At 51.0% G+C, this 58,280-nt stretch overlaps 1 long non-coding RNA gene across 1 annotated transcript; it reads left to right on the top strand.

The window, feature by feature from the left end:
• The first annotated feature begins 13,057 nt into the window (after nt 1-13,057).
• Nucleotides 13,058-54,841, top strand: LOC120387984. Its single transcript, XR_005590469.1, has 3 exons — nt 13,058-13,173; nt 53,833-53,973; nt 54,642-54,841. It is a non-coding gene; the product is annotated as an uncharacterized LOC120387984 (long non-coding RNA).
• Nucleotides 54,842-58,280: the final 3,439 nt, after the last annotated feature.

The raw sequence follows: 58,280 nt of genomic DNA, 5'->3' as shown, positions 1-58,280 counted from the left end.
GTCTAAGGGGGGGTTGCACTCAGAGGCTTGCTGTGTGAAAGGGGTCACCAGTACAACAGTTTGAGAGCCCCTCCTCTAGGATCTGTAGTTGGTGCTGAAAGGGACCATTAAAAATGTTCACGCTAGGCGGGCGGTGCATGTTTCAGAACCTGTTTGCAGGTGCTCTAGGCCTGCCCTCAGCACAAGCCAACATGCCAGTTAGGCAGCCGAGTGCAATTCACGCCCCTCCAGGTGCTCTCAGAACACCCGGGGCAAGTTCAAATTTGCCTCCTTTCGCCATTTCTAAGGCCTCACCCTGCCGGTCCCCAGAAATCTTGCAACACTGCTTCTGACTGTGGCCCTTAGAGAATAAACAAACCCCGGCTATGTGGCGTAAGGCTGCATTTTCTATCCAGCGTTTCTGATGACGAACCACAAGAGTCTCCTGCCTCCCTGAGTGAAATGCCCAGCCGAATCATGGCGTGAAGCTTTTTCTCCAAAATTCTTGGGAACCAACGAACATGAAAAAACCCCGTAGATACACAGCACCAAATCCTGCCTCGACTTGCGCCCGGTGCAAGCCCCTTGACTTAGGACAGAGCTTGTTTCATAATGACCAGTGTGGCGTCACCAGTCAATTTTCCAGTCACCTCAGTATTCCAGAGAACAGCGTCACGGCGGGAAGGGGCAGCCCGCAAGGGTGGGCGTCTGTAATGTGCACAGCAGCGTAGTCTGTGTGTATCTTCTCCTCCAGGGAGAGGGTGTTAATATCAACAAGGCTAATGAGAAATTGGCAAGAAGCTGTGAGACTGATTAAAAAATAAATAAATCAATATATGGAGATATACCTATCTCATAGAGCTGGAACGGACCCCAAAAGGTCATCGAGTCCAGCCCCTGCCTTCACTAGCAGGACCAAGTATTGATTTTGCCCCAGATTCCTAAGTAGCCCCCTCAAGGATTGAGCTCACAACCCTGGGTTTAGCAGGTACAAAGTACAAGCTCAGTGGGTTTAGTCTGCCAGGGAAAAGGTTCAGGGGTGCCTTGATCACACTCTGTAAGCATCTACATGGGGAATGGATCTTTGATAATAGAAAGCTCTCCATACTAGCAGACAAAGGGGGAACAGATCCAATTGCTGGAAGCTTGAAGCTAGATAAACTCAGACTAGAAATAAGGCACAATTTTTTAACGGTGAGCATGAATTTACCAAGGGTCATGGCTTATCCATCACTGGAAATCTTTAATCAAGATTAGCTGCGTTTCTGAAAGAACTGCTCTGCTTCAAACAGGAGTTACTTCAGGCAAGTTCCATGACCTGGACTATACAGGAGGTCAGACTCATAATCACACTAGTTCCTGCTGGTCTTAGAATCTGTGACTCTCTCAGTCTGGCAGGGGATGCCCTTCTGTCTGAATCAAACTGGGATAGCACCTCAGCAGGGCAGTATGAGGCACTGCTGCAGGAAATGCCGTCTCCTGTATGCAATGTAAAATCTATATCCTGACCGCTTGTGGTCACTAACGTTTCCATGACACATTCCGCCCAAGTAAGGACTTTAATGCCAGCATCCTGTTTGGGTATTTAAATTCTGCCACCCTAAAGACCTCCCTCCGGCTCAGCTGGCTATGGTATTTGTCACTTCCTGGCCTAACTGTTGTTTAATGCTTCTGTGCAATGTTAAAGAGCAGTTATGTTCCACTCCAGAGATGGGTGCATTTCAGTGATAGGGTAAAGTGATTCTTTGACATGATCATGGACTTGGGTGTATAAGAGATGAAGGATCAGGCCTCTAGTTTGTAAAGAATTTTCCAAATGCTTTTCAGGGACATTGGGAAGGATCTGCCAGGGTGAAAGGAGCTGATTTAATATTTCTCATGATATTCAGCAGCACCAGAGTTTGCGCAGGACCATTAAGCCTGGGTGATGGACACCCTGACTCAAAAAGGAAAAAATCCAGAGTTGCTGAAGGGAGAATTGCCTGAGGCCTGTTTCCTTTGAACTAGAGACATCCTGTCCTTACATAATAGCATGTTTGTTCCAAAACTCCCAGGATTAGATGTTATTACTATATCCTTAGGCTCTCAGCAGCAACAGGGGGGAAGATTTCTGTTCTTTAACCCCTTGGATGCTGCAAGATTTATTAAGCATGGCTGCAAACCTCAGCAGAGCACAACAGTTGTAGAGGTGCTGCTTTTGCATAGAAGCAATGTTCATAGGGACTGGGAAGAACGGGATTAGCCCATTGTTGTGCCTATTTGCTGGTTACATAGCAAAAATAACATGGAAAATGACAAGGCCGCAGTTGGGTCCCAAATAACCATGTTTGCTAAATACACACGAACACGCCAGACCTAGCTACATATCTGCTGCCGTGCGGGCTGCTTTCTAGAGGCTTCTAAAAGCACAGAACATGGTAATGGCCACTAGGGGGCTCAAAGACTATCCAAAGGAATCCTACCCTACCCCACGGATGGGTCTGGAGTGACTTTATGAGAGGTGGGGAAGCCCACCTGGCCAGAGTCTCCTCTTTGCCTTTTCTTTTGTTGGATGATTTCCAGCATCACTAGCCTGGGAAGAGTTTAAGTAAAATCTATAGTGAAACAGCCTAACTCCTTCCATCCTCCTTGAAGTACGTGATGTGGTATTTGTATGGTAGGCTCACATACTGGTTCCTGACGGATGTCTCACTCTCTGGGGCTGGAATAGAAGGCCAGCAATTCAACTGAATGGCCAAATGTAACTGTCGCTTTACAAACTGGTTGTTCCTGATAAATCACTCAGGTGACTATCCAGCAAAGGGTTTGCTAACACCATCTGGGCAGACTGGTCCTGGAGGCAGTAGAGAAGGGACCCAAGCTGACCCCAAGCTGACCTACATGGTCCTGAAATCTGGGATGTCTGAAATCCAGCTCCGGAGCTGAGTGTTCCATTTCTGGCCTGTTTCTAATTTAAACACAGGATCCAGCCCGGAAGAAGCATAACTGACTGTTCTGTTTGCTACAGCACACCTGGCAGATGTGCCCCCATCTGTGGGGGTTCTCCTTCCTGTTATTACACATTCCCAGAGCAACAGGAAGGGTTTTTTGGCAGCAGCACTTTCCTGCATTCATACACTGATTGCGGCCTTGCTCTTGACTCTACTATATATGTCTGTAGCAACCTGCATGGAACTTGGAGGGAGGAGCACAGGTTGCAGGAGGGGTGAGTTTGGAGGAGGTACCACGAAGCCAGTCTGTGTGCACGTGGCTGGAATGCTGGCTGCAGTTGCATCATCTATGTAAATAGTTCATAAAGAGTCAGATTAGTTTTAGGAACATGGAGCCCTCTCTCGTTATTATCCAGCACGTGGTACATGAAACAACATCGAACACATGCAAGATGTCATGGCTTGTTTTCCCATGAATTCTCCGCTGGCAGCCATTCTACCGGGCATCTGAAGCCAGTCACCAGCTGTTTTCTTTGCCTCCCTGCCCACGGTGTCCCTCTAGTCTCCCAGTGCAGACTTCCCATCACACACAGACTGATCACTAACACAACAGGTGCTGTTAGATACAGGAAGGCAGTAAAGAGTTACTAACCGGGAGAACAAAAGGAAGTTGCTTTGCATGACAGGGAATATTACATCCCTGGACACTAACATTGTGCCTCATGGTGTACACTTACTAATTCACCCCCAGGGCCAAGCAGGGCTTTGGAGAGCCTCACGATATGGGGACGGCAAAGGTGGCTTCACTTACCTCTCTCCATTCCTAACCCAAGCACAGGTCCTGAGTAACTACGAATCAGACCCATCAAGGTCGGCAAGGGAGCAGGATCAGCTCCTGGAGCCTCAGAGCACATGTGTGTTTTCATACCTTGTAGTGAGTTCTCTGCTTTAACCCAGTGTGTTCCGTGGCCCTGTGACTGAGACATATATGTGATCAGTGACTGCAACTAACACATGCTTATTGAGCCAGTTGCTCGCCTGCCACTTAATCAAATTGGATTTATAAAACAATATTCTTTAAACTAGTTAGGCGGTAAGCAATCTGGCGCGCCCTTCCTACCATTCGCGATGCAGAAGAAATTAGCAGTCACTTGGCAAATAGCCTTGTTCATAAAAAAGACTCTGATTTAATTTACTGTTTTATTTTATAGAGCATTTTAATATCAACGCGGAAATGAACCCATCAGAAACCACAAGCCATCTCTCTGCAGCAGGGGAGGGATGTTGTTAAATGAAATAAATTGTATTCCTTCATAGACGGGGACCTGGATTCTCCTGGCACTACTATAAATCAGGAATGATTCCACTGAAGTCAGAAAGAGTTACTCTGGGGTAAAATTGGTGTAATGAGGGGAAAGCCACACCCAGCACTGGATACTCCTCACTGGGGACTTGTGAACGATTAGACATTACTTAGATTGTAAACTCCCTGGGGCAGGGACCGTTCCTGTGTTTTGTCTTTGTACAGCGCCTAGCACATTGTGTCCAGTTCTGGGTGCCACATTTCAGGAAAGATGTGGACAAATTGGAGAAAGTCCAGAGAAGAGCAACAAAAATGATTAAGGGCCTTTGTAGCAGGGTGCTGGTGCAAAGGCACCTAATTAGCCCTTGCTCAGCCAGCCCCAATCAGGGGGGATAGATTGGGGCTGAGGAGAAGCCTGGTGCCTGGCCGTTAGAACGGGCTGCACCTGTGGGCCTGAGGATTCAAGGGCTATAAAGGCTGGCTGGCTAGCAGTCAGTGGGGGGAGAATGGCTAGGGGGAAGGTCAGTCTCCAGGCAGTGGGCAGATGTTGTTTAGGAGAGGAGGTTATCAGGCCTGCAAGCTCTGCACATAGCATAACAGTGGTGGTGGGAGAACATTGTGTAAATAAAGCCATGGGTGCTGCAGAACTAGAAGCCTCTCTGAGCTTTATTGGGGCAACCCGTGGGCCCCAGGAAGAGGGGCGGGCAGGGAACTTGTTTTCTAGACTCTGACATGACTTCTGAAAAAATGGGGTTTGTTTAGTTGGGAGAAGAGAAGACTGAGAAGGGACATAACAGTTTTCAAGTGCAATAAAAGGTTGCTACAAGAAGGAGGGAGAAAAATTGTTCTTAACTTCTGAGGATAGGACAAGAAGCAATGGGCTTAAACTTCAGCAAGGGGGGTTTAGACTGGACATTAGGAAAAACTTCCTAACTGTCAGGGTGGTTAAGCACTGGAATAAATTGCCTTGGGAGGCTGTGGAATCTCCACCATTGGGGATTTTTACGAGCATGTTAGACAAAGACCCTTCAGGAATGATCTAGATAATCCTTAGCCCTGCCATGAGTGCAGGGGACAGGACTAGATGACCTCTCAAGGTCTCTTCCAGACCTCCGGTTCTATGATTCTGTGATTAGGGTCCTGGCCAAAAACTGGGCCTCCTAGGTGCTACTGCAATACAAATAAATAAAAATAATCTCTTCTGGTAGTGTCGTTGCCTGGTGGATAGTGCAGTGGACTGGGACTCAGGAGTCCTGGATTCTATTCCCAGCTCTTCCACTAGCCTGCTGGGTGATCTTGGGCAGATCACGTCACCACTCTGTGCCTCAGTTTCTCCATCTGTAAAATGGGGACAATGATACTGCCCTCCTTTTGAAAAGCACTTTGAGCTCTACTGATGAAACGTTCTATGCGAGAGCCAGGGATTATGATCAATTTGCTCATTTAAGGGCTATTGGCACAGCATCCAGTTTGATGACACGGTTTTTCATTAGTACCTTTATTCACAAGGCCCACAACTAGGGAAAATCTGGAAGCACCTTCATGCCATAAAAAGAAGGTTGCTTGGAGTTTTCAGGAAAAATGTCCCCAGTGCAAACGCTGTGGTAATTAATAATAATGATTTGCTCCACCCCCTGCCAAGGTTCTAAGCAGACAATTAAAGTACAGTCACTGTTCCTTTAAAATGCAGGAAAGAAGTCATTCCCTGGGTAGGCAATGCAGTGCAATGCTTAGCGCACCTGAATTGGGAGTCTGGACTCCTCCTGGCTTCTGTTTCCAGCTGGGTCACTGTCTAGCCATCTATTGAACGTTCCATTACTGTAGTATGTAAACACTTCTCCGCTCTTTAATGCATTTATTCTCACAGCAGCCCTGTGAGGTATTATACCCAATTACTAATGGGGAAACTGAGGCATGGGGACCCTCAGAGCTATTTAGGTGCCTAACTCCCTTTGTGGATCTGTGTCCCCTTTGGCAAATCGCTTGGTACCTGAGCTTGCCAGTCTGTAAAACGTGGACAGTGAGCCCTTAGGTGGCTCACAGGTGTTATCTGAAGGTTAACTGTGCTTTACAGACATTTTGGGGGCTCAGATGAAAGGTACTAGAGAGTGAGTGACAACCATATTTATCACTGTGTGTTTGTGCCAACCCAGCAATGGTTATAAGTCTCTTAGGCAGCAGATGCACATACAGCAAACAGGCCCTGCTGTCACTGCAGCCACCTCTTGTCCCGGAGATGAATGGACGAAGTTAAGATGAATTGTCGCTTTCTGAATGCAAGCGTGGAGGTTGATGGGAGCTGTCACAGCCATGCTTCATTTGACCCACTCAGCCCCCAGCTCGGCAGGCTGCAATCCGCTGCCTAGCAGGTACAGTGCAGACAGCGGCAGGGCAGGCTGCTCTCACTCCACCTCTGCCCAGATGCCAGCCCTCTGAGTGAGAGGAGAGGCCCTGGCCTGTTCGGCCCTTGGTCTCTCTGCGGAGGCTGTGAACCAGGGTGTCAGTCGGAAGAGGGGGGAGGCGCACCCAGCTCATTTCACACAGGGTGTCGAAGCCCATCAGACAGCCAAACGGGGGTTCACCGACTGATTCCAAAGACAACAGAGGTGGGTGAAATTCACTCCCGAGCACCCAGCTGTCTCGGCCAGCCAGGTGAGCCCCCTTCCCAGCAGGGAGGGTATCTATACAACCTGCCCAACCTCGAGCTGCCACCTACTGGCTGACACTGTGCACCCCTCCCCCTTAGTTCCCACCCCGGGGAAACCGAGTCACCGTCTGGTGAGCTCCCACCAGACTGCCCCCACCTCGCTGGCTGCGGGTGATGGAGCGAGACAGGCTGGCACTGGCTACAAGAGAACCACAAAAACATGCAGAAAACCTCTGAGTATCTATGGGCCTGACTCAGCCAAAACCCCCTGGAGTCTCGCCATTGACAGAAGGGGGCCTGGGCTCCGGCCGTGTATAAAGAAACCGCAGCCGAGGGACCATTCGGTGGCCTTTGAGGAAAGCCTTGAGGGAGGGTCGCAGCCCAGGTCTGAGTGGGAAAAACGTCACCACAAAGCCACCGCCACAGTCCGCACCAGCTGGCCTCTTCGCAGCAGTCTCAACAGAAAGGCCAATGACTGGCTAGGCCCTGGAGACTGCGGGGGCCCATCCCCACAGGGCAGAGCCCTCCCGGCGACTGGTGCATGAACCGGCTGCTCGTACAAGCGAAGCGCTATTCCTGCTCACTTAACAGCCAGTGAGCAGCTCCTGTGGAAGTGCGCCGGCCGACACGCCCAGGATTGGGCCAGGAACCTCCACAGCTAAAAGCAGGTGCTGCCACAGACAGAGCTAAGGGGTCAGGGCTTCTCACTTGGAGGCTGTGATAGACTTTTACCATTGACTTCAATGGGAGCAGAGTTGGGCCAGCCAGGAGTGCTGCTGGAAATCTCTCCCTACGGACTAAACCCAAAATCCACGGAAGTCAGTGACTCCAGTGGGCTAAAAGCACCTGTGTCAGTGTGACGAATCCAGGCCCCGTGCTCTGGGGGCCCCCGTGCTTCAGTGTGTTGTGCGGCGGGTGCTAGGCTGGCCCAGAGGGGTGGGGTTAGGGGTGCGTTTCACCCCTAGCACAGATGCCACCCTGTGACTCTCCATCGTCCCTCGCCCCCCCCAGCACTGCTGTCCCCTCCCCACACCAGATTTCACCTGTATAAAAAATGTTAAGGGGCGCCCATACAGGCTGATTTGTCCTGGGCCCCGCGCCTCCCTAGGGATGGCCCTGTGTGTCAGCCAGCACCCCGGGCTGGCATGTCTGACGGTGACAGAGCGGGAGGTTGGCTGCCTGCACTAGCTAGGGACTGGCTGCCTTCTCTGTGAGCACAGGGGCAGGGCTTTCCCATTCCTTACGCTGTCCTTCCCAATGCATTGCCACGACTTCAGAGCACCAGGCTGCCGGGCGAGGTGCAAAGGAGAAGAGAGAAATCTCTCTGGGGGGCTCTTTAGCCTCGTTTTTAAAAATCCCATGTAGGCAGCTTGGGCGTGGATTTAATTTCCCTGCAACATTAAAGCGTGCGCATCATTCAGAGTCACAGTTAGAGTGACACTGACGCACCATGGAAGACTTTGAAATGCATTCCCCCGCCCCCTCCCTCGAAACGATTCTGCTCACAAATCTCAGATATTTTCTGTATTTTTCCTCTCCTCTTTTGTTCCTATATGGGCCTGAGCCAAAGCCCATTGATGTGATTGGAGAGGCTCCCACTTACTTTAATGGGTTCTGGATCAGGCCCTTGTTTCATAAAAACAGGATTCTAGTTCCTTCGACAGACGCTGTTGATGTAATTTTAGCCCCTAAAAGTTAGATTTTCACCAGGGAAAAAGGGAGTGGCTGAAAGCTAATATGAAGAGATTACGGATTGTCCTGGGTTTTGTTTTAAATCAGCTGTCCCCTTTTGACATGTGAACGTTCCCCTGAAGTACGGGAAGCCCAACAATTGCAGGATTGGGATAATGCATGAAAAGCAGAAAGTGACTAGAAACAAAAGTGAAATTGCCAAGTCTCAGGTCACTGTCCAGGCCAAGCAAATGAAATGTACCTGTATATATACACACAAAGTAAATGAGACTTAAACTGATGTTCACTTTCATTTGTCTCAGGTGTTGCTAATAATAACAAAGATGAGGAGGCTTTGTTTCTCGGTAGGATTTTTATCCAGCAGTGTCCCTTGGTTTTTTTTATTCTTGCAAATTGAAGGGTTAAAATCCATGTGCATTTTATATAACAACCTGGTATATGGATTGTGCCAGCTCTTTTCCAGACCCAGAGTCCAGAGTATGGTCAAGGGACCAGAGGCCTAGCAAACAGTGATCAGCGAAGAGAAAGCTGGGTAAACAGATAATCTTGTTTTGCTAAAATAGGCCTGGTCAGCAAATTGCCAGGTGTTGGAGCTAAGAACTACATAATTGTGTCTTATTCAGAGTTGCAAATTGAACAAAGAATCCCTGTTCCTATTGTGTTAGTCTCTTCTGTAGGGAGATGTTCTTCCCACAGATCCAACCTTGAATTTATGAAAAGTTGGCACATGTCACCACCTCCCTTCCACATCCCTTCCCAGGGACCAATGCCTTAAGACATAAAGGAAACAATCTTTTTTGCCATATACTTTCACTGTTTCTTTGCTTTAACCCCTAGAAATGTACCTGTTGGACAATCAAAGGAGTTGCTCCATTCCTATGGACCCCAAATCAGAGTTCAACATATGTATTTTATACTAATAACATTTTATCAAAGTATTAATGAAATGTTAACTTGCTAACTTGAGACCATGGGCGGAGACATTGTGTAACCTGTTAACCATTGGCTAATGTGCTATCTTGTCTTGCTGCAAAACCTATCCCGGGGTGTGGAACTGCCTACCCCATCACTTTCCCCCCGCCCATGGAAAATCTATATATTCTATTGTAATCAATTAATTGACAGTGTCTCTGAGCCTAATAAGCAAGGTGATACTCCGCCAGCACTGTGCGTAATGCTTGACCTCTACACGGTGTGGGTTTATGTCCTTCATAAACTCCATGTTCCCTCTTTGGATTCGTTTTTGCTCACAGACAAATGGAAGTTTATAAAAAGGCTGTTTCCAGGTGCTGATGGCTACTGTGTGGAAAAAAACAAAGTAGCTTCTTTTCAAGTCTGCTTTGTTCACTGTATTATTTATTTATTCTTGTAATTTAAGCAATAAAGTTGTGCGCTGCAGATCTTTCTAATGAGGCTTAACCCTTTGCATCTTCAAAGATCCGCACCATCAGTAGCATAAGGCCCTTGTGAGACAGATCCATCTGATCCCCATTTTACAGGTGGGAAAACTGAGATGCAGAGGTTAAATGACATGCCCAAGGCTACACACTGAGACAGCGTTGGGGCCAAGATTAAAATTCAGTCACTCCTGATTCACAACCGCTTGCAAACGCCATTAAACCATGCTGAGTTCCCAGCCAAGGATGACGAGGATAGACAAGTTTGCAAGGCACTACCCATCCCTGCTGGGCTGATTGGACCTTGTAAGGTAGGGTGGGATCTTGTCACCTGTTGGAACTCTGATGCCCTGAGCCTAGGGTCTGGGTGGTTTGAATAGCACAGCAGCTGTTGTCTCACATAGAACTAGGGGCCTGATTCAAAGCCGCTGAAGTCAAAGGGAATCTTCGCATTGGTGCTACAAAGGTGACGCCAATGAATACTTGTTGGTAGGTGGTCGGCCAATTATTCGCTCATGCTCGCCGGGCTCCACTAGCAAACAAGCCAGAACACGGATACCCAGCTCTCCAACGGGCCTCTCATATTTGCAGGTAGGCGATGGTGATGGATATATTAGACATGCCTTCAGTGGAAACAGAGCAGACCCAGTTCATGACAGGTGTCGGTCCAAAGTTAGCCCCATTGATTAGTTTTAGACATAAGAAAATGCTTCCATCAACCTATTGGGTCCTAGGGTGACCAGATGTCCCGATTTTATAGGGACAGTCCCGATTTTTGGGTCTTTTTCTTATATAGGCTCCTATTAGCCGCCACCCCCTGTCCCGATTTTTCACACTTGCTGTCTGGTCACCCTTTCGGGTCCCCTCGACTGTCTCGGAATGGTTAGCCTGCCTAGCGGAAGGTAGCTATGGTTACCAGCCATTAGTATTTAACTCACTGCTCCTCCCTTCCTTTTTTACTCTCAAGTGCCTGCACTACCCCTAAGTGGCTCTGCTGTATTTTGTCAGTGCAGAATCAGGCACCGTGCTCGTGAGCCGGGTTTAATGTAATCAGAGCGGGAGCTTGCCTTCCAATTGGAAGGAGCCTTGCACCCGGGGCTGGGTGACACAGGGCTCAGTTGCTATAGCGATGCAGCTTTCCTTATCAACTTGATTGCAAGACTCTATTGGCCTTTACCACTTTGATTCAGGTCTGTCTTGAGGCTGGGCTCCTGGGAGACACCCACAAAGCCAGGCGGGGCTCTTAGGAGCAGGTGGGGCTGGGGGCTTGTGCCAGGGGACCAGCCAGAGGGGAAAACACTGCAGGATGCGGTAGGAATCGTTGAAAAGACGGTTCGAGCACGATTGTGAGCTGCAGTGTTTGGGGCCGTTGTGGAACGGTGTCGCAGCCGTTGCAATAGAATATGATAGGGAGAGCTCACTGCTGTCCTGTCCTGTCCCTTAGTATTTTTACAAGAGAGCCGTCATTGCTATAGGATACTGTAGTATTTCCCTTAGGCGAGGGTATTGCTGCCGTATTTTGCTGAGGTATTAGTAGAGAACACTGCAGTACTTTTCACAGGGGCAGGCCATTCCTGCCCTCTTGTTATAAGAGGAACTTGACCTTCGTGGTCCTCTGCCCAGTTTGCCATCAACTTGAGACTCAGCTCTTGGGCGCAGGGCCATTGGTATATCCTGCCTTGAGGTTTCCCTCCCCTCCTTCCCCTTTGCTCTAACCCCTTATCCCGGCAGCTGCAGCACAAGAGCCCCGTCGCCAAGAGGAAGGCAAAATCCACCGCTGGCTGTGGAAGCCAGCAGGGGCAGCAGAATGGCATGAAGCAGAAGAGAGGTCACTTTCACCCTCACTCTGACAGCCTGGTGCTCAGGGAGGGATAGAAATTAGAGACGGGAACGGAGCCGGCGCGAGGCATAAGCAGACTAAGCCATTACTTAGGGTCCCAAGCAGCCCAAGGGGGCCCCCGATTCACTTTTGATGATGTGTTGGGGAGGGGGAGATTCCTGTTTAGGGTCCCCAAGGGGCTGGCACTGCCACTGGGTGGGAAAGGTCCTTTCAACCTCTTCCTGCAAAAACAGATTCCAGGAACCCTGAATCCCAGTCTCCTGCTCTAACCCCTGGACAACACCCCACTGATGGAGTAGAAGGGAAGAAGCTAGGTAGATGGCATTAGGGCATTCTCCTGGCGGCTGCCAGACCACTGTGACTGGATTTCATTCCTCCTCTTGGAATGGGGACTGCTTGTGGGGCAGCTGGTGCTATATGGTGGTGTATCAATGTACAGCTCCGAGCTCCCTTCGCACTCCAAAGAGCCACCTGTGTTTTGTTTTTCCTTTAAACTTAAGAGAGAGGGAGATGCCTGCAACAAGAGCAAAAGGATGGCCAAGTGGGTTCAATTCCCTGCTCTCTGACAGACCACTTGTATGACCCTGGCCAAGTCACTTAGCCTCTCTGTGCCTCAAAGAGTCCTGTGACACCTTATAGACTAACAGACGAATTGGAGCATGAGCTTTCATGGGTGAATACCCACTTCGTCGGATGCATGTAGTGAAAATTTCCAGGGGCAGGTATATTTCCACTACATGCATCCGACGAAGCAGGTATTCACCCACGAAAGCTCATGCTCCAATACGTCTGTTAGTCTATAAGGTGCCACAGGACTCTTTGCTGCTTTTAGAGATCCAGACTAACACGGCTCCCCCTCTGATATCTGTGCCTCAGTTTCCCATCTGTAAAATGGGGGTGACAGCCCTGCCTCGCAGGCAGGTTGTGAATATAAATGCATTCAAGATCATGAGATGCTCAGTAAAAGCACCAATAAGCACCATAGATTATAGGGGACCATCAGGTCTACTACAGTTAAGGTTTACACCAGCTTTCTGTTTAAAGCTCAATTTTTCAAAGTGCCCTAAAACCTGCACAGTTACTCAGCTTGCCTTGAAATTTGGTGTGCATCATGGGCACATGGGGTATGGTTAAGGACCCAAATTTGGGGTCATTTGACCCAGAGATTCCCAAATTACAGACCTCGGAAGAAAAAAACACTTTTCTTAAAGTTGACATATTCTACCAATGTATTTTTGCCCAGACCTGGGGATCAGACCATGGCTCTGATCGTGGCACAAGGGAATGCATGACACCCACTGTCCCTCCAGAGGAGCAAAATTCAGACAGCGAGAACAAGTTTGCAAGTTAAATTCAGCCGGTTTGTGGCTGTTGCCCCTCTAAATGTAAGTAGAGGGAAGGTTCAAAGCCAACAAGAACCTCATTCTCCCAGAACCTTCCCCGAAAGGTCTGGATAACACTCTCCCTTCCCTGTTATTTTCCTTCTGTGCTCTCACCTCTGTCCTTCTGCATCAAATATATGGCCGAATGGGATGGGAAGAAAAGAGCAATTGCTCAAGATTAATCGAAAGAGGGGCAAATTTCATGCTGAAAACATTGGCTTGTGTTTTGAGAAATTCTCTGGCTTTTCACAGAGTTTAGTTTTTCCTGCATGAATTTCAAAGGTTTAAAAAAAAACCCACCCAAAACACAGCAGAAGTTCTGCCTCTCTGATCCAGGCAGTCTTGCAGCCAATCCGCTGGAGATAGGAGATACTGGCCTCTCTTTTAATCATGTCAGCCATCTCCTCTATGCAAGATTTATAGCCAATGGTTTTGTGCAATGCAGCATAGCTCCAGATTCTCCCCCATGCCAAGGCAAGGGATAGCAGAAGCAATCAGGGAATAGAAAATGCGGAAAACATAACTAACCCAGTGGGATTTACACATCGTGGTAGGGAATAAATCGCCCCCAGACGCTCCTTCTGTGCATGACCTTGAACTTGACGCATACTGCGGCGTTCTCCTTGTGCCTTTCAGAAATGAGCTTTTCCTCTCATGGAGATAAATCTAGACATAAACCCTAGATCTAGATATAAATCAGATTTTCCCAGTGGGCAGGGGCACTGAACCGATGTTTGGCCATGTTTGCAAAAGAGAGGGACTGGTATCTGGTTATGTACGGAGAAATAGCACCAAAATGTTTACAAAGCAAAGCAGAAGCAATAACTTGAGGAGAAAAACAACAGCTGGGATGGATACTTAATGGGTTACTCAGCAAATAACGATATACTGCGCAACTGCCAGTTTCTCCAGGAGCCATGTTTTCTTGTTTCCCCTGGAGCTTTTTCAAGAAAAGCTTTGGGGAGATTCTCTGCCATCTTGGGCTGAGATTTATCCCAGCTCCCCCAAGCTAAGCAGCATTTACCTGGATCAATATGCAGAGGGAAGGGCTGAGTGATTTAAAAGTACAAACCCAAAGTTAGGCTCCAAAATCCACATGTAGGCTCCTAAACAAGGGTTTTATTTTCAGACGTGCTCAGCAATCCAAAATTCCCTTTGAACTCCTTGGGGGCCATTGGATGGGCAGCACTTTTGAAAATCACGCCATTTATCCGGGAGCCTAACTCCAGGCTCCTATTTTTGAAAATCTCGGCCAAGACCTCTCAAGGAAACTGTGTGTGCTGCAAGAAGTGGTGCTGTTAATGCAGAACCCGGTGGGACAGTCTTTCCTTGGTCTGAGACTACTGCACTATTCCTCCAGCTGTGCTGCTGCAGGTGGTATCGTCAGGGTTAGAGGTACCACTTGGAGCCTGGTCACCTGCGATCATTAGAGTCCCCACCAAAGTTTTCATGAAAGTAAGGGGGTTAGTGTGAGAGGGCAGCCTGTCCCTTTAAGGGCCAGGTGGGCCTTGGGCTAGCCAGCCCTGTTCAATCAGGCCCACCTGTGCCATAATGAACTGCACATTACAAGGGTCTCCCAGCGCCCCTGTGAAGCTGGGCAAATAGAGATGGCTCTCAAAACTCTGTCCATTTCTCCCGCAGCCATCTCTCTGCCTCTTCCTACCCTCCCAGCGTGGAGTACCTGCACCACCCTGTCTGCTCTGCTCCGCAAGCCACTTCCCTCTCCTCATTCAAATGCCCAGAAAGACTCATTCCTCCTTCCAGGCCAAGGAGTGAGCAAATATGTAACAAGCCTCTTCATGGTTCAGCATGTCAACACAGGCCTCTGCCTTATTCCATCCTGTCAGCGCTCCGACACCAGTGTTAGGATCTCTTAATGAGCCCTGCAGTGCAGAACCTAGGTAGACCCACCTGTCTGCTCCGTGTCTGTTAGATGAGAAGCTCTGAAGGGTGGTCTGGGTTTTAGTTCTTGGACCTCGCAAGTCCACTGACAGTGCTTCATGGATCATAATAAACAATGCAATAAACAAGTCGCTAAAAATAACCATGATGAAAACCTTTGTGTAATTAGGAGAAAACAATCAGATGTGATTTCTGCTCATGCATTGTAATTTTAATGTATTATAAATGGGCTTATACATTATTGAGGCATACTGGAAACCCGTAACGTTTCTGCTATTTCTAGTTGTCGAGGTGTCTTGCCTGCTCTCCTTTTAGTCAATGTAATGATTGATTTGTTTTCCCCTCCATCCTGTAGTTGTTGGGATTCACGCTGGTTTCTAGTCAAATGAGAAATTTAATAAAGTAGAATTAAAGGAGATAAAGCATCTTTTAATAAAACTGAGGAATTGATGGCACGTTCCTCTGTAAGAATGGTCCTGTTTTCTTGCTTCTGTCCCAGTGAAAGCTGGGTCACTCCAGGTTTGATTCTGATTTCACTTATGCTGGTGTAAATCAGGAGCAGCTCTGCTGAGACGGATGGAATTATACTGGTGTAAACCCCAAGGATCTGAGATGAGAAAGAGGCCTGGAGTATTTACACAACAATTTACATCTGCAGTTATTAGCTAACAGCCCCGCTGCTGGAAAAAAGCAGGTAGGTATAATTGTCACTTTCCAAGGAAGAGAAAATTTGGGCAGGTTAACTGATTTGTTCCAGGCCACAGCAGTCAGTGGCAGAGCCAGGATTGGAGCAACTTGTGATCGTTCCTGCAGACCGGGTTTCTCTTCGCAACTGCTTATGCGTAAAGTACAACCCTCGGACTGTCACTGCACAGGGCTTGTCTACCCGAACAATCAGACCCCTGCAAGCTGGGGTGTGACTCTACCCCCATCGAACTGTCCGGGTGCGTCCAGCTGACGCCCGTTAGCAGCTTGTTCGAGTGCTTGGATCGAGCCCTCTTTGAAACGGGACTAGCTCAAAGAGCCCCACAAACCGGCTAGTGTGGCGTAGATTGACATCCCCACTTGCCATTGACTCACTGTCCACCTAGACAAGCCCTTTGTCTCCAGCGCAGTCGCTTGTCTCTCCAGGTGTAGGGACTGATTTGAAGGGCACAGACGCTGAATAGTTTGTTGCTGTGACCCTTTGTGTGCACCCTTCTCGATTCCAGCCCTCCCCACCCCCTTCTCCGCACGATGCCCTCTCGTATCACCATCTGCAAGCAGCGGGCCTGACAAGGAACCCAGGGAAGTCAGTTCTAGGCAGTGGGACAGCAGCGGGGCTGGAAAAACGCTCGTAAACAAAGGCAGAGGAAGCTTTGCTATAATACCGCAAGTGGTTCCCCCAGCCCAGCCAGCACTTCAGAAATCAATGGCGCAGCAACCAGGGCAGAGCGGAATTCAGAGACGGTTGCTCCAATTTTCCATCAGCTCCTTGACCCGTGCTGGGGAGGTACGGCTAGTGCGCCGCTCCCTGTGGCTTTGCTTTCCGAACTGTGCAATGGGAATTAGGATATTCACCAGGCCCCTTGGGAGATCCGGATGGCAAGAACTGGGTAAGAGCCAAGTCTGACTGTTTTCTCCTGTGCTGTAAGGAATCATGCAGTGGAGGTTGTTCTTTATTTATCATCCTTTACAGACCATCTAATGTCTGTTTAGTAGCATAGCGGGTGTGAGCTGTGCTGGCAATAGGTGTTTAAGGCATCACATCCGCCCCCAGCCTTTCCACCCCCACCAGCATCATCAGCCCTCTTGGTAAGTGCTGAGCAGCTCTGCCCGTACACCACCCCCCTGCCAATTCAGTCGTGGGCGGTAGGCCAGGGGCTTCCGTCTTCACCTGCACGAGGCTCCTCCTGAGCCGAGCCTGGGAGGGGAGCCTGGTTGGGTCACTCCCTGACGGTGGAAACTGGGCTGAGAACATGCAAGCTGGGTTTAAACCCAGGCCTTCTGTGACCCAGACCGCGGGCCTTAACGTGCTGCCTTACAGAAAAGCCTGTCTCAGGGAGGCTTTGGGGCGGGCACCACGTGTGATCTGTGCAGAACAATGCTGCTTATTGAGCGTCGCTGTCAGAGGCCACCTGTCCTTACAAAGCAGAACAAAAACCTCCAGGGGCAGGGGGAGGGGAGAGGGTGACACTATGATGGCTCCTGGGCACAGCAGGGGAAGTTATTAGTCATTCCTTAATATACAGTGAAACCTGGTATAAAAGAAAACAGGGCGGAACTAGCTAATGACATGGATGCTACAGCAGCCAGTTATGAGACCCGGCTTCAGCACCCCGCCCAGCGATTGTAAAGCTCCTTTGTCTGTCTTAGGTGTTCAAGCCACTGGTCTAAGCTCTATCACCGGGGAGGAACGTGGCCCAGCAGCGTCTGCCGGACGCTGCCCGTGTCTCCGAGGAAACGCAGCAGCAGGAAGGAGCGGGCTACAAAGCTATGGAGACGTGTCCGGTGGATATCCCAAAGAGCTCGGCGGGAGCCTAACAGTGCTGCCACTGGGCGCCCGGGGCACCCGAGCCATTTGGAACATCCCGCCCGCAGCGCTAGGGGCTCTGACGACGACACTGAATCCATCTTCCGCCGCCATGTTGTTGATGTGACGACGTTTCGCTGAAACCTGCGACTCCTTGTTTCTTTACCAATACGTAGGGCCCTGCCAAAGTCACGGCCATGAAAAATGCGCCAGGGACGGTGAACTCTGGTCTCCCGCCGTGAAATCCGGTCTTTTGTGCGCTTTTAGCCTATACTGTACAGATTTCACAGCGGAGACCCGCGTTTCTCAAATGGGGGGGCCTGACCCAAAAGTTGCAGGGGGGTCACAAGGTTATTTTAGGGGGGTCACAGTATTGCCGCCCTTACTTCTCCGCCTCCTTCAGAGCTGGGTGGCCGGAGAGCAGCAGCTGTTGGCTGAGCACCCAGTTCTGAAAGCAGCTCCCGGCCAGCAGCAACACAGAAATAAGGGTGGCAATATCATACCAGGCCACCCTTTCTTCTGCGCTGCTGCCTTCAGAGCTGGGGGGCTGGACAGTGGCAGCTGCTGAGGAGGGCCCAGCTCTGCAGGCAGCAGCACAGAAGTAAGGGTGGCAATACCAGACCATGCACTCCCTACTTCGGCGCTGCTGCTGGGATCCCGGCCGGCAGCCGCCGCTTTCCAGCAGCCCAGCTCTGAAGGCAGCGCTGCCGCCAGCAGCAGCGCAGAAGTGAGGGTAGCAGTACCGCAACTCCCCTACAATAACCTTGCAAACCCCCGCCCCCCCCCCCACACAACTCCTTTTTGGGTCAGGACCCCTGCAAACAGAACACTGTGAAATTTCAGATTTAAATAGCTGAAATCATGAAATTGATGATTTTTTAAATCCTATCACTGTGAAATTGACCAAAATGGACTGTGAATTTGGTAGGGCCCGACCCATACACTAGGGGAGAAGGTTTGGAAGGGAGCCCAGGGCTTGGAGATCTCTTCTGCTCCTGCCATGCCCAGTGCCTAGGAGTTTATCCACATGGCCTGTCAATAGCCCTGATAAAGTCTGGGGTGAGATGGAATCTGGGGCAGTTCTCAGCTCCGGGAGTGAGTGATTGGTCAGTTACAAAGACTATCAAGATGCTTTAACAAATCTGTTCTTGGCAGGCCACCAAGTCACTTCCTTTGATTTTCCTCATCACTTGGATTTCCAGCAAGTGAGCAAAGTAGAGACACAAGCAACCTGGCATAGGCCACAGCTGGGGTGGGGCTCCATTCCGAGATGCCCAGGACAGCAAACCCTACGCTCAGATGCCGAGCTGCTGTTGCAACCAACCAACCAACCCTCGTTAAGCATGATTAAACTCAGCGACACTGATTAATCAGATTCATTTGTACAACCACCTCGGTAAATAAGACCAGAAGAACAGCAGGATATATTGAAATGAAGATGAATGTCAGCAGCAGCAAAAACATCCACTGGGGAAAATAAATTTCAGACGTGACTTTTATAGGCTTGGCTACTTTTCGTTTTCCATTATGCTGAGCTCAGCATCCCGCTTCCAATACAAGGCCAAAGAAACCAGCTCTGTTGTTGATTTAAATGACTTGTCCCTGGATAATTCAGTCTAAATACATATTCATTAGGCTCCCTCAGCTCTAAGGGAGGGTTGTGTCTCCTGATCTGTCAGGTGTTCAGTCTCAAATGGGGAACAGAGGTTTCCTTGGAATAATGATGAGCTCTCGCTTTTTTTTCTTTTTATTTGTACACAACTTTCAGAGAGGCCCGTTTTCTAGATTTTTTTAAATTGGGTGGAGGAAACCACGAAGCAGCTGGGATCATGCTGGAGAGAGTGAATTGTTGTTTGACTTAGGTGCATTGTCCCCATGTGGTGGTGTAAATTGTGTGTAAGATGCTTGGGTCATCCCTGTTAGAAACAGCTCCAGCCTGCCACTCTCTCCCAGGCTAACACATTTGCACCTTTCACCCGCCAAACGGCCTGTGCATTAGGCCATTAACCTGCCAGATGTTACACCAGCTGCTGCAGGGCTGAGCTCTGAGTTATTCTCTTCTTTGCTCCCATGCCAAGCCAAGCCCAGTTTGCTGGGATGATGCTGGCTGGCCAGAGCGAGTGACCTCTCTAGATGGCAGAGATGAAGATGCCAGTGTGGGGCTCACAGGGTGGGTGAGGGGATGCAGCCAGACGTGGCCTCCCCAGGGCGGACCCAGGAGGGGAAATAAACCCAGAGAGATGCAGTGGCTTTAGCAAAGAGGGACGTTCTCTGCCTGCTCCGACTCCTCATGGAAATGAAACCCAGGGAAGCGGAGCAGCCTTGGGGGAGCTGGATGGCTCAGGAGCAATGGAAACGGGATACAGAGGCTTCCATCCCGAGGCTGGCAGGGACTGAAGGTTGCTCCCACCTGACGGCTCTTCAGGCCCTAAGAGAAATGAATCTGGTCACTTCCCTAGGGGCCACTCTCCTCATCACAAAAGGCATCGTCAAATTGTCTCCTTTGCTGGGAGTCTCCAGAGAGAGGCCAGGGACTGAATGGGGCTTGGGCTGAAGTCCTGACGCTCTTAGGATCTGCTCACGAGCCAAGCCCCATCTTCCCATAACTGCTGACTAGCTTGGATGAATAACGTTTGGACTCTGGCTTGTTTGGGAGCTAATCACCCTATAGGAACCCAGGAACTGCCAGCCTGGATTAGACCCAGGTGAGTCTAGTCCAGGCCCCTGTCTCAGAGGGAGGCAGCAGGGGTAGGATGGTGGAGAGGTGTGTGTGCACTGGGGAGGGGGGGTAGCAGACGGTGCTGCAGGCCAGGACTGAGGGGCACTGGCAGAGCTGTGTCGGGAACCTACCCGCTTTGCTCCAGCCCCTGCCTTCTAGGCATTGAACAACACACAGTGAGCCAGCCCCAGCTGCGTTGGCCTGAGCTCGGCTCCGTCCCAGCGGCATGCACGGAGCCATCCAAGCACGCTTAGTTCCACAGCCGGCAGCTCCCTGCCTGTGTAATGGTTTGGGGCGAGGCGTGAGCAATGAGCTCACCAGGCAAGCGTCCCATCAGTGATTTATCACCAGTGCAGCGTGGTCAGGTGCAGGCTCTGAAGCAGGAACATCCCAGCCCTGGCCCAGGACGGTGTCTCAATGCAAATCCCCATTGCTGTGTGAAATAACAAAGGGACACTGGCACTGGCACCCCTGAGGGGGTTGTTTCCGGGGGTATCTTGGTAACACTCCTTGTTCGGATTTGCAGCCCCCGAATTTGCGGGCGCTCCCCTCCCCTGTGCAGCACGGAGCTCTCCGAAGCAGAATGGCTGCTGGTTCTCCCCCCACCCCCACCCCCAGGGGCAATATGTCTGCACCAGCCACAGCATAGAGCTGTGGCTAACCACCAGAATCCAGCCTCCCCTCCGGAAAGAGGAAATTGCATGCAGATTTCCAGCCTCCACTGGCACTGCAAACACACACGCCGCCTTTCCAAGGCCAATGCTTTACGATGCATCTTGTTCCACCGTGGTGCGGGTTTTGCTTTTGTCTAAACACCTGGTAATTGGTAGCTGCGAATACAGGCTCAGTCCAAATGATCCGTTCTTTGAGCTCACTGCAAATATAGATTAAACTCACGACGAGACTTCTGGCAGCTTCGTGTTTATTGGAGAGGAAATGAGAAAGCAAGGCCTACCGCCTAGTCTCCGTTTCATTACCCCACACAAGCCTTTCAGTTTTGGGGCAGAGAGGACGGGGCTTCGAAAAGAGGAAGCACTGTCGCTGCTGCCAAAGGGCACTGCTTTAAAGACGAGAGTCGACAGCAGAGAGCTGCAAACCTGCAGGCTAATGGGAAAGCACAAATCAATAAACAAACAGACAGGTGGAAATTCCAGAATGGGATAAAGGCCGGTGGCAAAGAGCAGGCACGGGAGAGAAAGGGAGGAGAGGAAGCAATGCTGGAAAAGGAGACACGCTCCTAGAAAAGAACCGGCAGGAGAGAGGGCAGCAGAAGGCAAAGCGAAGGGGATGGAGCAGCTCTACCGAGCGGCTGGTGCAGGGCGTTACTCCAGCAGAGTGCGGACGGTGCGGGGCAGCCCGCTTGCCGCAGCGTGTGATCCTTGGAGAGGCTCCAGACAGCTCCCAGTCTGAACTCTCCTGATCCAAAGCCCCCGGGAGTCGATGGGAGTCTTTGCACTGGGCTTTGGAGCAGACCCTGTGTTTGCAAAGCTCATGGCTGTCTCAACAGCTGTTCTCTTCTCCAGCAAACACTTTCAACTTACAAACCAAAACGCACCCCCAAGGCGTCCGAGCAACCCACGAAGCACTGGGGAGGCAAAGCCAGCAGCCACATCCAGAGTAGGGGTAGGGTCAGGATCTCAGACTGAGCCAGAGTTTGGATTTGAATCGAATGGCACCAGAATCTCTCCAGATTACCTGCTCTTTCAAGACTCCTGCCATCTTGGGCTGAAATAAAGCCCTTAGAAATGGCACCCGAAACAAGCCAGTTGAGGATACAGGGAGGAAACACAAAATGGAGCAGTGAATTTGGATCTTGGGATTCAGACTGCCTGCCTGCTCGTGTGCCCTTCCGATGCTGCTTCTCCGCTCTGCATGAGGCACATCTTGTCCTTGGGGGGCTACCTTGAGTGCAAGCTTCGAAAACCAGCCTTTTTTTCCCGACAACTGTATTTTTCACAAAGAAATTAGCCCGACATTTCATTTGTTGGGTAATGTTCAACTCCATTCAATGCTTTATTGAAAACACTGTTGACACCTTTTTGGGGCCCAGGCGTCCCTCTCATGCTAATAAGGTGCTGGAGCAGGAGATGAAGTAGCCTGCTTTGAATAATGGGATGAGAATGAAGTGGCTGGTCTGGTTTTCACATCAGGCCCAGACGTGCTCAGCATTGCTAAGCAGTGGGAGCTTTGTGGGAGCTCCTGATGGGGCGTGGGATTTTCAGGCAAGAACAACGGAGGCTGGATTTTAACCTGTACCTGTTTTCAAAACACCTGAAACGACGACTTCTGGTCTAGCAGAGGGAAAGAAAACCGGCCCGAAAACCGCTCTTCCACAGCTGCTGCGGCGGTTTCCTCTCCATTGTTTTATCAGGCTTTCTCCCCCCGGCCTCAGTGCGAGGCTCACAGAGCCCGCCCGTGCCGCCCAGCACGAATAAATCCAGTGCTGTGAATAGGCAGAAGAGGGGAGCAGCGGAACTGGCGGAAACATGGGCTCATTCTTCACACCAGCAACATTTTACCCCATGAGCCGTGCACTGGATCAGCGCACGGGAGGCAGAGCTGGGCCCAGAGATAAGAGTCCCTGGGCTAATCAGCCGCTGCCGCAGCTACATGCTGTGATTATTTGGTACAGCGGTGCCTAGACCGGTGCTTTTTCAACCTTTTTTTCATTTGCGCCCCCCTAAATCATTTCGAAAGGAGGCGTGGACCCCTCTGGGCAATCTTAGACCTAGCCTGTGGCCCTGCAGGAGTCCGTGGGCCACAGGTTGAAAACCACTGGCCTAGAGGATCCAGCTGAGACCAGGGGGCCATCCTGGCAGGTGCTGTACAGAGGCATGGAGGGAAGCAGGGCCTGCACCTAAGCGCTTACAGTTAACCAGATAAAAGGTGGGAGAGGCAGCAAAAGTCACAGGATGGCACCCAAAGTCGCCGGGCAAAGCCAGCCTTCTGCCTCCCAGTTCAGAGCCACAGCCATTCGACCCTGCTGTTCGCACCGGCTTGTTTCACATGCTAATTCTTTTTTATGCAGTGATGGGTTAGCGGGCCAGAGGGTCAGGGCACAAACCCGGCTGCCACAGATCCTGGGTTCTATTCTCATCTCCACCAACAACCATGGGCAAGCTAGCCCGTAACCCCGCGCCTCAGTTTCCCTATCTGGCAAATGAGAAGACTGATCCTGAGCCTCCTTTTATGAAGGGCTTTGAGAGCCTCCATTCAAATGTATCATCATCAACATTTTGAAATGATCAAAACGAAATGTTCGATTGGCCCGATCCAGAGTTTTGGTTTGCGAAAAATTTTCATGATTTCAACTTTGTGGTCTGTTTCAGGGTGGGAAGAAATTCAAACTCTCCGCATCTCATGTGATGGGAAAATCATTTCACTTATAACCCTATGTGGGAAAAGTATGTTGTTTATCATCTAGTATTCCTATGTATTTATATACATGCCTGGAATCTGCACATGGTAATAGAGAGACACATGGGAGGCAGTTAATCCATTTGTTGCAGGCTGATCCTGAGAGAACCGTAGTCCAGGCATGTGACTTCCAGACTGGACTGTAAACAAACCCAGTAGCTGTGATGGGTTCGATTTTGCAAACCTCACTCGCAGGGGAGGCGAGGTTGTTTTGCAAAGGAGGGCAGCGGTGGGTCCCATTTCAGGATGGGAAATCTCCAGTTCTTGCATGACAGGAAATCCATTTCCTGCCCAGCTCTCGTTACGTATGCTGGTCTCAGCTTGGGAAAGTCTCCTCCATCACATCCCCAAAGCAGAGCGAGATGGGACGAGGCACAAATGGTATCTTGCCATCTCCTCTCAGTTTAAATGACCTGGTTGCATGGAGAGTTCGTTTGGGCTGCTTGCAGTTGATTCTGCTTTTGCCAACAAAGGAAGGGGAGTGATCCAATGTGAGGGCCGGCTCCAGGTTTTTTGCCACCCCAAGCAAAAAAAAAAAAAGCCGGAGTGCCGGAGTGCTGCCTCTTGAAAAGTGCCGCCTCAAGCACATGCTTGGGACACTGGTGCCTAGAGCTGGCCCTGTGCCTAGAGCTGTGCGCCTGGGTCGGGTTACCAGCGCAGACTGATCTGGGGACCCTTCCATTTAAAACCATGAAGCATCTGCTACCTACAAGCCAGGTCTCTAAGGCTATGTCTACACTGCAGTTAGACACCCCCCGTTGGCTGGCCCGTGCCAGCTGACTCGGGCTAAGGGGCCACTTAATTGCAGTGTAGACTCTTCTGGGCCTGGGCTGGGGCCTGGGCTCTAAGACCCTGAAAGGTGGGAGGGTCCCAGAGCTCAGGACCCTGAGCCAGAACATCTACACAGCAATTAAACAGCCCCTGAGCCCAACCCCGAGTCAGCGGGCACGGCCCAGATGCAGCTTTTCCTTTGCCGGACAGCACCTCATCTAGAGATTTGCCTCGTTTTACAACAGGCTGCATAAAAACCACTAACGCAGTCAGTGCACACTGCAATTTCATATAATGGCATGTTTATATGGCTCCGTATACTAGGCACTGAAATGCAAGTACAATATTTATGTTCCGATTGGTTTATTCTATAATTCTATGATAAAAACGAGAAAGGGGGCGATTTGTCAGGAACAATGTGGCTGTGACACTTCTGTATTTTGACGTCTGATTTTTGCCAGCAAGTGGTTTTTAAGTGAGGTGAGACTTGGGGGTACGCAAGACAAATCAGACTCCTGCAAGGGGTACGGCCGTCTGGAAAGGTTGAGAGGAGCAGACTGATCCATGTATTTCTCCTAGACACCACTAGAGGGGGACAGAGCGCCACACAGAGTGGGTGACCGAGCACCTGGATTGAGGCCATCGTAGATTGTGGAGATAAAAGGGTCTGAATTCCGGGAGAGAGCCTGGACGTGTAAGGGGGGCAGTAGGGTGACCAGACAGCAAGTGTGAAAACCTAGGACGGGGGTGGGGGGGGGAATAGGGGCCTATATAAGAAAAAGACCCAAAAATCAGGACTGTCCCTAAAATCGGGACATCTGGTCACCCTAGGCGGGAGTCTGATCTCAAGGCCCTCCCCCCGCCGCGATGTGTGAATTTGGAGTGAAGTGGGAGCCAAGAGATTTAGGTGCGATTTCTGGCTCTGCCCTAGACTTGGTGCATGACACTGGGTAAGTCGCCTAACCTCGGGCCCCTTCTCCCCAATCCCCCAATGAGGGGGGATGAAAGAATTCCTTTCTCCCACGCTCTGTCTGGCTTAGCCGGGTAGGGCTTGTTCAGTAGCGCTTTCAGCGTGTGTTGTACCCTAACTCCGTGAAGTTAATGGGTCACAGGTTCAAAGCATGTGCTCCAGTGTTTTCATGACTCAGGCCCCAGGACCGTAAGCTGGTCAAGGCAGGCGCTGTCTCTTGTATCCGTACAGCAGCTGGCACAAAGGGGCCTTGATCTTGCACATAAAAAGCAATAATATTAAACGGCCAAGTGCTTTCCATCCAATTGAATGAGACGGGCGCTTTTGCTAGCGGCTGCTGTGTGTCCCTTCATTTTAAACACCACGCACCCTTCCAGCGATACGCTCCCTGACAAGCCCCCGCTTCTCCTTGTCACAATTCAGATTGTAGCACAGCTTTGGTTCTCCTGTTCAGTCCTCCTGCACCACGTGAAACAAGCTTTCAATTAGCCTCTTAAATGATGGCTTTGAAGAACAATTACAGGGAGCTGCATTAAACTGTTTAAATACGTCTCGCTTGGAATCCAGAGTGAATTCTTTGCAAACGTTCCCGAGAACCAGCTTTTACTGAAGGCTGCTTTGTAACAATTGCAGAACTGCCGCACGAAATCACATTTTCTCTCATCCTCTGCTATGCTCTGAACTGGGGTTGGCTGGGATACGGTCCCCTTCAAAGTGAGTATTTAAATGGATGCTGCTAAAAGGTGGTGAGGCAGTTTAATTCCATCGCCAAGGTTTGCAAACCCTAAATCTAGGCTCCGAGATCCACACTTAGGCACCTCCAGAGGCAGTATGGTCTAGTGGATAGGGCGGGGGCGGGGGGGCTAGGACTCAAGATTTGAGTTCTTTTCCTGGCGGTGCCACTGATTTACCATATAAACTTGGGCAAGTTACTTCATCTTTGTGTGCCTTTGTCCCCCACCACACACACCTTGTCTGCTTAGGTTTCAGAGTAGCAGCCGCGTTAGTCTGTATTCGCAAAAAGAACAGGAGGACTTGTGGCACCTTAGAGACTAACACATTTATTTGAGCATAAGCTTTCGTGGGCTACAGCCCACTTCATTGGATGCACAGAATGGAACATATAGTGAGGAGATATAGATACATACAGACCATGAAAAGGAGCTAAACTAGAGATGCAGCTGCACCGCTGGACTCTCTGCCAGTTCACACCCCTCAATGACATATTCACACCCCGAGTGACATAACTTATGTCAATTTACGCTGTATTGTAGCATAGCCTCCCCTCTGGTGTGTGCATACACAGAACCCACCGCGACGGGGCCTCCCGGGGTTACTGGAATAACAACTAAGTGGCCTGATTTTCAGAAGTCCCCAGCTCACTGAGAACTTGTCGGGTGATCAGCACTTTTGAAAATCAGATAACTCGTTAAGGTGCTTAGAGGTGGATTTAGAAGCCTCGCTTTAGGCTCCTAACTTCCGAAAACCTGGGACATATTTTAAAACACAATGTTTTCGGAAAGGAAAAGCTGCTCCTGTTGTTCTGATCCGGTCCTGCTTCCTAAGAAACCGCAAAAGAACGTCTTTAATCTCTGTGTATCTAGCACCTATTTAAAAAAAAAAAAAAGACGTTCAACTGAGCTCAACTCTGAGAGCATCTGGGACTAGCTCAGCACTTTTAAAAGTACAGATGCTTCTTATGAAGCACTGGAATGGGTTCTCTAGGGAGGTGGCGGAGTCTCCATCCTTAGAGGGTTTTAAGGCCCGGCTTGACAAAGCCCTGGCTGGGATGATTTAGTTGAGCAGGGGGTTGGACTAGATACCTCCTGAGGTCCCTTCCAACCCTGGTATTCTATGATTCTATGATTCTGTGGGTCAAGCTCTATTGAAAATCTTCCCCAATCAATTGTGGCTGCTGAAAACCAAACTGGTACCCAATGTTTTGTTCTCTTGTGCGCCCTCTGCTGTCTGACTCCTACACTCTCCTTAGCCCTGCATTGGCATCGCTGACAAAAGAAACCCTTTGAATACATATATACCAGCTAGCACGGGGTGATGTATACAGTAGAAAGCTCTGTGTTCATTTTAATCTCTGTTAGCCACAGAGGAGGAGGGAGGGGAGAAATGAATCCAGGGGATGAGGTGTGGAAAAGGGCAAAAACTGGGAAGAAGTGAACGGTTATTTCCAAGGACGTGCCCGGAAAGGAGACGGCCTAGCCCATTGTTCATCGATGGAATAATGAAATGCTCATCTATGCGCATTGACTGCCTACATACATTTCCCATTACACACTAATGGAGAAACAGACACTCAGCCAGACGGGAAGCTTTTAATTCTCATTCGTGTAGGATGCCTGTGTTCCCATACAGTGCCCCTGCAGCTATCTACGATCTGTCAGCAGGACAAGGCTCCCTCCACCTTATGTATGGAAACCTTATGTAGGGATTTATAATTACGCAAGTGAGCCTTCGCACAGGGAGCAGAGAAGGAGCACTGCTCCGTTTAATGGCCCTTTCGGGAGCCTGGCTGACTCGTATGAAACCCGGGAGCTGGCTAGTGATGGATAAGCCCTGGGCAATCCTGAGCGAAGGATCAAATTCTGCTCAGGCGCTGGTGTAAATCTGGGGTAAGCCTATTGGAGCCTGTGCTGTTGTGATTTACAGCCGCGTAAATGAGAACCGGTTTTGGCCCCAAGGAAGGCAGAGCCTGTACGAAGCACAAGGAAATCCAAGCCAGTGGAGCCCAGGGAGTTGGATAAACAATACTTCTGTCTCCAGCCTTTGGCTCCTGCAGCCTTTCAGCTTTGAGGAAATTCCAGCTGAAATATTTAAATTGGTTCCCACTGGATCCAATCAGCCAATTTGGGTTTGGGAACAGAGCAGTGTGTGTATTGGTCAGTTGATTCCTTTGACTACTGGTTCCTGGGACTACTGCTCCTCCAGTCGAAACCTGTGCAAACAAGAATAAACCAACACAGAGTCAAAGAGAAAGCAAGTCTGAAATCCTGGTTCCACTGAAGTCAATGGCAAAACTCCCCTCAATTCCAGAACGCCAGAATCCCCTGGATTCATTTCTCAAGAGAGGCCGGCTGAAGGCTTTTAAGGGAGTTCACTGTAATTGTCACCAGGATGAAATAAAAGGCAAACCATCTGTCAGCCCAGATTGTGCTCTGGAAGGATCTCCCAATGCAGCAGCACTCCTTCCTTCGCAAGCAGAGATGGGCTGGGAGGGGACTAGGTTCAGGTTTGCAAAGCCTGACGCAAGAGGAGACATGGCTCAGATCAAGATCCCACATATCTGAACACTGATTCTCTTCCCCAGAAGTACTGAAGGAGCATCTGGTTCCAGCCAAGGCCAAGGGAGCTGCTTATATATACATAGTCATTTCTCTTTGTGGCACTTTCACCCAAACTGCAGCATGTGGTTACTGAGGTGACCTCCTGGAATCTGCCTCACTTGATTTGGGAGCTGGCTGTGTATGAACAAGCAGTGAAACAGATACAATGGCCAAATCCTGAGAGGGCCAACCCATCATTAGCCATTGTTCACGTAGGACCTACACAAAGCCATTCCGCGGGGGCTGCCTCTCAGGATTTGGCCATTTCATTCTAATAAAACAGTGCAAATTACTGGCCTCATGCAAAGAGCCCTGTGAGATTGGCTGTTACATTCAACACCACCGTGGGCAGATTAACACAGCCCTTGCTTAGCCTTCCCTGGGCCATTGCTTTGTGTTAATGTGGCAGTGATCTACACGGTAATCAAGTATCAGAGGGGCAGCCGTGTTAGTCTGGTTCTGTAAAAGCAGCAAAGAATCCTGTGGCACCTTATAGACTAACAGACGTTTTGCAGCATGAGCTTTCGTGGGTGAATACCCACCACTACACGGTAATATCATTCCGAAGACATGTCGGGGGCAATTTCTTTTGCTCTTTATTTACGCTGCTAAGTGCTTAACTGTAACTTGAATGGCTTTGGGGAAATCTTCCCTGCCCATGTTTTCAATTCCTTCCTCTTTGCTGGGCTAACTAGTCACTAGTGAGCATTGCTTGCAGCACTGCTGATATGTTTGCAAACTTGATTAAAACTAATGAAACAAACAAACAAAAATCCTATCAAGAAGTCCTGGACACAGTTCCCTAATGTGGTTTAGCAGCTCGTCAATATGGTAATTTGATTCCATAGCCATCAGTGGCCTTCTTATAGCATCCCCTTGTCTGTTTAAAGGGACAAGAAGGCTTTCAATGGTATATTTACATAGCTCGCTTCATCCCAGGGTTTTTACATGCATAAAAAACTGAGCCATAAACTGTCCACATGAATCATTCCGCCAACCACTGCAATGCAGATACCTCTGGACTGAAACACAGCAGCTGTTCAGTAACATGGTACAACAGTATAGGCTGGGTTTAAATTCTCACCAAGTATTTCCTGGGGCTTAGGACTTCAGCCCCCCGGGGCATGCTGGAGCTCCCGCAGACTTGAAAATACTTCCCAGAGCTTCGCTGAATTTAAGCCCTGAGTATAGGATAGAAAGTGACAAAGAAAATAGTTGGGACCAATTCTGTGTTGGCAAAGAGAGAGAGACCGGGTGGGCTGCAGAGGTCTTAGACTGTAAAGTCGTCAAGGCAGGCGCCATCTCTTGCTGTGTGTCCTAGCTTCCTAGTTTCACAGAGTTTAAAGCCAGGAGGGACCATTCGATCACCAGTCTAAGCTCCTGGTATCACAAAAACTGGAGTTAGATTAAAGCGTGGCAGTCCTCAGGCGACTGAACTGTGAGCCACGAGCACAGAACAGGAGAGATCGAGGCCCTTCCAATGTCTGTACAGTGCTTGGGCCTAGCACCAGGGGGCCCAAATCTCAGATGGGGCCCCTGGGCCCTACTGAAATGTTATTACTACGTATAATACTGGATCCTAGGAACACACTAGATCCATTTAAGACTGCAGGGGGAGGGAATTTCCAGTGTCCCAGGGTAATCTAGCCATTAGTGCCCATACCCAGGAGAAGTCCCATGATTATTACTTGCTTACGTTGGGGTTTGGTTTGGTTTTTTGCTTAATGGCAGAGGCCTGATTATGAGTCACTTTTAATCACCAAATCCTATTACAGTCTTAACGAGAAATTGTGAATAGGAATCATAATAGAATCCCATTAAATGGCTTATCTGCATTTCACAGAGACCCAATGATTTACCCTAGCACAACAACTCAGAGGTAGCAAACCTTCGTAGGCCTGGTCTGCACCGAAAACTTAGCTCAACCTCGCTACATTGCTCAAGGCCGTGGGAAAATGTTGCACCCTGTGTGATGGAGTTAGGTCAGCCTAACCCCCAGGGCAGATACAGCTGGATGGATGGAAGAACTCTAGCTTCAACCTCGCTGCCACCTCTCCTACATCCCCTTGCCATCTGTGTAGGAAGCATCTACACCACGGTGCTGCAGCAACCCCACTGTAGTGTAGACATACCCACAGCATCACCCCCTTGTGCTAATAGGCAGGCTAGCTGAAATGACCTAAGCACATTTCCAGAAAGGTAGGTTTGTTAACCCTGGCATAGCCACATTCCTCCCTGGCTTATTCAATCTACACCCCTCACCACAGTTTCAGCTGGATTCAGTGTTTTTCTGCATGTATTGTTCTGAACCACCGTGTAATATTGCTGTGACGCAGCTGCCATGTGTCACCCCAGAGGTGGCTGCATTTCAGTGGTGAGTGGGGTGATCTTTCTGCGACCTCTAATGGCCGTGCACTTCTGCAAAAGCCAGGGAGTGGAAAGGTTGCTGATCTTCCTCCAGGAGTTTTCTGGGTGGTCCTTTGTTCTTCCTGATGAGAGGACAAACTGAGGTAGGGCTGGCTGAGGGTGGTTCATTTCAAGCCCAGCAGCCTTGACAGGGTCCCTTTAAGGGCAATATGATAGTGAAGGTGCCTTGTGTAAGATTCAATGCTCTCCTTAGCCTAGGTCCTGATCCAGAGCTCAGTGACGGTAATGGGAAGAGTCCCATTGGCTTCAGTGGGTTGCAGAGCAGGCTCAGAGTGCTCAGCCCTGCTCCTATTATAGTCAATGATGAGATTCAAAAAGGGCAGGATCAGGCCCATAGTTCATAAGTCTGGTCCATACTGACAGGGCAATGTGGACCTTGAGGACGGTCTGGCAAGGTCGCCACCTCTCATGAGTGTGTGGTGCATCCTGTGATAGCTGGTGGTTTTCTTAAAGCCCCAGCTCCTGGAGTCATGTGAACACCTGATAATCACAGCTTCCAGTTATACAAAAGGGGACATGTCTAGCACTCATGGTTATGGAGCAATGCCTGAAGATGTGACCTGAGTGAACATGAAAGGCTCAGAACCCAGAGGCAAAGAAAGAGAATTCAACATTCATTTTAAAATGTTTTTTAGGGCCCGACTCACGATTTTTGAAGGCTTGGGGTTTGCAGCACTGCATTTCTAACATGGGTCACCTTTTCCACAGGTTTCCTTTTGTTTGTTTTCTTACTAACCAGGCCCACCAGGTGGTGGTGATTTTGAGTGGCAGCCTCAGGCTTATAGCCTGAACAAGAAAACTATATGTAAGATCTGTGGCTGTGGGACACAGACACACAGGAAAGAAAGCAGAGTCTTGGAGAAGCAGCAGTCAATAGCCTGGGTTTTAGAAACCTGGATCTGTGCATTCATGGATACAGGGAAGTGTCCATTATATGGAATAAGAGATTTCATATTGAAGCAGAGATGTAAGCTGGGTTGCTGTGCTCACCAATAGCTTTCGCCCAAGAGATCGGCTCCTTCCTTCCCATATCATTAAAACACAACCTCCAAAACAGGCCTGGAAATCCCAGCTGCAAACCTGGGAGATCCACAAGCTCCATACAAGTGTATCATTCTTGCCCAAGCCCCAGCAATTGAGTTTGTGTTTGCCCAGCTGTCCTTCACAAACCTGTCCACAGCTTCATCTGGATCTGGGATTCTTCCTCACCTGATGTCCAGGACTGTCGCACAGTGTTGCTGTGTGCTGTTAAACAGTAGCTTTGTTCTGCCCAAGAGGTAGCTGCATTTACTAGTGGGTGGCCTGGACAGTATATAAAGCACATCAGATCTTTCAGGCACTGTATACACCTAAGGTATTGTTTGAAAAATAGATATAATTTATTTGAAAACATATTCCATTTCAAGAGCAAAATGATCTGAACCTTAATTCCCAGTCTTCTGTCCAAGAGTTAACCTCAAATAATATATCAAGATTCTTTGTTGGATTTTTAAAACAACAAACCTTTGCTGTTTCTGTACGTGCTTAAACACTGAAAGCCCGAATGTTCAAGTTTTTCTGGGGCACCTTTATTCTGACTCCTACAAATTGACTGTTCTGAAAGCTTCGTTTAGAGGAAATGCCATTAGAAAGCATCGTTCTTGAGAGACAGGGTCCCCTGAATGCCATTAGTCTGCAGCCATTGCATTTCAATTGGTTTTGCCCATTTGCCATTTAGCCGGGGAAAGGACGGATGGAGTGTTGCTGGAGGTTTTGTCTGTGAAGTGAAAACTGCCCTTATAAATAAAAGAACGCGTCTAGCCTCTCTGTTTCTCCCGCCTTGCCATTACTTTGCTCCAGGGCCTAGAAGCAATGTGCAGTCAGCGGGAATGCACGTAATGAAATTCTTGCAGGCCTCCGATTTAACCTCTGCTTATTGGAAGGGAAAAAATCTACGAATGAAACAACAGCACTTCAGAAAAGCTCATTTTGAAAAACCCCTTCAGTAGTTTCCCCCTTGGTGCCATCGATTCCCTTTGTAACGTGACCAAGAAATGATCAGGCTGCCTGGCACAAAATGCCTCCTAGTCCTCCTTGTCAGCTGGTGGCAGAACAGAAAGCAACGTCTGTATGAAATATAGAGCTGTCCAGGGACAGTGCCTGCAATCAAGGGGGTCTGGAACAATTTGTATAATGAGGGGTGCTGAGAGCCATTGAACCAAACTGTAAACCCTGTGTATAATGGAAACCACTTCAAGCCAGGGGTCGTGGTAGCACATCAGCACACCCCTAGTTCCAGCACCTATGCATGCAATGCCGCTGGGTTGCCAGGTAGGGTGACCAGATGTCACGATTTTATAGGGACAGTCCCGATATTTGGGCCTTTGTCTTGTATAGGCCCCTATTACCCCCCCCCCCCCCCCCCACCTCCTGTCCTGATTTTTCACACTTGCTGTCCGGTTACCCTATTGCCAGGTGTCCAGTTTTCAACCAAATACCCGGTCGAAAAGGGACCTGCCCCAGCCCTCCCAGCCCTGTGAAAATGAGCGAATAGGTGGGGGGGGGGTGAGAGCAAGAGCTAGAGGGAGGAGGGAAGATGGAGTGAGTGGGGCGGGGGCCTCGGAGAAGCAACGGGACAAGGCTGCTCGGTTTTGTTCGGTCAGAAAGTCGGCAACCCTGTTTTGGGGCACAGCCGAGGACGTGGGAGACCTTGCCCTGCTAAGCTCCCCGTGTGACTTCCTTGGGCAAGTCACTTGCCCTCTCTGTCTCCGTTCCCCGTCTGTAAAATGGGGATCCGAGCACCCCTCTGCTTCCCCGGGGCGTTCGGAAGTATAACCACCCTGCGGGTGGCGAGAGGGCAAGACACTACGGGAATGGGGCCATGTAAACTGGGATGCTGTTACCCAGCAAATGTCAGAGCAGAGATAGGCCTGGCTCTAAACTCCACTGAGCTTTGCTGTGTTGAAAATCTACCCCCAGGGCCTCAGTGTTTGCGCTGTGGGGCTGTCTGGCAGGCAGAGTGTAATAACGAGGCTGTGGAGTTCTACAGAGCCTTCCGGCCATGGGGGAAAACCCCTTTATTATTGATATTATGGTAGCACCTAGACGAGGGCCCCGTTGTGCTGTACAGATACCGAGGTTCAAGACAGCCCCTCACAGTCTAAATACACCAGACAGCCGTGTCTCCGTTTTACAGACGGGGCACAGAGAGATGAAGTGATTTGCCCAAGGACTGAGCGCACAGTTCCTGAGCCCCAGTGCACAACCCCAACTACACAACCATCCCTCTCCAAGACCAGGCCCAATGCAGACGGCATCCCCATGCTACAGCTGGAAAACCGATGCACGGAGCAGCAGCCTGGGGATCACCTCGGAGCGGGCAGAATTTTGTCGGTCCTGCTTGCTAGGCAATCTATCGAATGTAGTGGAAGAATGGCAGGAGCCTGTCAAAATCACTAGAATCTTAATACTAAAAGATCAATCGCCAAGCGAGAGGCATTTTGGAAGGCTCAGTCTCACCCCTGTGTTTGAAGACAACAGTTCCTGGCTCTTTCTCACATGCAGAAGCAGCGAAGTCTGTCGCTTAGCGGGTCACTGCCAGATCTACACAACTGACCCGTATCCAGCCGTGCGGCGAGGCAGGATCAATCGAAAAGCTGGGGCAAAAAGAAGCTGAAGGAAGAGGGAGGCCTCACCAGCGGAGAAGGTTTTCTCTATTGCGAATAGCAACAAACAGGTGGAGAGCGGTGGTCCAGGCTCGCCGTGAGCAGCTGGCGGCGGCATTCTGTAGGCATCATGGGGTTGGTGTGTGTCACTCAAAGTGAGGAATTATCAAGGGAAAAAATTGCTCTGTCTTCCATGGGTGGGGAATAAGTTTCCAAAAAGCTTGCTCCATCTGTCTCTCCCCACACCCACGCCGCTCTCATTGGAACGTTTAACCGCTGGGAGATTTTCTGGAGGGGGCCCAGAGGTTTTGTTGGGGATTGATCAGTAATGTGTTGTGAGCTCCCTGCCGGAGTGATGAACGACTCCAGATTAGCTACATTAATTCAGCTGCACGTACCTGCTGCTGAACATGTGTTGCAGCACTCCAGAGGCATGAACGCAGCCCAAACTGCCAGCTAGCGAGACGTGGCGCCAGATGCTCTTCACACTTGGCCAGAGGAGGGTCTGATGAGCTCGTGTTCCCTGATGAGGTGGTTTTTTTCTGCGGGATGATCACTCTCCAGAGCAGGCTAACGGGATCTTTGGACATCTATCAGGCCCAGAGAGTTTAGCTTTTTCTTTCCAAAGGGGCTTTTCAAAACTGGTGACTGACATTGTCCTGGAAGGCCCAGGGGGTCCCTCATTTGCCTCTGGTTTAGATCTCCCCTCCCCCTACCTCATCTTAAAAATAAAGGCCCAGCGTCATTACAGCACGCCTGTACTTCTGCTGCGTTCTGGGGCCGCGTGGGCCATAGGCGCAGACGACTGAGCCAGACAAAAGCAGCTGTTCAAAATAATAGCGTGCTCCATCAACCCAAACACTCCAGCTGGGAGTCACTGGGTCCCGGAGGGAACATGGCCCTGTTATTGCTTCAGCCGCCTGCTGCATGGCAGGAGAAAGCCATCAGGGTGCAGCACATTACGCTCGGAAATTCGGCTGGGGGCAGGTCTTTGTTCAAGAGGCCTCAGCTGTTCTATGGAAGACACAGAGCCTTGCAAACCCAGCACCCATCCTTCACGCAGCAGCGCCAGCCGCCCAGAGGCAGCCGGCACCCCAGGATTCCTAACCCGCCACCTGCTTCCTCATCCTATGCAGTCCAAGGAAGGGATGCTGCAGGGTTGGAAGCAGCCTCCTTCCAGGAGTGTGCATGCCAGAACCCCTTCGCCCATCTCTGTTGCTGCTCTGCTAAATGTGAACGATCGCAGGACGCTTTCCAGTTCATACAGTCCTGGGCTCCAGCCATTTCCCGTTCTTATTAAAATAATAATACCTTGCGTTTAGTGAGGGCCTCATAGCAATGCACAAGCATCAGTGGCAGTAAAAAACTAAAGAAACCTCGTCACATCCCTCTTCCTTGTCCTCATCTCACAGCTGGGGAAATTGAGGCAAGGAAGGGGGCCACGACTAGCAAGCCAGTGGCTTAGCCAGCAAGAGAGCCCAGCACCAAGTCCACCGTTCTAACCACTAGGCAGCACTGCAAGCCACAAGCTCTGGGGGAGCGATTGCAGAGGGCCTCTTTGCCAGCACAGTTGCTACCTTGCTACAGCGCATCGCTTGGGCCAAACCCGCAGCTTGGCCAAATCTTTGCTCTGTAACCGAGATCACCACTAAGGAACATGTAGGCAGGGCTCCCTGCCCTTGTTCCCTGGGTCTTCGTGCGCCTTTTCTGGACAGCTTCGGCCCCCAGTCTGAGGGTTCCTGTGCAATGGGTAACGCCTCCCCCCATAGTCCCATCAGCTCGCCAGGTTTATCATTTCAATTTGCTGCAGTCAGAGCCAGGCAGCTGGCAAGGGAGTGCTCGTGAATTACAGCAAAGAGCCACTGAACCAAAGCAAGTCCCTCGGGCTGCGGGAGGAAGCTGAGCAGTGACAAGCGGAAAGGAGCCAATACTGACAATACTTCGTGTTTCTGCAAAGCACCAGGCCAACTCGAATTCATCATCTATGGGTCTTTAGTGGGTGACAGAAGCTGAGCTTGCTTGAAGCACAGTGAGTGGGGTGGGGGGGGTTCTCTCAATCTTTGCACCCCACCGCCTCTTTGCGGCACATGACAAAGCCACTAGACAATGCAGGTCATCTGGGAACCTCTGGCACACGGCCAGGGGAAGGAAGTGGGCTGCAGACAAGTTGAAGATGCTTTGGTAGACCAGGATGAGGTCAGACGGATGCTTGCACAGTTTGTCCTTGCGCTGCGTGTGATCTGGTCAGCAGCCGTTGGGTCTTCCTCTTGTGAGTGCCAAATTCATGCGCAAAAATAAATAAAGGACGCAGCCAACAGTATCTGGTTAGCTTTGATGGCTAGCGTAAGACATTAAAAATGCACCCTTTTGACTGGACACATGGTATTGTTTCTGCTGCCTGGCTGGAGAAGCGTGGCTCTGAGAAGCAGGCTTCTGGTTATAGTTACGAGTTCTGCATGCTGGGTGACATTTCCCCCCATTGTGTTCTGTTTCTGCCTTGCACAATGGGCTTCTGATCCATGACTGGGGCTCCTAGGCGCTATCACAATGTAAATACATATTAATATATTTAATAATATTCATATATACCACGTCAGCCCTGTATTGAGGTTCTAAGAGGCACAAGGGTGAATTTCACCTTGAAAACAAGCACACTAAGGGACCAGTGGAAAGCAGAGGTTTCATTTACAACAAGCAGTTATTCTTGGAATATGTTTTTAGTGCTCTCAGTGAAGGGTTGCTGGTGAAGCAGCGTGAGATCTTGGGATAGAGGGTGCTAGAGAAATGCAAAGTATAATTATTCTTTCTGTCTCTCTTTTGATCCCGTCTGAACATGCCTGCCACAGTTTCGTAGTCAATTTTTAACAAGGGATGGGCGACCGTCTTCAGATAAAATAAGAACCAACCTGCAACTTCACCCGAAACTTGATTCCAAACCTGGTTTTGAAGTTCAAAAAAAGTTGAGTTCATTTTTAATTGGGGGTCAGGTGAGGTGATTTTCCTTTTTTTTAAACTTTTCTTCCAAACTTCCGAGTTCCAGCCAGGGGCAGAAGTGCTAAACTACATTCAACTGGCACCTTCTGGTTGCATCTGGGTCTCTGGTGCTCAGGTACCATGAGGAGAAAGCTTTTATAGAGAATAACTCAGTCAGGTCAGATGGAAACATGGGAAGGATAGTGTTGCTCAACCCCCGGCAGAAGCTGACATGTTGCCAGCAATGTGAACCTCCTGAACTACTGCTGAAAATCCCTAGCACCTGGATCAGAGTTTCTGTAACTCTAGACAATGCCTTTTATCCTGCCTAACCCATCTTCCGTACCAGTTCAAAGACACCCATCGTCAGTAAGGGGTCAGTTTCCTAGTGTACAGGGACTAGACTCTGGTTTGGCCGATCCACAAGAAGCAGGAAGTGCAGACACTACTCTGAAAATGTCACCTGGGCTTTTTTTGTATCCCCCGGAAAGAGGGTTCATACGTCACGTTGCCATGGACCCAAGCTCAGGTGTAGATGGCAGTAGCCTGGGCAGCTGGAAGTGGATCCTGTCATATAACCGTTAAAAGCCAGAGATTGGCAAAACCAGGCTGGTAACTGGCACTGACCATGGAAATGAAACCTCATTCCCAGCTGACAGATGGGATTTTACTGCACTCACCTGAGTCACTGTCGCTCCCCGTGCTCCTCCTGCCATTTAATCCTCGGCTCCTGCTGAAATTCAGCTAAGTCCTTACAACACTTCACCGCAATTTCGCCTCATCTCCGGGAGCTTGCTACCCACCCGGCCTTGACCTGTGTAAGTGTGGACACACGCCAGCCTCCTGCTTAAACCCCTGGAGCCATGCTACGGCTCCCAGCAGAAACTGCCTCTGTTTTAAAATACTCCTGGTCATATACTGTCTGCCCTGAAGATCTGGTGTTCTCCTGCGTGCCCCATCCTCGAGGGGGTTTGCTGAGGCTGATGCTGGGACACCAAGCAGAACTGTGAGGTATTTAGACCCGCACTGAGGAGTGTCTCTTGATTGCAGAGGCTCATCCTGGCTGCTGGTGCTGATCCGTACACAGGATGGCACTGCCGGCACCGGCGGTGTACTGAGGGCTGCTCAGAATTAGGTTTAAGGTGAGATCCAGCTCATCAGCCCAGATTTAGATCCAGTCTGAGAGACCACAAAGCCAAATGACCCCATGGAAGCTGCACTGAGTGAATGACCGGGCCCAGCTTTACGTTTGGAGTCTAGGACCAGCCGTTGGTAGGGGCTCAGATTCTCTCTCACTGGCACTTGCTGCTGCACAGTAGAGAGAAGCGAGGGGTCTTGGTGCAGGATATTGTTTGCTGCTGTTTTATAGGCATAAAGCCTGAAAGCTAGACAGTGCTGTGAAAGGCCTGAGCCCGCTGTGCCTCAGTTTACCCATCTGCAAGACGTGTATTATACCACTCACCAGCTGCGCCTCTCCGGGGGGGAGTGTGGGCTCAGATGATTAAAGGCACTAATGAAGTGCACAAAGCAGTCCGCACAGTACCCCTTGGGGAAAGCTCCCCCTCCCCAGCCTGGTCAGTAGCCTAGTGGTTAGAGCCCTCAGCTGGTATATGGGAAACTCAGGATCCGGTCCCCAGCTCCGTGGTCTGACTCCTATTGGCTACTCTGGGGTGGGGCTTTGAGACACTTCTGTGAAAAGTTTTGGTTTTTATGAACCATCATTTTTCATGGAAAACAGCGTCCCCCACCCCCGCCCCAGCTCTGGTTACAAAGAAACACACAATTCCTTTGCTGCCTCTCCCTCCAGATCCCCAGTCCAGGCTGTGCTGAGAGCCCTTCCATGACAGACCGTAACATTTTTCACAAGCACCTCAGTGACTTAAGAGCTTAGCTCCCACTGACTGTCAATGACACACAGGCTCCGAAGTCACTTACCCACTTCCATGCTACCCAGAATCCCTGAAAGGGAGTCTCTGAAGCCATCGGCAGAGTTTCTGCTGGCAAACAAGTTAAGCCACCCGGAATCCCAGGGCTCAGTAAGCAGAGTAACATTCCGTCCCCTCTTACGAGCGACCCACCAGGCCCTTGTTCTCGCTACACGGCTCCGGGAACGTGTGTTCAATGACTCGTTCCCAGACCGCACCATTAGCTTGGAGCAGAGCAAGCTGCAAGGGGCAGCAATACGGAGACCCTCGTGCCTAGCAGAGAGGGCTGCCCTATGACAGGGCTCTTGGTAGTCACCAGGAAATGGCTGGAGACCACAAACTCATTCTACCTGGTCCACCAAATGGCCATGCCTATTGGCCACAACTAGGGTGACCAGATAGCAAGTGTGAAAAATCGGGATGGGGGTAGGGGGTAATACGCACCTATATAAGAAAAGGCCCCGAATATCGGGACTGTCCCTATAAAATCAGGACATCTGGTCACCCTAGCGGCAACTGACCCAGGGTGGAGTCCAGCAAGGATGCTCATGGAGAAATGCTCGGCAACTCTCTGCCAGCCTCAGGAGCTAGGCTCGTGGAGAAACGCTGAGCCGACAGCCCAGCCAGCTCCTCCCTCAGCTGGATGCAGCGTGTGATGCTGTGCTCAGCTCCGCTGCATTGTGCCCTGCAGAGTCTTATGTCTTGTTCTTTAAATATCAGTGGCCTCCCTGAGCTGCTCAGCAAATCTCTGGCTCCTCCAGAGCAGGAAACCATGTGAGCAGCTTACAAGTGAAGCCTATCGAGAGTTTCCCACTGGCTCTGGCCAGCCTGGCTCCTACTCTGATGATGCTGAAGGTGACTTTTGGTGACAGGTGGTGTAGGGAGGTTTTTCCTCCTGTGTGTCGTCTTGTCTCAGCACATACTCGGTTACCGCTGGGAAAACTGGGGCTTTTGCACCACAGCTAACAAGGTGCTCTGGGGGCACCAGATATTTAAAAGGAAATTTAAAGAGCTCTGGAGCTCTCGGATGTGTAGAGGGGCTCCCTCCCAGCACCCAGACCTAGCTAGGCACTGGAGGTTGCTGCTAATACACCCCTTGTTTGTTCAACTCACTGTGTTAGCCACTTAGTTCTGGCACAAGGTGTCTAAAAGCCGCAAGGGAGGGTGTGCTCGTGAATGGGGACACATACCCATGAGAGCTTTAATCTAGCTAGCACTGAACAATAGCAGGGTAGACGCAGTACTGCTGGCTTTAGCACGGGCTAGCAACCAGCGCATGAGTCAGCCGGGGACCCTGGGTTCGTTCAGGGGTTGTTAGCCTGTGCTACCGTCAGCCCTTCCCTGGCCTTGGAGACATCACTGAGTGACAACCCAGTAAGCACCGCTGGGTCTTGAACTGTAAAGGTCAAGCCAAACTACACTGGAAACAAGCAATGGGCCAAGCGATGGGCTTGAATCTGCCTGGAGAGCTGTGTGCCGGCAGAGGAGCAGCGGGCAGGATGGGCAGTGCCGGCCTTAGCCTCGGTGAGAGAGAAGAAGCAAAGCAGCAGAAGAGACAGGCTCGAGCCACAGGAAATCAGAACGGAGTCTGGCTTTGCCTCCCAGCTTTCAGATGTCGCCGCTGCATTGTTTCCCACACACACACTGTCTAGCTAAGGAAATCAAGTCCTGGCCACTGCACAAATAAGCAGGGGTAAAAATAGAAACGGGGAAATACACGCAAGCCTGCAGCTGCTGGAAGCCAGAAAGCCCTCATTCCCTGCCGGCTTCCACCTCCTCTTCCCTCTCCAGCTGGGTGAGCCAGTCCCATCAGGACTGCCAGTGAGCGGGGAGAGGCGATGTCCTTCCTTTATCCAGTTACTGGAACTCTGGCGTTTGTTAATTACAAACGAGAGTTTTCGATCATGTAGTGAACTGCTCTCATACATTGGTTGGTGTGTTACAGTGCTCTGGTATTGCGTTGTGCACACACACTGTGCTCTGGGTGGTATTGCGTTGCATACACTGTGCTCTGGGTGGTATTGCATTGTGCACACACACTGCACTCTGAGTGGTATTGCGTTGCACACACACTGTGCTCTGGGTGGTATTGCGTGGCACACACACTGCTCTGGGTGGTATTGCGTTGCACGCACACTGTTCTCTGGGTGGTATTGCGTTGCACACACACTGAGCTCTGGGTGGTATTGCATTGCACGCACACTGTGCTCAGGGTGGTATTGCATTGCACGCATACTGTGCTCTGGGTGGTATTGCGTGGCACGCACACTGAGCTCTGGGTGGTATTGCGTGGCACGCACACTGAGCTCTGGGTGGTATTGCATTGCATGCACACTGTGCTCAGGGTGGTATTGCATTGCACGCACACTGTGCTCTGGGTGGTATTGCGTGGCACACACACTGTGCTCTGGGTGGTATTGCGTTGCATACACTGTGCTCTGGGTGGTATTGCATTGTGCACACACACTGCACTCTGAGTGGTATTGCGTTGCACACACACTGTGCTCTGGGTGGTATTGCGTTGCACACACACTGTGCTCGGGGTGGTATTATATCCCAGTGATGCCTGTACCGAGCTCAGGGCCCCATTGTGCGAGGTGCTGTGCACACACCTAGCGAGAGACAGTCCCTGCCCCAAAGAGCTAAATAAACCAGACAGACAAAGGGTGGGTGGGGTAACAGAGGCGGAGAGTGACTTGCCAAGGTCCCATAGCAAAGCCAGGACGAGAACGTTGACTTCCCGTTTTCCGGACCCGTTTCCTAGCTGCTGGGCCATGCTATCTCACGCTGATGGGGAGGACTAAGGATTAATGCTAGGGCCAGGGGAGGGGTAGCATATTTTGCAAGACGTACTGGGCCAAAAACCTTCCCGGTCCATTTCCATTGGCATCAGCAGAGTTACAGCGGGGAATTATCAGGCCCCTTGTACAATCCAGCTGATAACTGCTCTGCCCTTCCCTTGCTCTGTTACTTTATTTGACATGCCATTATCTGTGTCTGAAAGTTGGAAACCAGATGTCTTGCAGCTGCTGAAGTGCTTGTAGAGGCCTCTCTCACTCCCAGCTCCTGCGGCCGATGGACGGCAGGCTAGTTCTCTCTGAGAGCCGGGCGAAGCGTGGGCTCGGAGCTGTGGTGGGCTGAATTCACAACCATGCAAAAGAGCCTCTGGTCCCAAAGGAAGACAAAGGACATTGACCTGTACTCCAGCTGGCTGGCTCGAAACACAGCTCCCCCCGAGTCTGCCGTGTTCAGCCAAACGGTCTCTCGGGGATCCCATCATCCTTGTCTCCTTATGGCGGCTACCAGTGGCCTGGATCCAGCAGGCGGAGTTTGAAAGAGAAAGCGGTGGAGTCACATCCCTGGTGATCGGGACTAGAGCAAAACCACAGGCAGAGAGATGGAGGGCTGGGAAACCAAAGACATCAGTCAAGCTATGCAATGGGCTGCCATGCCTGCATTTGAAACTGGTGACAGGCCTCTCCTGCTTGGGTCAGTGTCCCATTCTCACACCAGTCGCCCCTCGGAGGAGCGATAGCCGATGGCCGAGACTTTGTAAGTTGGCTTCCCAGTGGAGGAGAAATTGGTGGCATGGCCTCTGGGGACATTCTCTGCGTAACTTCATTTATGTGCATGTATGCGCCAGCCCTGGAACAGAGGTGGGCAGACAGCATGCAGGGCAACCCCTGCTTCTAGGGATCTCAGCCCAACACCAGTGCCCCATTCCCAGAGAGCTACTTTGCCTGACACATTGACTCTACTCAGAGCCCAAGGCAAAGAGCTGCTGCTGCTGCTGGCACAGCTCCCTCTCCACACTAACAGCTTGTACAACCCAAACTAACAGTAACCCAGCATGTCTTCTCCAGAGTCCAGACTTGCTCCCACGCTGAGAAAAAGAACGTGAAAGACTATGTGTAACAGCGCCCCCTGGTGATGCCGGACCTCACGCGAGCAAGACTGGGAGTGATTCAGCGTAAGGGGCTCTGCCCTTTGGACGGGACGGGAGCGCTCGGTTTAGCTCTGCAGCACTCTGGCCAATGCAGCCGGGGCCACGTCCAGGCCTTAGCAGATGGCAGGATGGTCTGACCAGAGTATTTGGGAGAGAGTGGAGATATATCCACATCCCCGATATCCATCCCTAGGGGCCAGGCCCAGCTCTGCCGTACTGGAGGGACAGGTGTGGCTAGCTAAGGCAAGCAGACTGTGTTGAGCAATAAGCTTTTCAAGACCGTGGTCATACCTTGCTGTAGGCCTTGGAAAGTGCTCTGTATGTGTCCAGTGTTCTGCAAATGCTCCTTAACAATGAGTAATATAATGTGCAGGGCCGTAGCTTGCCTGAGGGGCTGCAGGGAGGGTGGGGAGAGCTTACATGGGGTCCTTGACAGGGCTTTGGGCGTCGCAGACGCCTTTCATTCAAGGAGCTCAAAGCAGAGTGCAAACAGTACTTAACCCTCACGGCTATCCCCCCATTTTACTGCTGGGGAAGCTTGGGGCACAGAGAGGCTAAGCTGATTTGCCCAAGGTCCACTGAGGGAGGCGGGGCAGAGCTAGGAATTGTTACGGCTGGTTAGAAAATGGTCCATATTTTCCATGGCAAAATTCAGAAGAAACGAAAAGCTTTGGGTTTTTTTTCCCCCAGAAATGGTCTGGGGTTTTTTTGACTGAAATAATTAAAACTTAAAAAGTTGGGTCTGGGTTAAAATTTTCAGGTTTTTTTTTTGTTGAACAAATGGAAAACTTCAAACAAAAGGAACATTTCCCCTCTCCCCCCAAAAAGGCAATTTTTCATCAAAAAACATTTTTGACTGAAATTTTTTGACCTGCTCTGGTGGAACTAGAACCCAGGAGTCTCCACATCTAGCCACCAGACAGCGCCCTCTCCAGGCAGCTGGCTGACATTTCTCAGGGAGGCCAGAGGTGGCCATGATCACCTGCAGCGTGGTGTTTTCCAACCAGTCACCTGGAACGTTCCATGGGCAATGGGTTGTAAACAGGAAAATGGGACCAAATCTGAGATTCGAACGCATGTTTGGAAGGAACTGTCCTCAGGCTGGTTTGTCTGAGTCCTGCGTGAAGGGCCGACGGTAGCAAGCTACCAGGAGAAAGGGCAGAAGGTCAGCAGAGTGAGAGAGGAAATGGAGACAGGTGGCTGGAAAGCCTCGACTGTGAAATATCCCACATGCCCTGTGTTGTAGGTTTGGCAGCCAACAGGCATTTTTTCTTTCCAGTAATTCTCGCTCATCGAAAAGCTCTCGCCCACGTCTCTTTGTTCCTGGATCCCGTCCCACCCAGCAGGTGTTTGTTCAGAATTGGTGCATCGGGGCTCAAAGGCCAGACTGTCTAGCCTCTCTCTGATGCCCTGGAGACACAGCATGCGGCTCTGTTCTTCCCTGTACACCCAGTGTAAAAACACCCCAGGCCACTGTTTGGTTGGGGCCTCTGCTGGTTCCCAGGAGTGCAGAGGGATGAATGAGACAGTGGTGGAGGCAGTTACTCCAGGTGATTTTTGAATCCTCCTGCTGTGGTGCTCCTATTCGTGGCCTGGCGGTTTGTCTTTTCCAAAGAGGGCGACGTTTCAATGATGAAATCCTGTGTACTTCCCCTGCCTGGCTCCCCCCACCTCCGCTCAGCTCCCAGGCTATTGGGGTGCCCTCATCTCTTCTTTCCATTCTCTTCTGAACATCCCGGAGCCTGATACTGCTCTCATGTACCCCACATACACCTCTCACTGCACCAGCGTAGGTCAGGAGTAAATCCGGTGGGCTCAATGGTGATACGTTGCATCACTATGACACCAGCATGAGGTCAGGGACAGGCCCAGGAAGTGTCTACACCGTTCTTCGATACACCACTAGAGAGATTTCCTGGGCTTGCATTAGCCAGACAAAGGGATCATTCCAAGCACCACTACAATCAGCAGGTTGCCAAGTTAAGAACCATTAACGATCCGCACATGCTGCTGGCTGCCACACCATGCTCCCTGTGACTCGAGATCCTCCTATGAGACACTTTCTCTTTGGTTTTCCTTCATAGCCTCCAGTAAATACACATACTATAGCCGGAGCCGCACGGGATGGTGCCGATAACTGTGAAATAATGGCTGTCCCTAGGCATATGCAGAAACCACTTGGAGCCTTTGAGGCCAGATGCTCGGCTGGTGTAAATCAGTGTGGCTCCCCTGAAGTCAACTGAAGAACAGTTGACTTTGGTGGAGCTATTCCCCACCCATCAACATTTGGCCCTTTTTAAACTCTACCAATCCCCTCCTTGCCTCCTTCTTAACGTAGAGCTCAATTCATTTGGTTTGGAAGCTGGCGACAGCAATAAGCATGTAGCATCAGTCTGGGATGATGGGATACCATTGCAGTGCAGTCTCAGAAGCAACTGCAAGCTGTAGAGAATGAACCAATGTCTTTAACCTGTGCACGTTCCGAGAGGCATCGTCACCCCTTCAGCACTGGACACCTTCATGAAACAGGTGACTCCGGCATGACCAGAAGTTCCAGTATATCCAGATGTCCTGTAGACAATCGTAGGAGGACTAGCCTGCAGAGAAAGGGTTACGGAGGTGAGGAATGTGTTTTTCCTATAGGCAGCAGGAAGAACTCCAAGAATGACATCATGAAGTGTCTTGTGACAAAGAAATTCATGGCAGCCATTTGGAAGAATAGTAAATCTCCAGACGTGTTTGATGTCTTGCATATCCAGCAGCCTTGAGGTTGGGATGATGCATCTGTTGCGAGGAGCAGCTGCTCTGGAATGCAGACTATAGCGCATGAGAAAAGCGTCTCTTGTCTTTGCACAGTGCTCAGGGCTAATTTCTTTTAACATTCTCCTATTTGACCACCAGGGAATGTCGCTAGCACTGCAGGAATGACTCGATCAACATCTGTTGAGCTTTCATGCTGCAGATAGGACCAGACAATGGATGGAACGAAGAAGAATCATTTACTTGCTGTGGGCTCAGGAGTTGGGCTCAGCATAAGGCAGGCAGTCACTGAGCCGGCTTTCAACTGAGCGGCCTCCCAGTTCACCTTAATGCCTCGCCTCCTCCTGCTAGTGCAGCACTGAGACTTTCCTGAGCAGAGGCTGCAAACGGTGGAGCACCGGAGGGGATGTCTCTGCGATGTGCACAAGCAGCCTCTAAGGAGAAGGTTGAGGGCACTAAGTTCATTTCACTCGTGACCTGACCTTTATTTGGACCCAGACTTCAAGTAGTGACAGGGCCTCTTCTGCCACCAAACCCCACTGTTTTCATGCTCCCATGCCATTTGCAAACACTAGTCCATGCTGGTTGACCTCTCACCATCAACCAAGCTGGCTCGAAGCCCCTCACTGTCATAGAACCTTGGGGTTATTGTCCACCTCTGAAACGCTGCATTCTAAGAAATTCTGAATGTTGTTCTTCTGGCTATTGAGTAATAATTAGTTCTAGACACAACTGTCGCCATCTTGGCATAAAATCCAAGATTGTGGCACTGTGAAGACAAGGCGACGACAAACTCCATTCTCTCCTTTGTTATTTCAGGCACTGGGATGAATTCCAGCCTGCAGCCCATTCACTGTCATAGCTGGCCTCAGCTGAGCTGGGCATGAAATGCACATGGTTACAGAGCTAAATATCTGTCGTTATTATTATTCTACACTTACCCTGCTGCCGGCTGCTGCAATGAAATATAGTGGTGATGTTTGAAGTAATTACCCCTAAACAGTGGCACTTCAGGGAGGGCACACAAGCCATAGGAGGTAGCACCACAGACGCATTTTACCCTTCGTGCCAGCACTGAAGTAGTTAAGATGCACAGGGTCCCTGAGTTGCTGCCCTAGAAGGATTATAAGGAAACAAGCAATCAGAGGACTAGGACCAGCCCCTCCAAAATCCACCATCAGCGAAACCCAGAAGCTAAATAGGGACTTGTCCACATTATAGTTGAAAACCTGCTAGCAGCAACCTGCTTGCATGGTTCTATCAGGTAGCTTGTATGGGCTGAGCTGTGGAGACGGGGATGCTACAGGAATACTATCAAACCATACCGAGCTAGTGGGAATGGCCTTAACACAGGATAATAACATGGTTCTCAGAAACAAACAATCCCCATTGATCAGTGGAACTGTGTTCGACCTCTAGTACTTGCAACAAGGAGAGGCTAACTACCCATCCGTCATGGCTGCAGAGTGCACCAGACGAAGCAAACCAGGTGAGAGACCCTACCACTCCGGTGAAACGTTTGCCCATAACTTGAACCAAAACCTTTGGCAGGTCCGAAGAGTTGGACTGACTGACCTCCCCTCCCCATTCCCATTACTGCGGATGCTTCTGCTCATCTGCATTCCAACTGGAACCAGAAATGCAGATGTCAAAATATCCCAAAGCAGGATGTTTGCCTGCAGCTTCCAGCTTGAAAGGAAACAGCAGGAAACCCAAAGAACCCGACGTGCTCGTGAATGTCTGAGTTCAGGGAAGTTCAGACGACTCTCAGAAACAGCCATTGGCTTTTGGGGCGGAACCTGAGCCCCGAACAAGTAGAAGTTCCCCCATCACCAGTTACAGATGCCACGGGGGAAAAGACATGAGGAAGGGGAACCCCATTTTCAAGAGAAATCACAGACACCCAAGACTTGTTTGTGGAAAGGAGCCTGGACTCTTTCTCCAGCTCCTACATGCCGCTGCGCTGCATTCTGCCCCTCCAGCGCTTGCAGTCGGCCTTTGGCATGAAGGCTCAGCTTGTGAGAGCTAATTTGGGGAGATAAGGCTGTTTATTTCCCAGCTAGGCTAGACTCCTGATTGCTGCCAGTAAACAGGGAGGAGGCTATGCGATACCACTAGGCTCCGTGTTTACAACTCCCGGAGTTTGCAGATGACTCATCCGGGTCAGGGCAAAGGATCCAGGGTGCTAGAGGGTTGCAAGTGTGAGGGAAGGTCTGCCAGCTGCGAGGCGACACGGACACCCAAGGGACAAAGGTCAGAAGTGCAGAAAGAGCTGGTGGGGTGAGAGAGTGGGAGAAGGGGGTGGCAGAGGGAAGCGAGAGGAAAGCAGGGAGGCAAGCTGGAGCGGAGGTGGAAATGGGGGGTGGGGAGAATGCGATCCCAAGGCAGTCCTGGAATTTCATGATCAAATCCACTTTGCTCCCAGGATCCGCAGAAACCCACTGCCAGCAAGGCAGTAAATAATCTGCCTCAGCCCGACACACCCCAGTTGTGTGGGTGGGCTAAGAGCGGACAGGGTCTGAAGCCCCATCCTCCCCAGGCAAAAATTCTGAGCTCCCTCAGTCTAGATCCCATCTTCCTGCTACCCCTCCTAGGTGCTGCTCCCCTTCCTGACACACCTTCCTCTCCTGGCATCACCCCCATGCCGACTTCATGCTCCTTCCTCACCCACGAGCCCACCCCAGAGACACAGAACAGACCTTGCCTCTTTATGTCTGTACAGCTCCGTGCACACCTGTAGTTTTTGGTGTGATGGTCTCATCTCCGGCAAATGCAGCTCCCCTGACCTTCACCCACCTCAGTTCTTCAAGCTAGAAATATGTATCGCAAATACAGACCCTTATGAAAGCTGGCAGAGCCCAAGCCTTTGGGTGAATGGCCGCTAGTGTCTCATAAGAGTAAATAAGTTATTGCCTGGCTGAACCTCAGGCTGATTTAACTGAATCAGAATAATCGGATACCCCATGAGGAGATTCTTTCATTGCAGTGGTCGGCTCCAGAATGGATCTGTTCCATCTGGCAGCAAGAGCGGGAAAGCATCTGCCGCATGCCAGGGTTGACTTGCAAAGCGCCTCCCTGCCACTTAGAGATGGCACCTGCCCATGCCCCAGCAAATGTTTACAGCCCTCGTGGAGCTCGTTAGGCCAACCCTGCTCCCTAAGCCATAAATAACAGAGCTGGGGGAAGCGGAAGGCTGTCGAAGTGGCCAGCAAGGCAGCCCCTGACCTCAAGCCAATGCATTTGGAGTGGATGTGTTACAGCAAACTCCCTCTTCCGGTCACTAAATACATCGCTGGGGGTTGTAAGCGGTTCCTCACATTTACATTCTTACCCTCTCAGCGGCCAGTCTATGAGACACTGGGCTTGATTCTCCCCTCGCTTCGCCAGGTCTAGACTGGTGGCCGCTCTCGTTGAGATTTCCATGGAGTCACACCTGGTGGTGCACACTCGGCTGGGCGTGAGGAGGATCAGGCCCAGTGTTCCACAGGCAGGCAGAGTAAATGCCTTGCGAATGATCTCTGCACCAGCTCCCGCCTCCTTCCCGTCCCACCTGGTGAGAGACCATAGAGTCTCTTCGGTGGGGTTTGGCTCTGGTTAACAGGAATGCACACGCCAACCCACACCAGGGGCTAATTGGAAATCAATGCAGAATGCACGTCACTCAGGCCAGCTAGGGTGGTCTGAGGGGTAGACTGGAGAGATCAGAATTGACCCCAGTTCTGGAGAAAAAGGCTGTTGGGCAACAGTCCTTAGGGTGTCCCTAAGGAAGGGCAGAGGGATCTCCAAGTGTGAGGCACTGATTGGCCCATAGACTCGGCTGTAAATCCCCCCAGAGTGCAGGGCGCAGTGTGACAGATCCAGGATTCCCTCCCAGTGGGAACATGTACATATGTGGCTGCCTCCTTGCCTGTGCTCTATTGTTCTCTCACGCTGTACCTAGCTCCCATTAAATGTAGCTGGAGAATGGGTCCTGCAACTTCCCTGGTAGATAAGCACACTGAACCTTACACTGTTGTAAGAGACACCATTGTGATTGTACTGTACACCATTGTGAGGCGAACACCATTTGTGACTGGACCTTACACTGTTACAAGAAACACACTATTGCGACTGTACCGTACACTGTTACAGAGACACCGTTGCGACTGTACCTACACCATTACAGAGACACCATTGCAACTGTACCGTACACCGTTACGGAGACACCATTGCGACTGTACTCTGCACCATCCCAAGGCACAGATCGTTATTACTGTCATCTTGCTAAGCTCCGGGATCTGATCTGGAAGGAATAGCTTTAAAACTATACAGCAAGGACAATGTCGAGTTTACATCTTGGCCAAAACTGGACAAGGGCTTGGGGAATTCTGGGCAAGGAGTGCAGTTCCCCTTGGCCTGCACCCACCCCACTCCATCCATAGTTTTGGTGAACTCCTTGGGGCATGATCTGCTGGCTCCCTTGACAGGTGCCTGAATGCAGAGTCTCCTTGACAGGTGCCTGAATGCAGAGGAGAGAGCAGAGGCAGCAACAGCCCCTCCGTGGGAGAGATCTGCTAAACAGCGCCTGTCAAACTTCCTACACATGATGGACAAGAGGAGCAGGAGGTGTGATCGCCGCCGTGTCATGGGGCAGGCACTGCCAGCGGCTGAGCACCTGCTGCAAACTTGAATTTTTTAAAAGTTTCTCACGGTTTCACTGAACAGAAAAAAATAAGACACAAGTAGAAGGACTCTGGGCTGAGTCTATCTGGGGTGTGTGGGTTTATTTCTACCTCCCTATATACTTCTGCTCTGCACTCCCTGCAGCATCACAGCAACTATGCTGGCCCCACCAGTCCCCATCTGCCTTTGTGTCCCACTCTCCAGCTGAACCCTGTCCTGCAGCATTACAGCCTCAGGCACGTCTGTACCTCAGTGTCCCCATCTGTGAAGTGGGAATAATGACACGTGCCCCTCCTTTGCTAATCACGCTGCGATCTATGGAGGAGGAGGCTTGATGGCCTTTGGCATTTGCCCTTCTCTTCTGATGGAGATTGACTTCCCAGATTTCTTCATTAACGGCAACTTAAATGGTTTTGAGACAACCATGGCGCACCTGACAGGATGGATGGTCTTGTGGCCGATGCTCTCCCAGGCAATCTGGGTTCAATTTCGAGCCCTCCTTGCCCTTTGCTTTGCTCGGGCTGTTAGTCAGATTTCATTAGTCATCGCAATCCAGAGCAGCATCCTATGAGTGCAAGATACAGGGCTGGACTTTCCAAGCCAGGCAGGGCCGACAAGAGAAGGGGAAGCCGGTACAAATTACCGGGGCCTGGCTGTCCGGAAGGGGGCCCGGGGCCCGGCTTTGCCAGCTTTGTCAGCCCTGTTTAGCCGATCTGCCCTTGCTAGGGAGCCCAAAAAATTTTTTTCACCGGGGCCTGAACCTGCTCTCGGCAGCCCTGAAGCCAGGAGCGAAGGATAACAACCTCAAGTCCATCTGCAGCCCACTGCTTCTCACACTCCTGAGACGTGACAAGAGACACTGGGGGATTAGTACGGTGATCGTGGAATCGAAGTCTGGGCGCGCTGGAGCCAGTGGGCTCGACCCACCCCACCCTGCCGCCTAGTGTTGCTGCTCGTACCTGCCAACTCAGAATTCCCCACTCGCTGGCTCTCTCTGCACAGGGCACAAAGCAGTGGGGAAACCGACCCAACGTCACCTGCGTCTCTGATGGCTCATTAGTTTTGACTTGGAGGGCCTAGACGTGCCCAGCACGCAGCCAGGCCCCATCGGGCCAGGCCCGGCACAAATACAACCCAAAAGATGGTCCCTTCCCGAGAGAACTTCCAGTGGCTAAACGTCCCCCCCTTGGCCGGGGCAGGAGCTTCTCTCACACGTTCTGATGGAGTGTGGCCAATGCTCAGTGTCAGGACAGAGCGGGGCGCAGCTGGGACTGGAGGTTAAAGAGGGAGCCAGCTGGTGGAGTGGGGAAGAGAACGGGGATGGGGGGAGTTAGCCGCGCAGAAATGTCTCCAGTTTTCTTTGGCAGGTGTTTTTGGTGCCGTTATCAAGTTCTCCTCGTCACGGGGTCACGTACCGCTTGTGCGCCTCCCCCCTGAAGTTTACATTATGTCTCTTCTCAGCCAACATTCGCTTAATCCTGTGCAATTTCACCGTGGCGTGAATCCAGGATGTTGGTCGCAGAACCTCTTAGTCCATAACTCTGCGAAGAGCAGCTCCCGGGGCCCCATTTATCAAACCCCACCCAGGCAATTTCATCGCCGCTCATGCCTCCAGCCTTTATCCCTAGAAATAGATAGGTGGGACTCCCCCTTCCCCAGCCTTTGCTCGCGGGGGTAAGCGGTGGTTGTAATTGTTGTATGTCTTGCAGCACCAGCTAGAGGTCCACCCGAGATCAAGTCCTCCTGGGTGCTGCTCATGCGGCGAGAGAGAGATCGCCCTTGCCCAAGAGAACTTAGCTGCACTAGACAAGACAAAGTGCTTGTATCCCCAGTTTAGTCAGGGAAACTGAGGCACAAAGCAATGACATCACTTGCCTCAGCTCAGAAACGAAGCTGAGGGGAGAGCTGGGAATGGAACCCAGATCTTCCATCCAGTGCCTTACCCACAGCACCATCCTTCCTGCAGTAAGTGCGGGACCGGTAAGGGTGTGTCTACACTGCCAAACAAGGCCCAGGCTGGCTTGGGTCAGCTGACTTAGGCTCACAGGGCTGTAAAATTGGTGTGTAGGCGTTCAGGTGTGAGCTGGAGCCTGGGCGGTGAGACCCAGCGAGGCGGGAGGGTCCCAGTGCCCAAGTCTACACAACCATTTTATAGCCCCACAGCCGAAGCCCTGCAAGCCCAAGACATCTGACCTGAGCCAGCCGTGGCTGTGCCGTGGGTCTTTTATTGTCCGCTGTAAGATATCGCCTGTGCCTCAATGCTGGAACCTTCCTGCAGCACTTCCAGGAATTTTTCTATACACCTAGCCAGGTGCATTGTGGGTGCTCCCTTGCAACACTGAGCAGTTCTGATGACAGCAGGGGATGCAGGTCGAATGCTGCGGGGTCTTGCTAACACCCCCAAAAGTCAGCGTTGCCGTCCTCCCCTCTTACTGCACTGTGCTTCGCAGCTCACACACGTTGGGGGGCTCGGGAACTCATTTCTGCCAGGGACTTGAAGCTGAAAAGTGCAACCTGTCACTATTAATGCTGCACCATCACCGTTGATGGAATATGGTTAATATTCCCCAGAACTACAGAGCAATTAATTAGCCAGGGCAGGCCCCTGTAATTAACAGTCAGTGGGTGTTTCACAGCAATTAGCTCCCTCTGTTATTATGGGGAAGATTTTGTCAGGGCTTCTCTGTGCTTTTCAGGGGGTGAGAGAGAAGTCATCAAATCGACACCAGCGAAGCAGTCTGGTCTCATCTGACTGAATGCGCTGAGTCCCCTCCTGATCTGACAGTTGCTCTGAGCTCCAGGAGGGGAAGAACAAACCCTGTGGCCTGGCAGGAAAGGTAGAGTCGGATTCCCCCACCCCTGTATTAATGTGTGCCTTTTACAGCAGCAGCCCCCATGCAGTAACCCAGGGTGTGTCAGGCCATTAGCCTCATCAGTCCAAGGCCCAAACAGTGTTTTGTGGAAAAAAAGAAAGTTTGGGGGTTACATTAGAGAATGACCCAAATTGCCCCTTCTCAGCCCCCCCCCCACCCGAATCCAGCTACCCCACAACATTGTGGGGTAGTTGGAAGCCAAACCCAGAGCCAGCTCCAAATTTCCCCATTGCCCCCCTCTCTTTATCGGGTGCTGAACCAACCCCCCCCCCCAGCCCCCCACAGAGGTTGGGCTGTTTGTAATCCAGACACAGGCTTGGACTTCTTGATGTGACCCCATGCTGGCGGGCGCTGAAAGAGTTAATGCTGTAGGTCCCAGGGCAGCAGGGAGGAGTGCTGGGTCATGGCAGAGCCCCTGCTAGGATTCCCTTCAGCCCAGGAGGCCTGGACACCTCCATCACCAGCACAGTTAATAGGGTGACCAGACAGCAAGTGAGAAAAATCGGAATGGGGGTGGGGTGGGGGGTAATAGGAGCCTATATAAGAAAAAGACCCAAAATCGGGACTGTCCCTATAAAATCGGGACATCTGGTCACCCTAAGTGTTAATTGCCAATAAACCTTCTTCTCCAGGTGCAAAGCAGCTGCCTCGTTACACCCCCGCTCCTGCATACAGGGACCCAGCTGCCTCGTTACACCCCTGGTCCTGGATACAGGGACCCAGCTGCCTCGTTACACCCCTGGTCCTGGATACAGGGACCCTGACACCCTGGAGATGAGCCAATAAACTCAACTCATCTAGTCTTTGTTGCTTGTGTTAAAAATATCTCAGCCCAGCCTAGATCCTGAAATAAACAGTCGTTTCACTGGGAGGCGGGTCTGACTTCACTTCTGAGATGTCACACGTGCAGTGAGCTGCATTCTGTGCTCCTGAGCTGGCTCTGCAGATGAAGGGAGTTGAGTTTCTCTCCATTACACTGGTGTAGCTCCGTGAGCATCCACTGAGTCACCCCCCGACCCTGGATCAGTGATGCTGGCGGGAGCTTTGCAATTGATTTTGTCACTAACGCAGGCTTAGGGCCTAAGCGAGAAGAGAATCGCTCTGTACATGCGCCACTTCTGGAGGCCTTTCCCATCAGAGCCAATGTCAAGAGCATTCCAGAGGGAAACATCTGTCTGCACAGAGCCCCAGGGCGCTGCACCTTGGTCTGCTCCATCCGCTCCCTTTGCTGACATGCAGTAAGAGAGGAATGTCTCTTTTTATGGCTCTCCCGGGGGACACCGAGCAGCCCCTTTTCTTCCCAATCTGTCTTGCAAAGGGCAGCCAGTGGCCTTGAGCTGTGCAGCTGCAGCTGGTGCTGCCCTCCATGGGGACGGCGCCTCGGTGGAGCGCTCCGTTCTCACGCTCTTTCATGTCCTTGTGCTGAGTCCTGCAGGATAACCTGCCCTTCGGAGAGACAGAGCCCGCCCGCTCCCTGGGTCCCTGCTTGGTCTTCAGCAGGCTCAGCCCCCTCTAGTCATTGCACTAAACCGGGGAGTGTTTTGAAATGCGACAAAGGTTGCCCCGAAGATGATTTTGGAACAGCTGGACTCTCTCCCTGCACCAAGTAGCTGCTGGGAATCTCAGGGTGGGAGGGGTGGAGCCAGGAGGAGTCCAGCTGTCTTGTTTTACAAGGGTTTGTACAACCCCCTAAACTGCCCCTAGCCGCTCCCCCCGCCCAGTAGGCCGTGTTTGCAGCTAGACAAGAAAGCTCAATGGGCAGGAGTTAGAACAAACTCACGGCAAACAGACACGGCTTAAAAACAAGCTCACGTTCGAGTTAGGGTGGGGGTTAAAAACAGGCAAGCCAGGAATCTGCTATTGCCTCAGAGCTTTGACTGGGCTCCTGTCTCACTATCGCCGGTCTGTCCTGGCTCCAGCTCCCTAGGCCTGCAAACGCTTACATACACGCCTGAGCACGGGCAGGAGCCGTGGCTCGGAAGGCAAGTCAGACAAGCACGAATAAGCATGTGAGTTTTCCCCTTGACTTCACTGTGACTCCTCCCGTGCCCGAAGGTGAGCAGCCTGCATGGAACTGTTTGCACCGCTGAGGCCTCTGATGATAAATTCCCTGGGGCAGGGACCGTGTCGCCCTCTGTTTGCACGGTGCCCAGGGCGATGAAGCCCCAATCCTGACCTGGCCTGTTGGGTGGGCCTGCCCTGCACACGAAAAAACAATTACAGATCCCCCCTCAAGCTGGACGCAGGGCCCCTGCAAAGGCTGATGAATCCTGGTGACCCCCAGCAGGTCTGAAGAGGAAATGATGAGCTCCTGATTGCTTCCAGCGTGACCCCTCTGCTTTGCTACGACGGGAACTTGTCGGAGTACGTTTCACTGCCCAGCAACCCCGCCAGAGCCAGGGAGAGCGTCACGCTTTCCCCTCTCTCCACACCACTCCCTGCTGATTGGTACAGAGCAGTCGCTCTGCTATTTATACCCAGGTCAGCACCCGGCTATGTATACGCAGCGGTCTGAATTCAGGCCTGGCGTGAGATGGGGCAGACACTGTGGGAGCCTCTTCCATCCCATTCCAGAGGGAGGGTGGGCCAAGGACTTACCTGCTTCCCAAGGGAGCGGGAGAGTGACTGAGCAGTGCCAGGGGTTCTCGTCCTGTGAATACTTACAACCTTGACATTTTCCCCACCTCGAATGGCATGAAAATCTGAATCGCTCTGCAACCTGGCAACCTGCTATGTTGTTTATCTATTGTCATTTGCAGTCTATCGAAACATTCCCTCTTGATTTTCACCTTTTTCCTTTTTTACTGTCATTCGCTGAACTTTCTAAACGAAGAGTCACGTGGAACTGGGAAACCAGGACTTTTTTTTTATTATTGAGAAATTTGGAAATGAAACAGCTCGACAACTTCAAAACTTTCTTTTTTCTCTGCGCTTTTTTGAACTGGGCCATTGGGCAAAACCGGGGCCACTGGGAAGTGACAAATCCGCACTCTTTTGACCAAAAACCCCCAACCCCTGTTTGTTGAAAAAGTCCCGACCAGCTCTATGACGGTGCTAACAAGGAGCTCTGTCAGCAGGAGCTGGGCTTTCCAAAGCTGACTGCGGTCTGCTCCCATTGACATCAATCGTAAACCCTGGGCTGACGCTGAGCACTTTGGAAAATCCCAGCCCGGGGGCTCCGTTCGTCATTGTGCTCTGGCCCCTTTGCAGCAGTTAGGCCGAGGCAGCCACCAGGCCCTGGTGTGGAAGTGCCTACAGCGGGGTTAGGATTGGTGCCATCTGGAGACTGGAGCAGCCTTGGGCACGGAGAGGAGCGCAGGGCAGGCTGGCGGGGAAGGAGAGGTCAGAGCTGGTGTTTGAGGGGGCGTGGCTAGGGCAGACCTATGCTCTGAGCAGTTCTGCACCCAGGTAGAGCCCCATCAGAAGTCACCGAAGCAGGGTCGCAAATTAGGGCAGCGCTCTGGGTTGCCTTAGCCTGAGCCGGGGACACATCAGCGCTGGTAGCTCCTGACTAAGGCATAAAGAGCCTCTCCTCCATCCTTTCTCTGGTGCCTGCACAGGGCTGAATCTTCCCCGGCCTATTATGATCTGGGTCGTGACCATCCTTCCTTCCAACCTGCTGGCAGGAGGAATGGCTGCCTCCCCGGTAGCTGAGCCATGATGCACGTCGGTCCCAACCGGTTCTGGGAAAACGTGGAACTTTGCTGATGGACTTTGGGTTTGATAAATATTTACAGCAAATAAACAGCCTGCAAGTAGGTGACCTGACTGCACTCCCCTCCTGGGGCAGGCTGAGCATTCCTCAAAGATGCTTTGCGCCCTGTTGCTTTGACTACGGGATGCGAACCCCTTTTAGCTGGCTGGATCTCCGCGGAAGGAGCACGTGTACCCGGGGGATCTGCCAGCCATTTTCTCCCTACTTGAGTCACTTGTTTGGGTGCGTGGGGGGGTTTCTTTGTTGCTGGTGCTGTCATTCTTTTCATTTAAGGCCAAACATTACAACACCGAGCTGCAGAACAAAAGTCCCTTCTTTTCCAAAGAGACTGGAATTGTTCTGCTTTTCTTCTTATGCAGCAAGCCCGTTCTTACTCTCTGTACCGGAGGAATTGCAACTATTTCCCTACCGCAGTGTGGGGGGAGAACGAAGCTGGCGGGAGCTGGGCTGAGAGAATGAGAGCCATCCGCGATAACGCTTCCTGGCAGAACCTGCTGGCTCCCTCATGCCTTCCAGGAATTTGGTTTTGTAACAGGATTTCCTAGACGTGATCCTG

This window comes from Mauremys reevesii, linkage group 21 (genome assembly GCF_016161935.1).
Source record: "Mauremys reevesii isolate NIE-2019 linkage group 21, ASM1616193v1, whole genome shotgun sequence".
In the NCBI taxonomy this organism is placed as follows: domain Eukaryota; kingdom Metazoa; phylum Chordata; order Testudines; family Geoemydidae; genus Mauremys; species Mauremys reevesii.
This window is presented reverse-complemented; position numbering and strand designations above follow the sequence as displayed.